At 47.1% G+C, this 60,074-nt stretch overlaps 2 protein-coding genes across 2 annotated transcripts; one reads left to right on the top strand and one right to left on the bottom strand.

Moving 5' to 3' along the window:
• Positions 1 to 14,401: 14,401 nt before the first annotated feature.
• LOC141938299 (myosin-IIIb-like) lies at positions 14,402 to 43,895 on the bottom strand. The gene is made up of 29 exons (XM_074856941.1): positions 43,748 to 43,895; positions 43,599 to 43,664; positions 43,383 to 43,513; positions 40,513 to 40,615; positions 37,696 to 37,798; positions 37,071 to 37,227; positions 36,636 to 36,738; positions 36,243 to 36,371; positions 34,945 to 35,053; positions 33,619 to 33,735; positions 32,792 to 32,892; positions 32,273 to 32,359; positions 32,037 to 32,102; positions 31,633 to 31,746; positions 30,364 to 30,546; positions 28,542 to 28,607; positions 28,144 to 28,344; positions 27,184 to 27,269; positions 26,897 to 26,944; positions 25,335 to 25,382; positions 25,058 to 25,149; positions 23,684 to 23,815; positions 23,461 to 23,570; positions 22,987 to 23,186; positions 20,914 to 21,003; positions 20,079 to 20,244; positions 19,438 to 19,746; positions 19,047 to 19,128; positions 14,402 to 17,869 (listed from the first exon to the last, which is right to left on the bottom strand). The coding sequence occupies exons 1-28, from the start codon at positions 43,862 to 43,864 to the stop codon at positions 19,051 to 19,053; spliced, it is 3,312 nt and encodes a 1,103-aa protein (XP_074713042.1). The 5' UTR covers positions 43,865 to 43,895; the 3' UTR covers positions 14,402 to 17,869; positions 19,047 to 19,050.
• Positions 43,896 to 46,718: 2,823 nt separating this feature from the next.
• On the top strand, positions 46,719 to 57,218 carry ARHGEF39 (Rho guanine nucleotide exchange factor 39). The gene is made up of 9 exons (XM_074856080.1): positions 46,719 to 46,876; positions 47,454 to 47,548; positions 47,959 to 48,079; positions 49,120 to 49,238; positions 50,841 to 50,911; positions 51,700 to 51,828; positions 55,392 to 55,621; positions 56,546 to 56,634; positions 56,826 to 57,218. The coding sequence occupies exons 1-9, from the start codon at positions 46,730 to 46,732 to the stop codon at positions 56,839 to 56,841; spliced, it is 1,017 nt and encodes a 338-aa protein (XP_074712181.1). The 5' UTR covers positions 46,719 to 46,729; the 3' UTR covers positions 56,842 to 57,218.
• The last annotated feature ends 2,856 nt before the right edge of the window (positions 57,219 to 60,074 follow it).

Raw genomic sequence — 60,074 nt, 5'->3', positions numbered from 1 at the left:
GCTAATGACCATCATCTCAGGCTGGTTCCCTGGATTTTTAAATTGAGCAAGCAGTGGCTGGTGCAAGTGGCTTCTGTTAGAAGCCACTAGCAAACTCTAGATTGTGTTATAGTCACAGGAAACTACCAAGCTACTCCCACATCTGTTGCTGCAGTGTGAACTGGCATTAAGGAAAGAGAAACAATGTCTCAATGAATAAGAAATTAGCAGAGTTGAGGATCTTGTCTGTAATTTACAGAAAGTTGTGAAATGCTTCCTGGTAAACATTTCCCCAGAACTGCAAACTTCATACCCCTAGAAACCAAACATGTTTCACTACTTAGAAGGTATTTGCTGGTTAGAGCTACTCAGAGAGATCACTAGCGTGAGGAATGACTGCACGGTATCATGCATGGTGACTTTTTCTTCCTTAAAAGCTTCTCCAAAAAGGGAAATGGACTAACAAAACTTCTGTTGGGGCCATAAGACCGCAAGCCAGATATCTAAAGGAAGGGGAATTTGTGGGACAGCAAGTTAAAAATAACCACTCTGAATTCCTGTGACAGTATCTTATTAATCTAAAGCAGTAAAATCAAAATAGGAAGTACCTGGGATGGGGATAGGATACCCTTGTGGCAGAACAAGCAGAGGAGTTTGTGGTTATAGACTTACAGCTGTGGAAAGACTCACTAGACCACTCTGCCTGGCTATGCATCACCTTACCCAGCCACCCCCGGCACTGAGCCCAGCAGCTTGTGCGTGATTCAGTCTTTGCTTCTGGGAAACACATGGTTTGATCAGAAACCTTCAAACGATTGAGCTCCAAAAACTTTGGGGTATTTAGGATTTCCCTTGGGAATATCTTCCAATGGATGTTGAAATGACACACTTCATACCTGTTTCTCATTAGTCTGACAGTAACACCGCGCTGCTGGTTATCATTCTGTTGTGTTGCTAGTCCAGGATTCTGAACAGTCCCCATGTATTTTCCCATATCCTATTCAAAGGACCTCTCAATAACCACCTCGATAAACTAATCAAATGAAGCCCTTTAAATTTCTCTCTGGAGGGCACTTTCCCAGCCTTAGAGCAGTCTGTAATTTTTTCCTGTGCCCTCTCCAATTTTCCATCAAAGTTATTTCAAAGATGTGGATGCCAGAGCAGGACCCTTTACGTCAGTCACAGCTTCACCAAAACTGCTCATGAAGGAAGAATCTCTTCCCTGTTCCCACTTACTGGTCCAAGATCCTGGGCTGGAAAAGCATTAGCTCCTTCTGGCAAAGCATCCTCATAGGAATTCATACCATTCTGCTTAAGAGGACTCAAGATCTTTTCCAGCCCATGGATTTCCAGGAAAAACTTCATTTCCTAAGCCTGCCCTGCTCCCTGCCCGCATGCTTGGCTTTCATGGGCCATGCTTTCAAAGAGATCCAGGCCACTCAGGCCTCACAGTAAATCCTCACTTTACCAGCCTTTGAGCACAGCTGGGATTTTACCAGAGGGCCCTTGTATTAACCTCCAAAACAGAGATTACTCCCACCTAGAGCCAGACTGCAGAACTCCTAACAGTCAGCCCGGCAGCGCATTTCACAAGGAGAGGGAACTGTTCAGCCGTCAAACATCTTCACAAACTGAGTTCTGGAGCTTAGATGGCCTGAGCATCTCTGGTGCCACTTGTGTGGAAGTCAGCAGACAGAAAATAAGAGGTGTCATTAGCATGTAGCAGGCCAGGGTACCGCAGAGTCAGGGGAGATCCAGTACACTCTTTCATGTCTGTTCTTAATCATCATCATCTTCAGAGATGAGCTGGCAAAACAGGCTGAAGAAAAGGAAGTCAGATTCGCAAATGACGCTTGCTGGATTGTGACACGAGAGAGGAGAGCCAAGAGCGCAGTCAGAAAGCCACAAGAAATTGTGAGGCTCTGCCATACACCAAACAGGCTTCCCCGAGGCAGCGCACTAGCACATCCCAGCACAGCCCAGGGCTCACCCCCAAGGTGCACGGCTCCGCAGCACCCATCCTCTCTCCTGCCTTAGTGCCAGGTGCAGATGCACAGCTGCCCGACGGACGCTGCATCTTTCACAGAAGGGCACTGGTCTGATGCAGAGAGATGTAGCACACAAAAGAGATTTTACTCATGGCCACCTGGCTTAATTGCCCAAATCAGGCTTATAAAAAGCTAACGGGTCTCCAGACCCGTCAGCACATGCAAGCCTTGATCTTCTGCAGCCTGTGCCTAGGGGCCAGGCCCTCCTGCATGCAGTGACAAGCAGCAGAAGAGCAGACAGGCGGGGATCTCAGAAGAGATTTGCAGCCAGAGCTCCCACTGTCAAGACCCGCTGCAATGTGATAGTTAACTGGGTGAAGCCCACGCCCATGGCTGCTGCACAGCAGTGCAAACGTAACAGAGCTATAGATCAAGCCAGCCAAATGACTCTGCCCAGCCCAGCAGAGCTGCTGGGGCACAGTATGTCCCCCATCACAATGGGATGAAACTTTATTAATCTTGCCAGATTCAGGGGTGAAGAAAAGGGGGAGGTGAGCCTGCTCATCACAACCACAAAGCATTGCTTTCTACTGTGCAACCCAGAGTGGGCACCATGGGTCTGCCCGGCACAACATCCATGGCCAGTGTCCACGCACACATCAGCTGGAAACAAAATCACGCTGGAGAAGGGCTGGGAAAGCGCTCCCACTAGGCAGCACCCCCACGCCAGCCTTACCTCCTGAGCGGGCTCTGTAATATTGCTGGGTGACAAATGCAGCTGCAAGAGGCCATCATAGAAACTAATTTCTTAGAATACAAGCAGTATAGCCAAAAAATGGTGTCTTGGGCTGAAAGGACCACTGCCCTGCTTTGCAAACGCCATACCCTTGGCTCACCTTCTCTTCAGATCGTTTGAGACTTTATAAACCCTAGGCCAGACCTGGCCAAGGCTCTATGGCGGTCTTATACCACCATGGAAGGACCCCCGAACTCTCTTCTCTGGTTTCTGTCTGTTGCTAACTTCTGGCACACGGCAATGCTTTGCCCCTCACCCAAAGCGATGCAGCTCTTCAGGAGACAGGAGATCCCAGAGGCTTTGGACCAGAGGGGCCTGTGCAAACCAGCCGTCCCAGCCTGAAGGCTACAGCTGATGCCTGCTGGGAGCAGAGCGGACAGCTCAGCACCTCCAGGGTGAAGCCCTTGGGGAGCCAGCAGGACTGCACAGCCAGACCATGTCTGCATCAGTTGCATGACACTGGGGCACTGTTTTAATTTAAAATGGATTAGGGTTTGTTTTCTTTTTAGCACAATAACATTGCACGCATTGTTGGGCGATAAAACCCACAGATAACTATGCCAGCGGGGTGTTGGGGTGGACGTGATCAGCAGCACAGTATGAGCTGAGATGGCGAAGAGCGGGGGGGAAAGCCTGCAGAAATGTGCTGCTGCTAGCAGTGACAGCAGTTCTTGGGGAGGCCCTTGCACAACCTCTGAAGAGCTACTTCCTGAAAGAGGGCGGAGGGGCCCACCGCCCAGAATTTGGATGACGGCTGGAGCAGGACACAGAGTGCAAGGCAGCAGGGACGCGTGTGAGCCAGCTATGCCTGGTGTCACTCCTACTCACAGCCATGTGGCGGTGATGGCACTGACGACTCCTGGGAGGACACTGGGAAGAGGAGGTGAGGATGTCTCAATTCACCGCAGCATCTATTAGTAAATTGCTGTTTTTCCCCAGCTGGTTCTGCCCCTCCCTGCCTGCCCTCCTCCTGATTTTCCTCAGCTTAAGCTCTGCATTTACTGCTGGCATACCCGAACAAGGTGCTCTCGCAAAATCATTTTGTTTCCCAGGTTTCTTGGCAGGACCTTGGTATCACATGAACCAGGTTCCTTTGCTACCCTAATCCGTGCCTTTTGGCTAGCAGCAGCACAAGGCAGAAGGGATGTTATTCAGCAGTGCTGGCCCTAAGCTGCAGGAAGCACTCCCAGAGCACAAGGGCTTTGGGGTGTCCCAGGGCCACACAGCTCAGTCTGGGGACACCTACTTATACCCCACTGTGGTGTTAGAGACCACCCATTATTTCTGCCTCCTGCAGAATGAGAAGACTTCCTAACAAATCCTCCTACAGCCTCATTAGCTCACCAAACGAGTGTTATCAACCAAGCTGGCCCTTGCAGGTCTCTGACCCAGTTGTGCCTGGATTTCCTCTTCAGTCACATTGACTCCTATCACATGTGATGCCTAAGAAAGCTGATGCTGCTGGTGAAATGCAGCAGGAGTGCTCCCAGGATGCTCATATAGCAGCTGGAGGCCTGATCCCATGCAGCTCTCTGCGCAGTGTTCTCATGGTACTTTCTTACCTGAAACCCTTCATAACCTCTCAAGGCTTTTTTTAGCAACAGTTTTGCCATCAACGTGCTCCAGACCAGGCACCCCTTGCTCCAAATGCTAACAGAAGGCACTGGGTTCCCCTGGGATGCTTTGTCACTGCTAGAGGGACTGCATCTCCACATGGACAAGGGCAAGAGGAGCTCCTGAGGACGTGGTGTGGGTTGGTGCTCAGAGCATGCTGCAACATACTGTGGCAAGCGTAACCAGTGATGCTGCCCCAGGCAAGAATGCAAGATGAAGAGAATCAGCAGCATGAGAAAACCCACAGCCCTGCACAACACGAGTGTCCATTTGTCCTGACCTGCTGGGAAAATGGAAGAGCCCAAACCAGCAAGACTGCAAGTCTGTGCAGGCGCTGCATAACAACGTGCTCCCAGGAGAGAGACACCTGGGTGCTATCAGCAGGCGGCTGCAGCTGGTAGGACAGAGCTGCCCAGGGGAGCAGAAGTACGACAGATGCTCTGCACCGTGCAGATGGGAGCAACCAGTTCCCACTGCTGAAGCGATGCCAGAACAGCCCAGAGACACCAGGGCCGAAGACTCCCTGAGTGGGGAGGTGGCCTAGAGCATTGGGAACAGGCTGCTGCACGACCAGAGCCCCAAGTGGATGGTCTGAGAAGACAGAAAAATGAGCTGGCATGAGCCACCTGTTAGCAGCAAAGCTGACATGTACCCTGGGTCCTCCTGAGCCCTGGGAGGAGGCCTTGCACGATGTGGTGAGGACTGCATGAAAGCCTTCCCCTGGGCCATCTGTGAGGTCTGGCCAGGTGACCCTGTGGTCCCTTATGGGCTTAATACAAGATGAATTGACAAGTCCTTTCCTGGTGGCAATTTAAATAGACCTTCCTGTTACACAGAGACTCTTTCTCTAGCAGGTATAATTACAGCAGGAATGCAGAGAGTACAGTTTTAGTTCCATCAGATGCCGGTTATTCCCTCCACCCACAATCAGTCTTCCAGCATTTTATTTGTCTGACACATCAGATTCCATTTTCTTAGAGGGGAAAAGAGTTAGCAAAACACTTAGCAATAACAAATTAAGTGTCATTAAGTCAGGCAATCACAGAGCTGAGACCTAATGCTCTAATTTATCTAGATCTTCCTGCAGAAAGGCTCCTCAGTGCTACATCCAGCTGTTGTTACTGATGGACATTATATGCATCCAAGACTTTAGAGCAATAAAGACCCCTTGCATTTGATCTGGACTGACACTGTCCCTTCCAAGAAGCTCCAGACCTTTCAGCTCCTGCCAGGTCAGCAGAGACAGGACTCTGCCAAGCCAAAGCTCATGCTAGAATTTCAAACCTAAAGACAGTCCCCAGCTGACAAAGAAAAACCCTCCCTCTGCAAACAGTAGATTCTCCTCTCCTACTCCAGTCCAACTGGATCAACCATCTCCTTTGGCAGCAGTCTCTACAGAAAGGGATACAGTTTACACAAAGGAGGCAAAGGAAGAGCAACCTGGCTGTTACGGATTGGGGAGAGGCAGAGAGGAACTCATTTAAGTGCTAATTGCTCTTGCACACAGCATAACAAATCAGTGTGAACACAGTGGGAAGATAAAATTGAACAAACATGTTAATCACTGAAACTTAGAAAGAACACAGAACTATGTGACTTTTACATATATACATATGTGTGTATGAGAACAGGAAGTAGAAAAGCTCTGTAAAACACATCACACTGAGTTTGACCAGTGCAAGAAGAATGCAGGAGGTGTTAAGAACAAAACCTGGACAACTGCAAAGTCATCTGCACACGCTGCAGAGAAACCTAGGCCATTTATTATTAAACTGCAGACTGCGGCCTCTTTCTCAAACTGTATCCTCTACGGAGGATAAAAGTCTGTCCGAGAAAAACTGAAAAAGTTCGCAAACCCCAGCAAAACAACCAGGAAACCCCAGCCAGAACCAGGACTCCTGTGTCCCCTGTCTGTCAGCAGGGCAGCCTCGGTGGCCTTGCTCGGCTTGCTCTGCTGCTTGTTTCCAGGCTAATGCCCAGGGACAGCTGTGGGGCCCGTGGAGAGCTCAGCCCAGCCGAGATCCAGCCCTGGCCTCTCTGCTGTAGCAGAACCACGAGGGGATAACAGGATCAAAAGAGCAGTAACAAGCTCTGGGAACTTGTCAGACAAATGTGTTTTTAACTGAATCCCAAATGAGCTGCTGAAGGGTAGCATTAGTGCTGTCACGTGGAGCACATGATTTTGGAATTCATTAAGCCTTTGATGAAGTGTTAGCACTGCCGTCCCCTGTCCCAGCCGTTAGCCATCTGGCTGAAAAGAGGCCAAGCTTCCTTCACGCCAGAACCAGAGGAATGGCCTGAGTTTGCAGCAGGTCTCCAGAGCTACAGAGCTAGAGCACGCATGCACTAGACAGGCTCATTGCACTGGTCTTGAGAAAAAATGGCACCTCTTCTTGGAGGCTTCTTCATGGAAATCAGATGCTTTCAGAGAAGCTTCCTTTCTTCTTTCTCTGAGACAGGTTACAGCGGAATGAAAAATTCAGTTATGGAGAAGCAGAACTAGAGCTGGAAGTCCTGCATTTAGATACTGAGAACCAGAACAACCACCTCAATTTGGATGAAACCAGAACAAAACTGCAATTGAAAGCTAAAGGCAAATGTTACTGAATGTTGGCTATGGCACAGGGTCATGTTTTGCAGCACTATCTCAAATACAAAGTCCCCTCTGAAAATCTAATTCTCCCTTGTTTGAGGACAGTTTGTAGATTAACCATGCTGCAGATGTGAAGACACAGAACTGGCTCCATCCATAGCCAAGACATAGTAAACATCTTCATAGTTTGCTTTCCAGGCTAGAAAAATTTCAGCTGCTTTTTCATGAGAACTGAAGCAAGTACCTGTGTACTAAGACACCTGTGCAGCTCTGTGCAGAGGCCACGTGGTGCCCCACACTCCTGGCCAATGACAGCAGCATGGTGCAGAGCTGGCTTGGAGCCGGAGCAGCACCCATGCTAACACCCCGCCCCAAGCTTTGGCTTTAGGAAGCACAGCAGACACATTAAAACAGCGCTGCAGGAAACAGCTCCTGTTAGGCATAACAGCTCTGGATCAGGGGTGACCATGCCAGATCCAGGCTGGCTTCTGCAGAAGCATTTCTGTGTCCTTGCATTGGCAAATACTTGCCAATACCTAACCCATTGGGACTGCAGTCCATTCCCCATCCAGCATAACAGCAACTTGTAGGCATACAAATACACAAGTTATCTCTTACAGCCTTAAAAGAGAGCAATAAACTGCCTACTCCTAACTAGGATCTGCATGGTGTCATGGCCTCAGTTCCTCCAGGGGAGCCACCACGCTGTCCTTGGGCTGTGCAGAGCTCCCACAGTACCTCCACTACCCGCCCACTCTCCTCGCAGCACAGTGCTTGCAGCAGGGTGAGGCTGGTGCAGCCTCAGCTTGGCAGGCCCTTGCTGTGTGGTTGCTGTCATTACAGCCCGGACAGTATTTGGGTGAGAAGACACTTTTAGCAGAGACTCAGCAGCTGTGCTGATGCCTGCTACACCAGCTACAGCAGGGCTCAGTTGCTGGCGGACACCTCCAAAGCACAAAAGCAGCAGGAGAAGCCCTTTGATACACTCTTCCAGGTCTCCTGACACTGTGATGTGGTTTTTCTTCCTAATTATCCAACATCCTAATTTGCCAAATGTTTTTGCTTGACTGGAAGCTAAGCACAGCTTTGGGAACAAAATCTGTGGTGCACTGGGGGTCCCCCTGGTCTGTAGGAGATCAGGTTTGAGACCATCTAAGGGACCTGAAGGTGCACAAGTCCATGGGACCTGATGGGATGCATCCATGGGTCCTGAGGGAACTGGCAGATGAAGTGGCTGAGCCACTATTCATCATATTTGAGAAGTCTGATGAAGTTCCCGCTGACTGGAGAAGAAGAAACATAACCCTATTTTTAAAAAGGGGAAAAGGGAAGAGCTGGGGAACAACAGGACAGTCAGTCTCACCTCTGTGCCTGGCAAGATCGTGGATCAGATCCTCCTGGAAACTATGGTAGGGCACATGGAAAATAAAGAGGTGATTGGTGACAGCCAACATGGCTTCACTAAGGGCAAATCACAGAATCACAGAACCGTCTAGGTTGGAAAAGACCTTGAAGATCATCTAGTCCAACCGTTAACCTAACACTGACAGTTCCCAACTACACCAGATCCCTCAGCGCTATGTCGACCTGCCTCTTGAACACCTCCAGGGATGGGGACTCCACCACCTCCCTGGGCAGCCCATTCCAACACCTAACAACCCGTTCTGGAAAGAAATGCTTCCTAATATCCAGTCTAAACCTTCCCTGGCGCAACTTGAGGCCATTCCCTCTTGTCCTATTGCTTGTTACTCGGTTAAAGAGACTCATCCCCAGCTCTCTGCAACCTCCTTTCAGGTAGTTGTAGAGGGCGATGAGGTCTCCCCTCAGCCTCCTCTTCTCCAGACTAAACACCCCCAGTTCCCTCAGCCGCTCCTCGTATGACATGTGCTCCAGACCCTTCACCAGCTTCATTGCCCTTCTCTGGACACGCTCGAGTAATTCAATGTCCTTTTTGTAGTGAGGGGCCCAAAACTGAACACAGGAATCGAGGTGCGGCCTCACCAGTGCCGAGTACAGGGCTAAGATCACTTCCCTGTCCCTGCTGGCCACACTATTTCAGATGCAAGCCAGGATACCATTGGGCTTCTTGGCCACCTGGGCACACTGCTGGCTCCTGTTCAGCCGGCTGTCAATCAACACCCCCAGGTCCCTCTCTGACTGGCAGCTCTCCAGCCACTCCTCCCCAAGCTTGTAGCGCTGCTGGGGGTTGTTGTGGCCCAAGTGCAGCACCCGACATTTGGCCTTATTGAAACTCCTACAGTTGGCCTCAGCCCATCGCTCCAGCCTGTCCAGGTCTCTCTGCAGAGCCTCCCTACCCTCGAGCAGATCAACACTCCCACCCAACTTGGTGTCATCTGCAAACTTACTGAGGGTGCACTCGATCCCCTCGTCTAGATCATCAATAAAGATGTTAAACAGGAGTGGCCCCAAAACCGAGCCCTGGGGGACACCACTCGTGACCGGCCGCCAACTGGATTTAACTCCGTTCACCACAACTCTCTGGCCCCTGCCATCCAGCCAGTTTTTTACCCAGCAAAGCGTGTGCCCATCCAAGCCGCGAGCAGCCAGTTTTGCCAGGAGAATGCTGCGGGAAACGGTGTCAAAGGCTTTACTAAAGTCAAGGTAAACAACATCCACAGCCTTTTCCTCATCCAATAAGCAGGTCGCCCCGTCGTAGAAGGAGAGCAGGTTTGTCAGGCAGGACCTGCCTTTCATAAACCCATGCTGACTGGGCCTGATCATCTGGTTGTCCCACATGTGTTGTATGATGGTACTCAGGATGAGCTGCTCCATCAGCTTCCCGGGCACCGAAGTCAAGCTGACGGGCCTGTAATTTCCCGGATCATCCTTCCGACCTTTCTTACAGAGGCGTCACATTGGCCAATTTCCAAGCGGCTTGGCAAGCACCCCAGCCAGCTCCTTCAGCACCCTCGGGTGTATCCCATCCGGTCCCATAGACTTGTGTATATCTATGTGATGCACTAGGTCACTGACTATCTCCTCCTGGATTGTGGGGGGGTCGTTCTCCCAGTCTCTGTCCTCTGGCTGAGGAGGCTGGATTCCCTCAGTACAACTAGTCTTGTTATTAAAGACCGAGGCAAAGAAGGCATTAAGCACCTCAGCCTTTTCCTTGTCACTTGTTACCATGTTTCCTCCTGCGTCTAGCAGGGGATGGAGGCTCTCCCTGGTCTTTCTTTTGCTGCTCACATACTTATAGAAACATTTCTTGTTATCCTTGATTGCTGAAGCCAGATTAATTTCCAGCTGGGCTTTAGACCTCCTGATTTCCGTCCTGCATAGCCTCGCAGCATCTTTGTAATCATTATGACTTGCTAGCCCCTTCTTCCGAAAGGGGTAAACTATCCTCTTCTCCCTGAGTTGCAGCCAAAGCTCCCTGTTTAGCCAGGGTGGTCTTCCTTGTTGTCGGCTTCTCTTACAGCACCTGGGGACCGCCTGCTGCTGAGCCATTAACACTTCCTTCTTGAAGAGTGCCCAGCCTTCCTGACCCCTATACACTTCAGGACTGTCTCCCAAGGGATCCTGTCAAGCAGGTGCCCAAAAAAGACAAAGTCAGCCCTTTGGAGTCCAGGATGTCAGTTCTGCTTCCCCCTCTCCTGGCCTCCCTAAGAATAGAGAACTCTATTACTTCATGATCACTGTGCCCTAGTTGGCCTCCAATTGTCACATCATCTACTAGTCCTTCTCTGCTCACAAAGAGGAGATCCAGCAGGGCACCTTCTCTGGTCGGTTCTTTCACCAGTTGTGTCAGGAAGTTATCTGCCACACATTCCAGGAATCTCTGGGACTGGTCCTGCTCTGCTGTGTTGTATTTCCAGCAGATGTCTGGGAAGTTAAAGTCTGCCACAAGAACAAGGGCAAGTGATCGTGAGATTTCTCCTAAATGCCCATAGAATATTTCATCCACCTCTCTGTCCTGGGTGGGTGCCTATAGTAGACTCCTACTACAACATCTGCCCTGTTGGCCTTCCCCCTGATTCTAACGCAAAGACACTCTACCCTGTCTTCGCTACACTTGTGCTCAAAGCAATCATAACAGCCCCTAACATACAGCGCCACCCCACCACCTCTCCTTCCTTGTCTATCCCTCCTAAAGAGCTTGTAGCCATCAACTGGTGCACTCCAGTCATGGGAGACATCCCACCATGTTTCTGTGATAGCCACAACATCATAATTTTCCTGTTTCATCATGGCTTCAAGCTCCTCCTGTTTGTTACCCATGCTGTGTGCATTGGTATACATGCACTTCAGATCCGCTGATGTTTTGCCCCCTTCCCCCTTCAAATCTAGTTTAAAGCTCTCTCAATGAGCCCAGTTCACTCCTGCACCAAGATCCTTTTCCCTCTCTGGGACAGGTGCATCCCATCTAATGCCAAAAGGTCTGGCGTCCTGTATACCAACCCATGATTGAAAAATCCAAAGCCCTGACTGTAACACCAGTCTTGGATCCACAAGTTCATCTGTTGAGTTCTCCGGGATTCTTCTTCATCCATCCCCCCAACTGAAGGGATGGAGGAGAACACAATTTGTGTCCCCGACCCCTTAATCAGTTTCCCCAAGTACCTGAAATCTCTCTTCATTGCTTTAGGCCTTCTCCTGGTAATGTCGTCGCTACCTACCTTAAAAACCAAGAAAGGGTAGTAGTCCTTGGGTCTCACTAGAGCGGGGAGTTTTGCCATGAGGTCCTTGATGCGGGCCCCAGGGAGGCAGCGACTTCCTTATGAAGCGGGTCCGGTCTGCGTATTGGGCCTTCGACACCCCTCAGAATGGAGTCACCCACTACAATGACTCTTCTGGGGATCTTTTTAGAACTGGTTTTAATGCCTGGTCCAGAACAACCCAGCCTTGGTGGACCTTGGTCTTCCTCCTTGTTTGTCTCACTTTCTTCCTGAGAATCATGCCTGATGAATTTGGTGGCCTTCTACAACAGGGTTACAGTCTTGGTGGATAAGGGAAGAGCAACTGATGTCATCTACCTGAACTTGGGCAAAGCATCTGACACTGTCCTGCATGATATCCTTGTCTCTAAATTGGATTTGATGGATGGACCACTCAGTGGGTAAGAAATTGGCTGGATGGTCAGATTCAAAGAGTGGTGGTCAACAGCTCGATGTCTGAGTGGAGAGCAGTGACTAGGGGTGTTCCTCAGGGGTCAGTGTTGGGGCCGGCGTTGTTTAACATCTTTGTTGGGGTCACGGACAGTGGGATCAAGTGAACCCTCACCAAGTTTGCCAATGACACCAAGCTGTGTGGTGCGGTCGACACACTGGAGGGAAGGGATGTGCCATCCAGAGGGACCTGGACAGGCTGGAGAGGTGGGCCTGTGTGAACCTCATGAAGTTCAATGAGGCCAAGTGCAAGGTTCTGCACATGGGTCAGGGCAATCCCAAGCACAAATACAGGCTGGGGGATGAGTGGATTGAGAGCAGCCCTGCAGAGGACTTGGGGGTGTTGGTGGATGAAAACTGACTATGAGTCAGCCATGTGCACTCACAGCACAGAGAGCCAACTGTGCCCTGGTCTGCATCAAGAGAAGTGCAGCCAGCAGGTCGAGGGAGGGGATTTTCCCCTCTCATGAGACCCCATCTGCAGTGCTGTGTCCAGCTCTGGGGCCCCCAGCATAAGAAAGACCTGCTCAAGCAGATCCAGAGGAGGTCATGAAGATGATCAGGGGGCTGGAGCACCTCCCCTGTGCAGACAGGCTGAGAGAGTTGGGGGTGTTCAGCCTGGAGAAGAGAAGGATCTGGGGAGACCTTATAGGGACCTTCCAGTACTTAAAGGGGCTACAGGAAAGATGGGGAGGGACTCTTTATCAGGGAGTGTAGGGATAGGACGAGGGGTAATGGTTTTAAACTGAAAGAGCATAGATTTAGATTAGATATTAGGAATAAATTCTTTACTGTGAGGGTGGTGAGACACTGGCACAGGTTGCCCAGAGAAGCTGTGGCTGCCCCCTCCCTGGCAGTGTTCAAGGCCAGGTTGGACGGGGCTTTGAGCAACCTGGTCTAGTGGAAGGTGTCCCTGCCCATGGCAGGGGGGTTGGAACTGGATGATCTTTAAGATCCCTTCCAACCTAAACCATTCCATGATTCTATGATTAACTGTCAGGATCTGTGATGCTGAGTTGACTGCAGACACAGCAAGCTCAATGCACAGCCCACACAGCCCAAAACACAACCTGAAAATCCTCAGCCTGGTCTGCCCTGTCCAGAGCAGCTCTGAGCATCAGAAACACTGTGTTTCTTTCAAGGAACCTGCTGTGAACGTGCCCCTGTAATCAGAAGCGTCCAAAATGCAATGACAGCAGGGTCAATAACCACCCAGAGCCTCATTCAAATGTGAATGTACCACAGAAGGGGTAAAGACTGACCATAACTTTGCTCTGAACTCAGGTCCATGGTGCTGCTTTGGGCTTTGATCCTGCACCACCTTTGGATGCACACCTTCATGTCCCAACCTCCTCCCAAGTGGCTCTAAAGAAGCTCAAGGCGAAACTGCTGAAATCTTAAGTGGTGTGTAACCTCCCATGTAAAGTTGGCTGTGAGAAGTAGAAAGGTGGCTAACAGGATGTGATTTTGTAGTGGGTTTCCAGGGAACTCCAAATTCTGAAGAACCAAATTAGCATGCAAAAGGATAAGTGAGACTTATTGGAAGAGATGATGTACCCTTTCTCATATCTCAAAACCTCCTGCAATTCTCTGAAGGACAGTAACCACACCAAATTAAATGGAAAACCATAACAGAGTCCATTAGAGTGATAAGCTGAAAAACTAAAAAAAACCCCCACCAAACCAAAAAACCAGTTTCACACTGGAAGCTTGCCATAGACTGAACAGGTAACAGAGGTGTGAAAGACCATTCAGAGAAGACAGAGGGCCAGCAGAAAAGCACAGTGAGTTACTCACACTAGCAAGGAACGAAGGGAATTTCCCAAGCTACAACCTCCTTTTGCAGGGATGAATAAGGCAACCTGGTTCAGGTGAAAGCATCAGCAGGGTATGTTTCAAAACGAATTTCTTACACAAACAGTAAATGACGTAGACGGCATTTATCTGAGATCTCTGGAGGAACCCCAACACAGATCTCTCAGCTGCTACGGGACATGAAACCTGCTGCTTAATTCGGCCTGAAACCAGAGGAATGAAATGCCAGGGTTGGGCTTTTATATTTTTAAGAGCTTTGGGTAAATCTGGGGATGTGTGGCTTGTGAATCTGAGTTCCACACTGGGAATTAGGAATAGCACCTCTAGGCTTGTAGAGAAATGGGATGAAAGGGGAAGAAACAACCCCACTCTGACAGAAGGAAGTCATGTCTTACTCCTTGGAGTGCGGAATCCTGCTTCATGGATATGGCTGGATAGATGGATGTACCTGAATGCCCAAAACCCTTTCAGCAAGGACCCACAGCAAATGTCCTTAATGGCTCTTCTTCACAACATCTTTATTCCTATGGTTAATAAAAAGGCAGAAGACAGTGAATGGAAAATGGTCAGTGTTTAAGACGGAGGAACATACCAGTGCTGTCTCACCAGGATCTGTGCTTGGGCTTGTGATTTTTGCTGTGTTCATAAACGGTCTGGGAAAGGGTGTGAGCAGTGATAGGGCAGAGTTTGCTGGTGAGGCTGAGGTATGCAGTACAGTGAAAATGAGCACTCACTGCAGAGTTCAAGAAAGGACTCACAATGAACAGCTGCATGATAAAAAGACAAATTAAAGTCAGCGCTGGTAGATGTAATTTACAAAGAGAGGCTCTAACTGTGCAAAGAGAGAGTTCAGACCAGTTACTCCTGCTCAAGAAAGTGGCCTGAGGGTTGGCTCTGTGTTTTCTCCCTTCCCTCTCAGAGAAGAATCAGTGGAATTAAGGAGAGCCAGAAAAGGGGAAAAAAAATCAAATGCATAGGACAGAGAAGGCAGCCAAGGGAGAGAAACTGATATATATAAAATCATGTGCTTTGGTGTTTTGGAAACTATTACTTGTGATGTTTTAAAGTATAGAATCAAGCGCATATGGATTAAATAATGACATAGCAGGTTAAAAACCAAACAAATTTAAGTACTTCTTCACTATGCATCATAAATCTGAGGAATTAATTGCCTAGGGTTGCTATGGACGCAAAATAATCTAGAAAGGATCAAAAGCAATCAGATGCTTTTATGGAAAAGCAAGCCAGCAAGGACTGCTAGACGGAAGGATACTTTGGTCAGAATAAGATTAAACTAAGTATTGCTCACAACATGTAGCAGAGGAAACAGGTTTATGCCTATACTGCTCTTCAATCTGCTCTAAGCATCCCCTACTGGCCACCTTCATGGTCAAGGATCCTGTGCTGGATTGACCCCTTCAACTCAGACAGTAGTTCCCATGTTTTTGTGATGCACCATAAGGAGTAAATTAATAAGCAAAGCCCTGGTCAAGCACCCTGTCCTAAACGTTGCTGCAAAGCACTGGCACACCATATAAGTGTTTGGTGTGGACAACAAAGTTAACTGGAAGATAGGAAAAACCGTATGTCAGAGATGCTGTTACAACACTCCACAGGCACTTGATGCAGGCTGGAGTGAGGCTAAGAGCAGCATGGAGATCCTTGTCTGGGCCAAGGGCCAAGTAAGTCTTTGAGAAGGAAACATGTCAACATACACCACAGCATTGCCCAGGAAGAAGGCAAACAACATGAGGACTGCCAGTTTTGTGAAAAGAGATTAAGAGCCATACTGATCCTTGGGTCACAGGTTCATGTTCTTAAACCTCAAGTCTACATCAAAGATGGCCAGACAGAGGAGAGAGAGGGCAGAGTTGGGAAAAAGGGGAACAAGAAGGGTTAAGAAGGGGAGAAAAGAATGAAGATTTCTGTTTTAGCCACCCCAATGGGGAGTTCCTCGTCAGATACCTCAAGGACCAAAAGCAGATAAAATTCCTCCCAAGCCTCCAAGCCCAGAGGTCCCTCTAGCACTTCCATTTCTTGCTCCTGAGGATTGCAGATCCTTCTCACTGCTCTTCCTACCTTCCTGGGGGCTGGCTCTGCCCACCTCCCCACACCCAGGCTTCTCTTCCTAAGCCTCCCTCTCTGAGCTCAGCTGAAGTCCCATGGGGAAATGTGAGTACATCCCATTCAGTTCATCACACGCCAGCTGAACTATAACATGATATAACATGAATGGCCTTCCCACTTTGGCTTACACAATTTGCTCTCTGCTTTTTCTAAGACAAAACTTTCTGAGTGCCACAAGGCAAGTTGCTGCTGTAGGAAATGAGGTAGGGCTGCTCATGTAGCTGCTGCTCTTCAATGGAGATCACTTTTGGGGAGAAGATTAAAGAAAACCTTAGCGTAACTCATGCTCTCACACAGAACTGAAGCTCCAGTGCCTGACTTTGGCCATGAGCTTGGAAGCAGGCAAAGACCACACTAGAGATGTCAAATTTGCATTTTATTCTTCAGCAGTCTATTGACTGATCCCAGGTCATCTCTCAGCTTTTCTCCATTGCTGGCACACATTTCTCCCCACGGCAGCACAGCACTAGCCACACTGCTCTCCAGAAGTTTGGCTAGACCTCGCATATAGGCAGAGCATTGAGGGCTTGCTAATGCTCTTTGTGAGCTGTGCCTGCAGCAGCAACCAGGAGGTACTGGAGGCAGCTGCTTGGGAAAGCTCTTCATCACCCTCCTTGGTTCAGCATTACCCTTGCCAGGCTACAGGAGGAAACAGTGTTTTGAAACTGGATCTTAGCCCTGGGCTTACACCATGCTCTGTGGCACAGGAACTAGGAAAGAGTGACAGAGCAGCTCTATTACTGAAATGCATTTCTCATACATGTCTCAGTTCTGTGCATTAGTGAGTTCTTAGAAAAGTTTTGGCCATGAAGAGGTTCTACGTGCTACCCAGAAGGCAGGCTTTCCAGCTGCCCAGTGGTGGAGGAAGCCAAGGAGAACATTGGCATAGAGGCCAAGGCTGCACAGCAAAAGGCCCCTGGGCTTAGCCAGGAGGACTCTGCAAACAGCAGCCTCTGACTGCCTGGACTAGTTCTGTCCTGAACAGTCTCAAAGCAGCTGCCAAAACCCAGCACGAGGAAGAGAAAAGGTATGTTAATGCTGCAAGGGAATGCTGGGGAGAGCCAGGACGTCAGGCTGAAACAGCCACCGCTTCCCTGGCTGGTCCCCACCAAGCCCTCTACCCTCAGCATAAAGTAGCGTGTTGTCCAGCCCTGACTTGTAGCAATCCCAACCGGGATGAACAAGAAGGTTACACCAATGATTCCCTGAACTGAGCTCTGGCTAAGGACTGGGGAGCAGTGTGCCAGCACACTGATGCAAGGGCAGGACATGAGCTCTGCAGAAAGATATTCTTGCATTGTCTTAGCTCTCAGTCAAGTGCTCCTGCACTCAATGAAAAGGACACACCAATTTAATTCCTTACTGCCCAAGTCCAGCTTCCCTTGGCACCCAGAGCAGCAGATACACAGGATCAAAAGAGACAGAGGACTTGAAGAGAAAGTGGTAGGAAATCAGTACAGCTATCTGAGAGAACACGCTGTTGAGAAATATCCAGTTTGTGACTATTAACAGTGTGAGGTGAGGGGTCTCCAGGCACACCGAAGTATTGACACACAGACTGTCAGGCACTGTGGGTCTGTGCAGAGTGTTACTGTTCCCATCCTCTCCCCTCGGTCAGGATGAGACTGGGCCAGATACTGCAGATACAGCAGTCTCAGCTACTGAGTGCTGATGAAAGTTAATTTCTGCAGCAGTCGTGGCTAAAGGCACAGGGCCAACTGGGTGCAACAAAAACAAAAACAAAACAAAGTCTGCTGTATGTCTGGGTATGTTCACCCAGTTAGGCAAGGCCCAGCAGCACTGGAAGATGATACGGCTGAGTCACTTTGACCTGCAAGAAAGTCAAGAAACACAACTCAGTGGAGGACATAAAAGGAGGGCTCCATTCAGCAATCCCACTACAACACTCTTGCAGCTATCTATGCAGATTCCACATGTTTTGTCTTTCTTATGCCTAACCTCAGACACAAGGAGCATCCCCTGGGTACATCAATACCCACATACAGGAATGAAGCAATTGAGTCAAAACACTTCAGGGAGAGGATTTTCTCAGCCTTCAAAAGAAGACAAGACAGGTCCTAGCTAGAAAGCTTTGCTCCAACACACATTCCTGGGAGTGGAACCATGCAGGGAATTTGTCAATCCTGGTGCAGGGCTGCAAGCCCTGCAGTGGGTCTGCACCCAAGAGCATGGTCTTCTGACCCCTCTTCACTCCAGCTGACACAAATCCAGATTTTAACAGAGGTGTACAACAGCTCCACTACTGCTTCCTCCTGCCTTCAGCAACTGAATGGGACAGTTTGTTTGGGGTTTTCTTTTGGCGTTGGTTTGTTTGTGTTTTTTTTTTTTTTAACATACTGGCTGCACAAGGGAGCTGCTCATCCACTAGATACTTCAGACAGTTAAGACATGGTGCATAGCCAGCTGTGTCAGAAGCCTGCCCTGTCCCACTTCATATACTCTTATAAGCCGCCCAGTATACTTCAGCCTCAGTAACTGGCTGTGTATTCAGCTGCTGAGTCCTTGTTTAAAGTCCTCACAGGCTGCTGTATTTTCTTGTGTTCTCAGCCTTGCCTTTGGCTCATTGCCTCTGCTACCCCCTAGGGCTCTCTGCCCAGTACCCACTTCTGATACGTGCCTCTGTCCACAACATTAAGGCACTGCAGCTGACCGTTATAGTGTGCAGATAGGCTTTCCGATAGTAATCGGCCTTCCAGCCCCAGGCCTCTAACAAACTGTGAGCTCCCTCCAGCAGCCTTGTTATTGTACTGCAAGCATACAGGTGCTTAGAACCCAACCTTATGCCGATTTTTCCCATTTTTCCTGGTCTTTTTGCAGTCCTGAAATGGAAGCTGGCCGCTGCCCTCTGTTTTTCCTGCTACATTTCTAGGTAGTTGATGGCCAAGACACGCTCCAGGTGGAGCAGGAAGGGAAAAGTCCCTTTGCTCCTCCATTTCCCAGGGAAGCTGCAATTGTTGTCTGCCTTCCTGTGTACTGCCTCCTCTTACCATGTCATTTGGGCTCTGCATCCTCAATGCTGTGAGTTTGACAGCAGCTCTGTACAGAGGTCTTCAAGCGAACAGAAGAGAACTACAGTGAGAAGCAGAAAGACAGCGTTAGGGGAGCAGCAACTGAGATGCTGGCCACAACACAGCCCCTTTCATTGTGGACTTTTCTTTGGGCATCTCACCAAGCCTCTCCCAGGGTCTCCCCCAGCCCAGCACTTCCAGTGAACGCAGTCTTGATCTCAAGACCACTGAATAAAACCTGTGACCCAGAAGCTAGGAAACCGAGCGCTACTTGTGGAAGCCTCCTGTCTTGCACTGGGGTAGGGCAGCTCCATGTGTCTCAGAGTGGCTGTGGGTGGCAATGCTTGGTAGAGGATATGCCCCAGCTCACCTGCTGGATTTCCTGCATTGCCAGGCGTATGGAAGAGCGGAGGCGAGGGAAGGCTCGTTGGCTGCCTCTCTCCTTGCCTGAGCTTGGCTTTGTCCTACTTTTGTCCAGGCTCTCTTGACTTTGGAAACTGTTGTTGTTCTTGAACCACATGTGTCTGAGAACTGTGGCTGCTCTTGATTGCAGAGCAGGTCTACTGGTGGAAAGACTGGAGGGGCAGGGCTGGACCTCTGGGGGGGTCTCCCCCTTGGCGGCTGGCGGGCCCTGCGTGAGGCACTCCAGATCTTCATAATCCAGACTCTCACTACTTTTCTGAGGGAGGGAAGAATAGATTCAGCAGTGGCTTGCAGACCCTCCACACACCCCAAAGAGCACAACAAAGAGGAATACCAATCTGTGCCCACTACTGACATTCGGAGGCAGGGGGTGTCATCCACCTGCCAGGGCCTGTCCCCCTCCCAGGACTCCCAGTGCCCAGCTAGTAGCGTTTCTTGGTGCATGCAGAAGAGGCCAAGCTGCTTGGCCAGAATGGGATACCGCCAACGGGAACACAAAAGAGAGATCTTGCTGCTGCAGTGACTCTGCCCACTCACGGCACGGTCCATGCCCCACCCTTTTTCTGGCTGCAGATCCTCAACATTCACCTGCCCACAGGGAACAGTCAGTATCTCCATGAAGGGCTGGATGCCCACAGTCTGGTGATACCGAACCAGTTCGGTGAGAGAGGCGTGAGCCCGGTCTTCCCCCAGGATGACGTAGCGCACATTGGGCTGCACCTGGATCATGTAGTGTCTGCAGCGGTGTTCACCCCTGGGGAGATGGACAGACAGAAATAGTCGTGGTATGGGGCCACAACATCTCTCCAGGACCCAGTCACTGCTTTCTGCAGTTGTCTCAAGAGGTCAGATGTGATCAGGAGCCACAGTAACAAACATCACAATGATGCAGGAGATGCACCATGCTGGAGTGTCACACACTGTGCTAGTAGGTGCTGCAGAAGCAGCAATTTCCCCAAAGTCAGTGACAGGAGAACCCTGGCAGCCGTATCTAAACCCCAGCAGACTACTGCCTCCCAAGGCTGCTGTCCACATTAAAACTCTGTCCTACCCCTTGCCTGAGGCTGTACAAAGTCGATGCCCAGAACTCTGACTGCCTCTCCCCTGGCCTGTCTCTAGACTGATCTCTGCTTCAGTCACTGCTTCTTCCAACCTGTTTTACCCACTCAGCTATATAGCACAGCCTAAGCAGGACCTGCACCCTTGGAGCCGCAGCATCCCAACCACAAACAGATCTAGCTTTTGGCAAGAGACAGACTCCGCAGTGTCCTGTCTGCTACTCCAAACTGTCTGAGGCACCCACAACAGGAGAGGCTGAGCATCATCATCACTGGACTCCTCCGTGGAAGAGGTTAACTCCTCCAGCCATGCATAGCTCAGTTTTGGACCTTCTTTTTTGTTCTCTGCAAGGCTCATTACCTACCTGTATGTCAATGTGTAGCCCGGTCGGCTCTGGCTGATCCGAACAAGGAAACAACCCAAAGGCTTGTCACTCAGCAAGTTTTCAGCTTCCCTGGAAGCAGGAAATAGTTTTTCAGCAGACAGTGAGCAGCTGCCTCTGTGCAGCAACTCCCATCCTATCTCCCATGCTACCATGGTAGTGCTCCCAGTCCACAGGGAGGCCAGCATCTGCCCCATCTGTTCCTAGTTACAGTTTCCTGATGCAGGCTTGGTGGTACAGGGAGGCATTAGCAGACTGAGGAGGCAGGATACTCTCAGCCAAAGCATCTCCAAGCAGGGCTGCTCCAAACCTGCTCCTGGTGTCTGACTAGTACAATAGCAACAACTGCCTTCCAGCACAGAGCGCATTACAAAGCCTTGCTGAGATGAGGAGGCACACGTGGATTTCCTGTGCTCCAGGGCTGACAGAAGTCAGGATACTGTGGGGTAGTGGTGCTCAGCACAAGCTAAAGTGCCTTGGAAAAACACCAACATGGATTACACCATTCTGGATCTCTAAACTTCCTGCTGTAAGGAGGTCTTCCCCCTCTCTGCCCAATAGACAAAGCACCGTTTTGTGCTTGTCATGTGCCTTGCTCCAGGCTAAAGGTGACTGCAAATCACCAGTGTAATTTTCGATTGCTCTGGCTGCTCTGTTACATGAGGCTGAGTTTACACTGCTGTACGGAGACTTAAATCAGCAACAGGAGGCACCACTTCAAAATCGGCAAGGATCTGTTGCGTCCTTCATTATGAAGTGCTCATGGCTAGCCTATACTTGAATTCAGACAGTTTTGTCTTCCAGGTGCTTATTCCTCTCCTGCATTCTTGGATCTGTGGACAAAAGCATTAATGCAGGTGGAGGCCTTGATAATTATCTTAAAGAAAAAAAATGCAGCTACCAGGGAGTTGTCAGCTACTGTAGTGTCCTTTACTAAGGTAACGTGCTGTATAATTTCTGAGTGATGTTCACACTGATAAACTAATAAAATCCAGGAACTCGTGATCTAATAAGGCTGAAGGAGACTTGCAGCTTTAACAGAAAAAAGTTACAAACTGGAATAAGATAAAGGTGACAGTCATGCTTGGCAGCAATGCTCACACACAACTCCCACCAAATAAGGGACACTGACAGTTAGCAAGCATGCAGCGCCATAGATTAATTTGCACACAGGGGAGACTATAGCCAGAAATTCTGACATCTACCTGCTAACTCCACTGTCATGCTCCTACCTTATCACTGGCATAATCAGCATTTCTCTGATATGTAGCTTGGAAACTAGTGCTTGGCTCGGCAAAGAGAGTTAAGTGTGAGGCATACCCTGCAGCAAAATTACAAGAATCTGAATACAGGCTTTCCCAAAAAAGCTAAAGAGTTCAGTCTTGTAAACAACTCCATAAGAAAGTAGGACTTTGTGGATGTCTCTTCCAGCCTAAAGGAATGTAAATTCCACTTATGCTGCACTCTCATTAGACGGGCAGAGGTATCAACAAAAAACCCTTCCTTTTCCTGTATCTGGGGACTTTGGAGGTATCTTGCTGTTGGTTACTCACTAAAGCCCCTCTTAATAGTCTTTTAAATAAATGTACGCTGCATTCTCCTGCTGTAAACTGAGGTCTCCTCCCGACCTAAACTGAGAGATATGAGAACAGTTGGAATGAGTCAGACCAAAAGTCCATCTTCATTCGGTATCATGTCTCCACAAATGGTCCGCAACAGGGTAAACGCATGCGTGTATTTCCTCTCCAAGTACTTTCCAAGCCTCCCTTCCCTGCACAGGGTCTGTATTTAGGAACCCACAATGGACTTATTTCCTATGAGTTTCCACAGTCTTTCCCTGAACCCATGTAAAGTGTCAGCATTTGCATCCTGTGATAGGGAACTCCAACCTTTTCCCTAAGGGTCTGAAGTTCACAGCCTAAAATTAAAAGGTTATGCAGGTCACTCCCATTCTTTAAGGAGGCAAATCCAACCTACACAGTCCTCCTAAGGACACAGCAGCTTCTGCCTGCCTGCCACAGCCCAAGCTGTGGCCACTGTGTCCAATGTACTCACCTCCGGCTGATCATCCCATGCAGCCAGCTTGGGAAGGCCCCATCATCCTGCATAACCTTCTGGGCTTGTGTCTCTTTGAACCAGCAGAGAGTTGCTCCTCGCTGGAGTTTCCTCATTTTTGCTTCTTTTCCAGTCTGTTCCTCTGTCCACAGAACAGGGCGAGGCACAGATGGGTCCAAGTAGTTATCAAAAGGAGTGGACTGAAAGTAGAGAGGGGGGAAAGTGGGCCTTTGAAGGTCCCCTGACTCTCTTAAGACAAGATCAGTCAAAGTATCAAAAGTGCTTTCACTTCCCCAGAGGCCCTGACCATGATTTTTAACTAACCACAGTAGGAAAGGACTCTCTCACTTCTCATAACAAGAATGACAACATTCTCCGGGGACCACACAAGAGAACATGTGCATGCAGAAGGTGGAAGGAGCAGGGAACGAGCACACGTGGATAAGGGGCCCCAAGCAGAGCCAATATCACTACCTCTGTTAGTTTGCTGCGTGGCCGTGGCACTGGTGGCTGTGGTGGCTTATCAGGAGAACAAGGCTGAGGATGCCTCTTTTGTGGTATGGGGACTGGAAGTGAGATTCTTTCTGCAACAAGATGAAAGAGAGCCGATGACAGGCTGATATCCCCTGGAGCACACAGCACCTCAAAGTGATCATCCCACAAGTGGCCACGTGTAGGGGGAGAGGGAGCAACTCACTGTGGGCCTCTACTTCCATCGACAGCTGCCGGCTTCTTTCTCTCTTTGCTTCTTCCTGTAGCCGCTGCGCCTGAGCTCTCAGCTCAGCCACCAGTTTTAGGTAACTCTTTCTGCATCTGAATCCCCTGAAAACTGTTCAGAGAAAAGCTGTGGTTAGAAAAAATTTGCTGTTCATGCCTTTGTCACTCCCTGAGGTAAGCACATTGGGTGATATTCCTTCACCCAGTGCAAAGCCCTCAACACTTGAATCATATTAATAACGAGCAATGCAAATTCTATTGTGAGCATGCAGTCAAAACCACATGAGAACTGTCTTCTCCTCTCTAAGCTTCCAGATCAGGGATTTTAAAAAAATCTAAGATCTCATCTCTAATGCCAAGGCACTGAATTCCTAAAAAGCAAAGACTCACAGGAGAGCACCTGTTAACCATCTATCTCCCTGGTAGCCTTCAGACACTGCTTGGTAAAAACAAAGCTCTTCCATGCAGAAGACAGGATTTCCTTGGTGTCAGTCCACAGGATAACCTTTCCCATAAGCAGCCATCACAGAGTTCATCGTGAGCTTTAGAGACACTGCATTATCTCGCCCACTCTACCAGGTACCAAAGCACATGAACTGAAAACCACACTATCTCATTTCCCACTACCCACACATCTTCCTCATGGCTAAGAACAAGGCACAGCATATGACAGTTTGATGTTTGTCATACTGTGCGGTGCATAGCTGGAAGCTGCTCAGATGTTTCAGCAGTGAAACAACCCATACAGAAGAGAAGTGCAACAGAGAGAGACCAGGCAGGGTGACAGCCTCCTCCTCCTGGCTGCACAGTCCTCACGGTGTCTGTGCCAAGGGAAGTACCCAACTGCCCACAGTGCCTGCTCTGGAGAAACAGGCTGCCAGAGCAGACACTACCTGGAAAGGAAAGAAAAAAAAAACCCAAAACAACCCCAAAACCTCATCCCCTTCTGCCTGTCTCTGAAGGCAGGAATGAGATCTGGTTCACTCATCTTCTCTTCCCTCTCCTCAGTTCAGCACTACTCATAAACAAGTCCTCACTCCAAAGGACGGTTAGACAGATCTGGGGATGCAGCCAAATCATACGCCTGCCCTGCTCAGCTCAGTTCTCCTGCGCACATGCTCTCCCTTTCCAAGGCTCACACTGTCTGATAGCTACCCCCGACTGAGGATGAGTGCTGTGGAGGTGGGCATCTGCAATAAGGACTCTGACTCCATAGGCCTTGACGTGGAGATGGGGCCTGCCCTGCCTTTCTGACATCTGAAAGGGTGCAATGGTGGAGCAGGGACTGGAGAAAAGTTTTTCCTTGGCCTGGTGTGAGACCAGAGTCAAGGGCCTCTCCTGTCCCAGTGCTCACCTTTCTGTATGACAACTGCTGCTCCTTCCAGTCGCTCCACATACTTTGCCAGCTGTTCCCGGTGCCAATATTTAAAGAAAAGTCTTGACTTCCTGAGAAGTTGAGGAGACAAAGAAGCAGTGAGAAACACTGTTTGTCTAAGCTTGCATCCATGATCCTTTGGACAGACCTTTCCTACAGACATAAAGTTCTCTCTGAAGGGAACCAGGTAAGTCTGTGTGTATAAAGTCTCTGCAGTTCAGGCCCCCGATTCCCAGCAACAGCGATCCACACCTACCCACATAACCAGCCTGTCAGCTCTGTACTTCGCAGTATCTCCAAGCAGCTGCAAGAGAGGAAAGAAGTGGAATAAATAATTTCCCCCCCAAAGTGAACACTATGCAGCCAGGGGTTTTAGGTGCATAAAGGGGGAGAAAGTGCATCAACAATTTTGGATTACATTCTCTGTCACCCAATCACATTCAGTAACTAGCTGTCGATCTGTAGTGCTCCCTGAGGTACAGCTAGGAACATCACCAAAGGGATTCCCAGAGGCAGATTTCCCTCAGCTTCCTGGGAGGCAATTCTGCAGAGCCTATTTTACTCTCGGAACTGTTTTTCCTCATTTCATTTCCAAGCACTTTGGAACACACGAGTTGCAAGACTTCCAGGAGAAAGCCTGTTTTACAATTCCAGTTTCATTTTGCAGACTCTAGTGATAAAATTTGAGTCACTTGGAAAGATCCCCCAACACTTGGAACTGAAAGCAGTACTCTAGCTGCACCTCACAGACAGCTTCCTCCCTCTGCCTGCAAAACCAGGCTGTGAAATCATAGTGGCGTTTTTGTTAATATTGCGCATAGCAAAGCAGAAGTGGTTTTCTTTCTCAGACAGCTTCCACTGTGCCACAATCTGTATCCATGCTGATTCTCTTCTCAAACACATCCTATGATTTTTGTGTCTGAAAACAGACCATGCTGCCTGATTACTATCATCTCTCATTCATCTATGCGATTCTCCTGACTTCACTTGGGTTCGCAATTCTTATTAAATTAGAATTGTCAGTAACTTCAAGGAAGCACTGTGAAGGCCGGAGGAACTACTGCCAGGAAAGAACTGTTCCAGGAGAACATTCAAATCCTTTTCTTAAAAGACTAAAAAAAAAAAAAAAAAAAATAATCTGGCTGCCTTACATGCTTCATTCTCACTATCAGTCACAATTGACCATGGTGGGAAGGAGGGACTGGGAAAAATGGAGAAGAGGAGGTAGGGAGTTGCTGCCCTAGATGTGGAAAGGAAAAAAGCTGACAGTGTAAGACTGCAGAGCTGGGGGGGACATTTTTGTATGTAAGGAACAGTCAGGTTCTGAAAGTGCTGAGGGTATATTATGTCTGTACACAAAAAGTCTTGGACCAGAAATATCCTCTCTAGCCTGGCTGCAGTGCTGGCTGCTTGCTCAGCGTTGTCTTTATCTTCTTCTCCCATGAGACTATCAGGAAAAAACCTGGAGAGGCACCTGGCAACTGTGCTTAGCCCCTGCCATACTGAGTTCAGTGGACACCCTTGATCATTATTGTGACTCCCTAAATTGAGTACATTAGCTAGTTCTCATTCCATGGGATAGCACAGCTTCATAGCAATTGAATGGAATTACTACATAGCAATTCAAGAAAGATTTCATTCATCATTGTACAAAATGCTTTCTAAACACTAACTGTCTCTGCCTAGGAATTTGTATTCTCCATTACCACAAAACCCCACCCTCACTTTGTTCCTTTTATGCAGTTTGCTATGCTACCTTGAAAGCAAAAGTCTCTGAAGAACAAACTGGATTGCACATTACAAAGGAAGGGTTCCTACCTTTCTTTTGTGAAGGAAACATCTTGTTTAAGTAGAAGAATTCCATATCTGTGAAAAACAAACCAATTCAGCAAGGTAAGACCCCCATCCTTGATGGGCTCCATGTCACCCTCAGAGCAAACAACAATAAATCAATGTCTTTCCCACTTGGCCTCCCACAACAAACAACCCCATGGTCTCAGGCATGTGAACTTTAAAGAGGCAGTTTCACTCCCTGCCCATATCTGGTTACCAGGGTCACTTCCCTAACAATATCCAAGAAGGAACATGCAGAGGTTTTAACAAACCTTTCAGCAAATTCCTCAAATGAGGGTCTCCAGGAGAAACCATCTCTTCGGATACGGATTGTCTCCAGCAGTCCATTGTATCGGAGCTGAACCGGCACCACAAAGAGAAACAAATAGAAACAGGTCATTAGGACACCAGCTTGTTCCTCTGCAGCCAGAAATTCCTTCATTCAGCTCTCAACTTGTCTAGTTCAAAACAAAAAAGTTATTTTCTGAAAGTTTCCTTGGTTAAAGACTGAATTTACCACATCCTGTAACTCTGATGATTAACCACTCTCAGTTAAAAAGTTGGAAACCATAAAAACCAATGATTGAAATAACTTCACCTTCCAGCATGGGTCCTGCTTTGCCTCTGTCCCTTAGAGACTAGTCTTTTACTTCCAAATCCGGACAAAGAAGTATTCTGAGGCACAGATGAAGCTCCCTCTTAGTCCTATCCTTTCTTACATACATTAAACAGGCCTCAGAGCTTTCTGAACTCCTGTAATCATTTTCAGTATTCTTTAAAGTGTCTGGATCTCAGACTTGACCCAGTACCTAAAGACAGTCATATCAGCACATTTCAGCTCCTGTCAAAGTGATCCCATCTTGGCTTCTATTCAGAGTTGCCCTGGCTGATGGGTGAGAACAGTCTCTAACTTTTTCTGGAGTACTGTCTGTACCAGTGCCCATCCAGGAGATGCAAAGATGAATCATTGTACCTGACAGGCAGATCTCATTGCATTCATGAAAAAGAAATGGGAGGAACTAGGATTGTAAAACCTGGACCTAGCAGTCTGTGTCGCAAAACCAACGAAGTACCCAGAAAATTTACATGCATAAAAAGCGTGCCCACATTTTCTCCTGCAAGAGGAGACCCAGACCAGTCAGCTTCCAGCATTTCCACAGCATTTTGATGGGGTCTGCCCTCCCCACTGAGACATGGCAGAAGTACCTGTAAAGGACACTGCTTTTCCTCACCTGCTGCAGCACCACCTGGCTCTCCACTACACCTGGCTCCTTCTGCCTGTTGGGTTTTATACAGCGCACAAAGTGTGGGTTGGCAGAATACATCCTCTCCATGAGCACCATCAGGGAATGCTGGTGAGGGCAGAGAAAGATCAACAGTCCAGCAAGCCAAAGCACTGCCATATCCTGGCATGCAATATCCTGCAGCAAGAACTATTCTCCCACCCCACGGCAACTTGCGAGGCTGTGATAACAACCAGGTCACTCCCGCCATGATCAGCTGTGCTTGGCACCCAGAAAAACCCCTGTCTACATGCTGGATGCTTTAACTATGCTTAGCAGCCTACCAGTTCTCACTAAAATATCACTGCACTCATCTCAAGGGGCACTACAGGGCAGCAATGCTTTACCCGGAACTGAGCTCCAGCAGATTGTTTTCGTGTGCTGTTGAACTTGTTGTCTGCTCCTGGTATGACCTGAAACCAGACCCAAACAAAAGATCACCCCTGGAAGAAGTGCTTGATTGCCACTCAAAGAGCTCTGCTGGAAGGTAGGTGGCAAAAAGGAGACAATGGATTTCAGAGGAGGGAAGACAAGTTAAACATATCAGCAGAAGCAACCAGAACACTCGGTAAAAAACAAAGGAGAAATTGTTGCAAGCAGATTGCTGTCTGCTCTTATTTTCAACCAATTTCTGCCTGCTCTCATTTTCAGCCAGTTTCTCAAATAATAAATATCAGGTAACTCTGTGATAATTTATCAATTTCTGTGTGGACCTGAAGTGCAATACCTTGGCTTTCATATGAGGCATCAATGTCCCCGTCCTGGATATAGTGGCTGGAAGAATAGAAACAACAGTTAATTTTTTTGCTTGCAATCAACTATGTCTAAATGTACAAACCTCACCTCACAGACAAGTCTCCCTACAAATACTGAATCACTGACAAGGTGTTAGGTTTCACCATCTGGAAATACAAGGAAAGAGCTAAAGAAAGGGAGAAGAAAATGCAAATACATGAAGCATACGGTGCAGGCAGTATTATTTTCTGCCACTGAGAAGACAAGGCAATCAGGTTATTGAACAACCCTAAATGACCTTCAAAAGAACTATCATCAACAGGCACCTAACAAAGCAGGAAAAAAGTACAGATAGGAATGGGAAGCTCACCTACAGCAGTCAATACAGGAGGTTACATAAAGTCAGATAGCTTAAAACTAATTCAGTGACAAGATAAAAAATTCAGGGAAGTTGAATTTACTGAAGGATCTAATGACAGTCTTGCACACCCTTGGTGTAATGATCCCATGTGAATCACAGAATGGTTGTGGTTGGAAGGGACCTCTGGAAATCATCTGGGCCGACCCCTTTGCTCAGCAGGGCCACCCAGAGCCAGCCTCCCAGGACTGGACAATCAGTCTACACTGAGAACAGGTTATCTCTGCTGTTTATGAACTTTCAAAGAGTTGGGACTAGACTAAGTATCTTCAGCAACAGTGTGAAAGTGGTAATGAAGAAATACACTGCTGAGCAGAAGAGCTGAAAAACATAGTGGAGAACAGAAATTAACCAGTTACTTGTAAATCCCAGAAAGTGGCATAGACTGAATAGGACAAAAAAAAGATTTCTGCACCAGAAGCACTGTGTTCAGCTAGACAAATTCTAAGGAAGCATCCACCTGACTCTTCGTTAAATGTTTTTCATAGAAGCCTTGGAGACTCTGAGGGCTTATCAATAGCTGGAAAAACGGATGGTGGGAGAGAAATAATGCATGTCCTCAGGTTTTTAACAAGTTGTACCTGAAAAAAAAATTGTTTTTGAAGAGGATAATCTCTACACTCATTGCTTGTGGCTTTACAGCACCCTATATTCAGTGTGAACCGCTAGAAGTTATGACCTTGTCCAGTTTCATTTCTAGACAAGAACAGAGCATATGGAGAGGGCCAGTTGAGACAGTCCAGCAACGGCCCTGGAAATGGGCTATCTGATCTGAGGCAAGACATCTGAGCAGTGGATAATTCTCTGAAAGAGGATACAACCTGCCTTACTTTCCAGGGAAAAAGAAACAGCTACAACAGCTCACTATATGCCAGCAGCTGCACTCCAGGCTGCAGCCTTCCCAGAGTCTCCCTGGGGCTGCCAGCTGTGAAACACATTCGTAGCACACAAGCCTCATCCCTATATTTAGCTCTTGCCAAGGTGGGCCTTGATTCATGTGGGATGTCCTATCATGGTCTAGACCGTGCTTTTGCACCTTGAGGTCCCTTCCAACCCGGTATTCTGTGATCATAGCAGAGGGACTTGCCTGTGAACAGCACACTGAGCAAGGGGGTGATGCTGTTGATGAAGAGCCCACGGATACTGGCTGGCAAGGTGTCTCTGTTCTTCTCTAGAAATCCCCCAGCAGTATATTGTACCTAGGCGAAAGTGCAGCAAGTCACTAAGGCCAGCAGTGCTCACTGGCTTGCTGTGAAAGTCACCTCCACAGCTTGCCAGGAGCAACTGTTAAACTGAATGTACACTTGAATTCGGTACACTGGCTTGAAAGTGAATTCTGTAAATGCATATCCACTCCATTCAGATGCAAATCCTGAGGAACAAACCACTGCAGATGGCACTGAGGTATGAGAACCACAGGAGTGCAGCACAACACTGAAACATCCACCTTTCTTGTTCTCCTTTCCTTGATTATGAAGTTTCATTTACTTTGGTTTATGCTTCACTCTTTTCATTGCTCTCCCCCTCTTTGAAAAGGCTTCCCTCCTGTTGTTATGCATCCCCTTGCTTCTCTTGCTCCCTTCCTTTCTCTTCTCCAGCCTGGTGCTCTCCTATCTATGTTGGGTGTTAATTTCTGTTATAAAGAATGTCATAAGTAATAACTTAGTCAACAATGGTGAGATTACTAAATTACATATTACAATGACCTGAATTGTCATGTCTGCTCCTGCTCCAAAAATTGCCTCCAATCAAAATATTTGGGTCAATGCTTTCAAAATTGGTGGCAGTAAAGTTACATGCATAGTCCTAAGTCTCAAGCTGCTTAGATAACATTTGAATGTATAAATAATTGCCTCCACTTTCAAAACACCTGGCTGCTCTCACTGTGTTCCTCAGTGCTTGCAATAAAATAGTGACTGCTATGCTCTGGAACCCAACAGGTAAAGGTAAAGCCATCAGTCTGTCCTCTGGTGCTGCACAGCGGATGCAAAGCTTTTATTTTATACAGGACTATTTTAAGAGGTCCAATGATGATGAGTACAGCAAATTCTTCTAATACCCTATGCTGGTAGAGGTAGTGTGACTTCCCTCAGGGGTCCTCTCTTCCTGTACCTTCTACAGAAATCCCAGGGAATCCTAGGAGCCAACTCCCTGGGAACACATCACTTCTGTTATATCATCATCAGACCATACACTTCTTAACATCAAAGCCTTATTTGTCAAGCAACACATTTCCCCCCTCCTACATACATTACAACAGCGTTCTTCCTGAAAACAGTACATACTTTCCCGGCATAGTGAAGGATGCTGAAGCCCAAAACATGGCCTCGACCTGGCTGGAAGTGTAAATTCCCCTTGAAGCTGCTGGTTAGTTTATCCACAAATGTCTTGTCAGTGGCCTGCAAGAAAATAGATTTCATAAGGCTGCAACAAGAGTCCTGTTCAGGGTGCATGGAAGCAAAACAAAGTGCTGGACGATACATACTGTACTCTCTGACTCTTCACAGGGATGCCAATATGATTGGACTGTCTCTGATCTGGCTGTCCTGTCTCATCAGTCACACATGGAAACACTTCTGCTCACCCTGTCTTTAAAGTCACACTCCAACATAAGAGCTCTCTCTGAAGCCCAGATACTTATTGCTACATTCCCCCACACTATTTTTTCTGCCCCCTATCTCATGCATACCTGAGGAAATGCACTCTGCTCATCCAGAAGAGACAGGAGCCCAAGTGGCTTGGCCAGGAGCAGATTCTGTAGGGAAAGGAGACACATTACACATATCTAAAGCAGTACAGGACATCTACTCTCACCTACACCACCCTTTGAAGAGGTTCTTCCTAGGTGCATCTCCTCCCCATAGTAGCAAGAGCAAGAATCCTCTCTTGACTGGATGAAGCAATTCTCTCAGTCCTCTCACTCACCAGAATAGGTTCATTGTTGTTGAATGTGATAGTCTCCCAAGGTAACTCTTCTTCCTTATAGGCAGCCTGTTCCAGCTGGAAAATGTGCTGAAACAGAGAAAAAAAGAGGTTGGAGCACCGCGGAACATCTTCCTTCCCATCCTGAACAGAGGACAGAGGCGTGGCTCTCTCACCCACAGCATCAGAGGCCCAAGATGAAACTGCTGTTCTGCATGCTCATCTGTAAGGCTGTCACTCACTGATCCTGGTGCATAAAGCAGGAACACCTCTCAAACTGTAAGTGTCCCTGCTCTGCCAACTTCAGTCACTGCTTGACCCTTCTACTCCTTCCTTTCCTGCACCAGTGGCTCCCCTGCCACAGCAGAGGAGGTTGCTGCTTTCCACCCTGCTTCACTAATCACCATTTCTGTTCTTCCAGGCAGCAGACCTGTTTTTCCCCAAGCTCTCCTTCATATGCCAGGTAGATCAGTGCTCTGCTTTCTCTGCTGCACAAGGTGAGATGACCCACAGCAGACTTACATGGTTGAAGAAGTGCTGCAGCTGCTCATTGGCCAAGTTTATGCAAAGCTGTTCGAAACGATTCACTGCAAAGTTTTCAAACCCAAAAATATCCAAGATACCTAAAAGAGGGAAGACAGGACACCTAAAAGAGGGAAGGAGCCTGCAGACCATCCCTGCAGATAGCTGCATACCCCAACACACAACTAAATCTCCCACCACCCAGCTCTTGTGGCACACGGAAACCCCAGCCAAGTCACCAGCAGCACCCCTCCCATAATGCCCACTGGAGAACTAGTTAGGAGAAACCCCACTCCCACCCCTGGCTCTTCTGCAAAACTAGAGTACCCAGAACTACAGCCTCACAGTTGGTTCAGATCAACCAACTGCTCAGAGTTGGCCAAAGCCCTGCAGACTTTATGCTGCTGACTAGTATCTCCAACACGATCATGTCTTTGATAATCACAGAATCAACTAGGTTGGAAAGGACCTTGAAGATCATCTAGTCCAACCGTTAACCTAACACTGACAGTTCCCATCTACACCATAACTCTCAGCGCTATGTCAACCCTACTCAAACACCTCCAGGGATGGGGACTCCACCACCTCCCTGGGCAATTCATTCCACTGCCTAATAATCCGTTCTGTAAAGAAATACTTCCTGACATCTAGTCTAAACCTTCCCTGGCACAACTTGAGGCCATTACCTCTTGTCCTGTCGCTTGTTACTTGGTTAAAGAGGATCCCTGCATGCAATCTCTGTGAAACATCATATTGTGCCTTTCTATTGTTGTGACTGAGGGATGCACATTTAAGGACAGAACAGGAGCAAGGCAGGCAGAACTCACCTATCTCCCCCAGTTCCACCTCAGGATCCACGTTCTCAGCCAGCAGCTCATTGATCTTGCAAACAATCCAGCCAAATACTCGGCCATAGGCCACCTTTGCAATGGAGTCCCTAGCATCTGCACAGAGAGAACAGCAGCTCACTGAAGGGCTCCAAGGAGAGCAGGGAACATAGCACACAAGGTGGCTCAATATATTCACCTCTAGCAACAATGTCTAGTTGTTTATGAAGCTATTTTAAAGATCTGATAAAGATTAGATATCTGTATGATCATCCCTGCCCTCTGCTCGCTCACACAGAGCTCTTTCATTCAAAGATCTTCACAGTCTTTCTATAAGATCAGACATGGCACACTAGGGCACTTGTGAGACCATCTAAAATGGAAAATTTCCAAAAAAGTCCAGCCACTTTTTAGAATATCCCAAGACTTGCCTTCCCCTCTGCAGGTCTACTGAGTATGGATCCCCTCACTGCTAAACCAAGCAAGAGGTTCCAAGTTGTAAAGTTGTACTTGGAAAACTGAAAGGTTCTGTTCTTCCTAGTCCACAGATGCAAAACGTTTAAACGCTGTGAGCAAGAATAGGATGCAATTGATGGAAAACTTGCTGACATCTAAGAACAAAACCAAATCAACATGACCTACTGCATGATGGGAGATGAGCATTTTATTATTTAGAGAGGTGCAAGAGAAGACATTTGGTAAACAGAACTAGCTCATTCTCCATTTCCAGTTTTTTCTTTCATTTATTTTAAGAATTAATCTAGAAATCCTGAGATTTCATGCTTTTAAATTTATTTTAAAAATCTTTTATTTTAACCAAACCTTTTTGTGCAGATTATCTTGGATTATTTTCTTTTCTTGTTGAAAAGGAAAATAAGACCTTGTGTTTGCTACTTTAACATACTCCCCTTTCATGTCACTCCTTCCCTGATACTGTGCTGTCTCACGGATTCTCTCAGTTATTTCTCCATCTACTATCTAGAGCTCTGTGCACTGCCAGCACTCTGCAACAGGAGCCCTCCCCTCTTTTGTACCTACAGCTTCCTTCTAGGCTGGACTGAGGGAGAAAACAAAGCTAATTCCTTGGTTTCTCATTTTAATCTCTGCAGTCTCCTGGAGATCAAACAAAAGTAGCATTCATGGTCCTACATGTCAGTAAGAGACTAAACAGATAAACATTGATATACTTGCCCCTGTGCAAGAGGAATGAAGGGGCACAGACAGACATCTTTGTTCCCAACAAGTTTCAGATGTGTGGGGATACCCTTCCATCAAATATGGGTCAGTCTTTCTGACTGCACATCTGCAATTCATTATGTTTCTTACCTTCTGCCTGCTGCTGGGTGTGAAAACGCTGAATCTGTTCGCCTCGGGTCACCGACATTGTACAAATAAGGCATTTTAACAGTTCATCTTCTTGGACTCCAAACTGACCCTGGGAGAGGGGAAAGAGATGAGGACAGTTAATAGTAAACCTTTGTTTTACTTGTGGGGATTGTATCTCCTTGCATCTGTGTGGCACGCAGTGTAATGGGGTCATGATTCAGATTAAGGCCTCTGAGCTCTACTGTAAGGTAAATATTACTGTTAACATCTCACAGCACTGGAGTCAGATGCAGGCTCCAAGATCTCCGTTATCCCTGCAGTGACCAAACTCACTCTTGTACTCTCTCTGAAATACTTTGTTTTGCTCTCACCGTGCTACCACCTTTCACCTTGTTTGGGAGCAACGCCAGACCCTGCTGAGTGGTTTAATGACTTATTGAACAGCACCACACAGAGGTGACTGTGCAGGTGCTGAGATGTCTGAGCTTCAGCAGACAGAGTCACATGAACCCACAAAAGACAGGAAACAAAGGGAAATCAGACACAACTGAAGCCTTTAGTGATTGCTTTAACAGGAATTCCCCTTCCACGGGCAAAAAACAAGGAGCAGACTTTAAGAAGTAACAGAGAGAAGTTGGCTGCTGAACAGATGTAGGTGGTTGTTTCAGGTATGGTGTAGGAGGGAAACAGGCAAAGAGGTCAGAGTGAAACCAAAAACCAAGGGTGCTGGGATTTCAAACAGGTCAAAATAAAAAGACATAGAAAGGGCAGAAATACAACACATTTTTCTGTTGTGTTGTTAACAAACAGGATAATGTATCCATACCATATAATAAAAATGGGATGGTCCTGGGGAATATATACTTCTTAATCTGTGATAATTTCATGTGAAATAGTAGGAAGCTTAATTCTGGATAACCAACGAAAATTGATAGCAGTTAACGTGGTATCTTTGGACAAGATCTGTCAAGAACACAGAACTAGCATTCAGACACTGCACACCTGAATTTCTCCAAGGCATCATCACACTTAGTAACATATAACATTTAATTTTAAAAAGCTTGTATTGTATGAAGTCAACAAGGCTATGCAAGAGACTGGTTCTAGACACACAAGAAATAGAAGCTGGGAAGTGTCTTTTTGGGAATGAATAGCAGTGAACACAAACAGCCATGGGATCATACTGTGCATTTCTGGAAAAAACTCCTTGTTCTTCAGGAGCAGCTTCTGCAGTCATACTGCCAGTGAGAACCAGCATCCTATCCATAATGTTTCTGTCAGCTCTTCTTGTGACTCACCGCTGCAGCCTTCAGCCATCCCCGGGAGGCTTCACTCACTTTTACAGACCCATTGCTCTCCTCAGGTTCAAAGATCACATTGCCCAGAGACAACACACCAGCCAAGATAGCCTGCATGTCCACTTGCTCCTAAAACACAAAAGAAAGGTGACTGAAAACCTACCAGCATGTAACATATACAACATGGAGGCCCCAGAAGTTGGAGAGGTGAGGGAAAGGCACAGGCAGTCTGTGGGAAAAGGCTCTACACAAAGTCTGACAGACTCAGGTGGTTTGGAAGCAACACTGAAAATCCAGAGGAGAGAAATAGGACTGACCCTCAAAACAGCAGCCAGAAAGAAATCCTATGCCTGCAGGAAGTACAGAAGGAAATTAAATGACCCCAGAACTAACCTGTTCTTGGAAGCCCACCATGTCAAGAGCATTGCACACCTCTTGGTATTTGTGTTTCCAACGCTGAGCTACATCCTGTGTACCAAATCGTCCACTTATGTACCTGAGAAAGTGTATATCCCATACAAAACCGTCACACAATCAGCACAGCAAGTCAGTCCTACCCCACAGGAACAAAGCAAATCAGCAGCAGTGGACATGAAAGGGAAAGAAACTTTTCCAAGGTAATGCAGCAAAGACAACTCCAGCCCTCCCAGCTTCCATGATGACCCATACAGGTAGCTCCATTCAGATCCCACTCCAGCTTCCAGTCATTGGTTTACATGTACCAGGCTCCACAGATAGAGCCACAGGGCAGATGCATAGGCTCCATTATGCTTTCCCCTCCACCCCCATCATGAAGACTAAACTAGGGTCTGTCTGCCTTTGAAGTACCTGTAGAGTGAAGGATCCAATAGCCCATACATCTCCTTTTCCTCTGATGAGAGTCCAGCAAACATGTAGTAGAAGATATGGAAATTCCTCTCCCCAGCATCTTGTTGCACTACCCGTGACTTCTCTAACAGGTACTCACTCAGCTTTGCACCTTGCACTGCACACAAGAAGGTGACAGGGTAAACTTTGCACTTGGGGACAGGAAGTTGACTGAGCTGTCCCGCATCTCTTATTTGATGATAGGAGCATGGAATCGTCTAAAATAACTTCCTTGTGTGCAACAACCTCTAGGCTGCTCAATACCCTGGAAACGGGCTTCTCCATGCTTCCCATCATCTTAGAGATGTCTGCTCACCTCCTTTAGCAGCAACTGAGGCTTCTGGCACCATAGAATATTACTGACACTTCCCCTGCACTGTCACCTCCATATCTTTCCTGTATGCCCACACTGTCCAAACTCAGGCCTTATCTTACAGCTATGGTTGCTGTAATATTTTACTTAATTGCACACCCTTCCCACAGGGAGTCAGGTGTCAAAAATTCATCCTCCACAAGTTCTGGCTACTCAGTCCACTCCCTCCAGTGCCTAACCATCCCCCAGACTAGTAACTGCCCTTGACTTTACCTGTATTTTTCTGGAAATGCAGCTGTATGTATTTTCCAAAGCGGCTGCTGTTGTCATTCATCACAGTCTGGGCATTGCCAAAAGCTTCAAGCAACGGATTTACCTAAAACAAGACAGCAAGCAGAACAAGCATTCTTCAAATTAGGTGATAGAATCTAACTTACTTGGAAAAGTTCAACTTAGCATTTACTACTCGGCATTCAGCTGAAATAGGAGCCATTCCATGAGTACCCAAGAGCACCTGTTTTATCATACCCTGGATAAAGGAACTGAAAGAGGCAAATGTAACAAACATTAGCAGCATGAGATTACTGAAAATAAGCACAAATTGATTTGATCTCAGTAAGATCATTGACTCATCTGTTAAAATATAAGGTCGGTATAACGGATTTCCACAAAGCATCTGACATGGTATCACTAGATAATTGGACTGCTATACTACAACAGTAAACAAGGTAAACATGGCACTCAGTAAATGCAAGCATGGTAACTTAGCTACTGAAGTTTGTAGATTGCACAAGACTCAGGACAGTGAATTATAAAGAAACTAACAGAACAATCAGATCAACTTGGTAAACTGGCTGGAAACAAGGTGAAATGACAATTTTTCTATATTTGAGCAAATAATGCCTGCTGACTGGAAGAATGATGCCTTAGGGTACATGCTGAGCAGCCTGCTGAACATGGCTTTACAGCATGACACTGTAATCCCAAAAGGGCTAACTTAGTCCTTGCATATATCTACAGGAACCACATAAGATACCTATTATTTCTTCACCATCACCTCCAGGCTTTCCAAGGGCAGCTCACCTGGACTGAAGTGAAATTTGTTTCCAGTGGAAGAATTGCAGGCTGGCTTCAGGCACTACGCTGAGCAAACACAGCTATCCTGCCTCCTGAACCTGCTCAGGTCAGGAGCAGCAGTGTGGCCCAAGCCAGCTCCAAGCAGAGCCACAGGTATATCAATGCTATGTTCCCACAATGGAGCACAGACATTCACCTCGGATCCACTGTGGATGATACCACACTGAAATAATAAGCTCTTCCAGAGCCCAAAGCATGGTGCAGTGTATTGGGTTTACGCAGCAAGGTTTCGGTAGTGGGGGGGCTACAGGGGTGGCTTCTGTGAGAAGATGCCAGAAGCTTTCCCCACGTCCAACATATGGCTCGAAGACAGACCCACTGCTGGCCAAGGCCAAGCCATCAGCAACAGCACCTCTGTGATAACATATTTGAGAAGGGGAAAAAACCCCTGTGCTACAGGAGCCAGAAGATAGGAGCGAAAATATGTGGGAGAAACAACTCCGCAGACACCAAGGTCAGTGAAGAAGGAGGGGAGGAGGTACTTCAGGCACTGGAGCAGAGATTCCCCTGCAGCCCGTGGTGCAGCCCATGGTGAAGCCCATGGTGAAGCAGCAGTGCCCTGCACCCATGGAGGTTAATGGTGGAGCAGATCTCCATCTACAGCACGTGGAAGACCCCACACCAGAGCAGGGGGATGTGCCCGAAGGAGGCTCTGACCCTGTGGGAAGCCCACACTGGAGCAGGCTCCTGGCAGGACCTGTGGAGAGAGGAGCCCATGCTGGAGCAGGTTTGCTGGCAGGACTTGTGGCACCATGGGGGACCTACGCTGGAGCAGTCTGTTCCTGAAGGACTGCACCCCATGGGAGGGACCCACGCTGGGGCAGTTCGTGAAGAACTGCAGCCTGTGGGAAGGACACATGTTGGAGAAGTTCGTGGAGGACTGTCTCCCACAGGAGGGACTCCACGCTGGACCAGGGGATGAGGGTGAGAAGAAAGGAGCAGCAGAGACAATGTGTGATGAACTGACCACAAAGCCCATTCCTCATCCTCCTGCACCGCTGGTGGTGAGGAGGCAGAGAAATCAGGAGTGAAGTTGAGCCTGGGAGGAAGGGAGGGGTGGGAGGAAGGTGTTTTAAGATTTGTTCTTATTTCTCATTATCCTACTCTGATGCTAATTGGCAATAAATTAATTTTCCCCAAGTCGACTGTGTTTTGCCTGTGACAATAACTGCTGGGTGACCTCTCTGTCCTTATCTTGACCCACAAGCCTTTTGTCGTATTTTTCTCTCCTCTGTCCAGTTGAGGAGTAGGGGTGATAGAGAGGCTTGGTGGGCACCTGGTGTCCAGCCAAAGTTAACCCACCACACATAGAAAGATCTCTCTGCCTCTACAGGAAACCTGTAAACACAGACTTTAAAATGAAGTAGTCCAAGAACTCAATCTGCTTAATCTATCACATGGACAGTTAAAGTATGATGTGATCAAAAAAACCTCACAACACCTTGGGGAGCAATTCAAGTGGAAATACTTCAGACCAAAGAGACAAATACATTTCAAAATCAGCTAGCAAAGGTGTATGAAAATAGCAAAGATGAAGTTAGCAGGTATGTGCCTGACAGTAAGTAGAAGTAGCCAAGGAAAGGTGACTGAAGGCTGTGTGGATTCTCCATCCCTGTGTACCATTAAATCAAGACTTAATTTTTCTAATAAAAGTCCTTGTTCCTCCTAAAAATGCCCCTAATGCCTTGTCACAGAGAACATGATAAATGACTGCAATAGTTTTCTATCATTTAAGATACCACTACATTCCCAGCAAGCAGAACTGCTGACCTACCAACCTTCTAATTTGTGGTCAGCCATTTCACCATCCTTACCTACTATTTTCTTATGTGTCTCATGTTTTGCTCCCTGACTTCCAGTGGTGATTCATCAGCAGGCTTCCTGAGCCTTATGCAAGCTGTCCTGCAGCAGTGTTGCTTCTGCACCTTCAAGCACCATCAGGTAATGACCTACCTGAAGGATCTGCTGTTCCAGCTGCGAGTTGCCTTTGCATAGGTTCATTATGTGCTGCAACAATAGCTTCGTACTCTCTGTTTTCCCTGCACCGCTCTCTCCACTGCCAAGAAAAAGCAAAGGAAATTCCAACAGCCGTAAAGTATAGTTGTTCTGCCCCTTATGTCTTAGTGTCCCATCCCTCGAGAGTGCTTCCCTGTCCAAGAGTTTCATAACTTTTTCAGCTCAACTGCATGTGTGAGTACAAACTCACACCACAGCTTTACACAGTGGATTCCACAAGGTACTGATCCCTCTTCACGGGAATTTTTCCCCTCATCTACAAGGAAGTAGAGGTATACCCCATGCCATCACTTCTGGATGGGGTGCACCCAACAGACCATTTGCCCCGTTTCTTAAGAAAAAACTGTATCTAACTTCTGGAAAACAACCTCCTTCAAAAGTGATCTGATAGATCGACTGGAGTCACACACGCTGGAGTCGACAGCTTCCTCTTTCTTCAAAGAGATTTGCCCCATCCATCTCACATTCACAACTGAGTACTGATCTTGAGATACTGCAGCAATTTCAAATCTCAGGCACTTCACACATTCACATGCATCAGCCAGCTGAGAAGGTGGTCATGCCACCGCAGAGCTGCCCGCACACCCACAGCGGCAGCGGTGCACGTCACTCCGCCGTCACACGTGCCCAGCACCTCCACCTCCAAGTCAAACAAGCAGCACTCGGAAAGCACAGTTTCCCCTGTCCTGGGAGGGGGAATGTACAATCAGTGAGACAACGTGTCCTTGACTGACAACGTCATACAGGCAGAGAACTTCAGTGTACGCACAGAAAAAAACAAATGCAGGAAACGCTGAAGGTATACTTGAGGGCAGACTTCTGTTTCCACACCTGAACTTTGAGCATCTGGTGTGGCTTTACTGCTTTGTAGCTCTCAGTAGCTGTGCTTGGGATCAAGTATGTGTCATAGGTGGCTAAATACCTCAAATACAACAGATACCTGATCTCAAGCACAGATCAAGCCATCGCCATCTGAATGTGCACAAAGATAGTAAGACCATTTTGCCAGTTGAGAACATGCCATCCAGACAGTGCTCCTGCTCAGTGTATGTTTTTTGTCTTCAGTGACTTCCCTCCTCCACAGAAGCACTATCAGTCAACACTCCCATGGTTCAAGCTTATCCTTGTATCCTCCAGCAAGCACAACAGCTTTATCAGATCATGAAAACACTCTCCAGCTGCAGGTGTGTAACTGCCCCAGGCTGTGAAAAAAGCAAAGTCATCTCCAGGAGACCCAAGTGCTGTACCACAGCATAGTCAGGCTGTGACTAACACCCACTGGGAATGGGAAGGCAAGAGGAGCCAGTGGAATTTGCAGCACAGGACAACTTGATTGCAATAAGCATTTGCCACCCAGGGGCAGCCACTGTGTACAACATCAGCCTCTGAAACATGCCATCCAGAACTCCCAGACTAAGTTGGAGAGACCAAAGAGACCACAAAGAATAGTGGAACCTGGTCTGTCCCCATGCTGTTCTGATGAACTAGGAGGAGTGACGTCCTCCTCCCCCTCCACCCCAACTTTAGCCATGATTGGTAATCTTATTAATGAATGTTTCACCACTTGCAGAAAGCAAAACCATGAGCTTCCTGTGACAGCAACACACAGACCAGTTAATAGGGTTGCAAGATGCACAACAGGAGTAGTTCAGACTCTCATCTCTGAGACCACAAACTGCTGAGAGAAAACAATGAGACCACTGACTTCTTGGCAAATGCCCAAAGGTTACTTGTTCTTGTCTTCCATCTCCCAAGACAAACACTATGACTGTTTTCCATCCTAAGAGTCCTACCAGCATCCCCTCTTCCACCTGCTGACTCCATGGCCACCAACCACTTCATGAGAGCACTTCATGTGAAGCACAGGCACTGATGGCTTGCAGGCTAGAGAAATGAATGGGTCTCAAGTGACCCTCAAGGTCAGCTCCCCATCCCACCACAACACTCAGCAGTAATTCAGCAAGTTTTTTCCACACTGTGTAGACTGAAAATACTGTTAAAATGACTGGAAGGCCAATATAAAGAAGGGAGTATTAAATCAAACAAGCTGGCAATTAACATTTTCACCAAGATGACATTTAAACTGTTCTGTACGATAGCCAGAACACAGTTAGTGTTTTGAGGCTTTCTCCTTGATGTTGTTTGAGGCTTTCTCTGCTAGTTGATGTTGTCTGAAGCTTCCTCTGCTACTCGATACTATCTGCTGTCCTGTACAGTTTCAGCAGAACAAAGACATCACAGAGTGAAATGTTTGTGACAGGGGTAAACTCTTAGGTTACAAGAGCCCATTTTTTTTCCCTTCTAGTGCACAGAAGTGCCCAGGACAGTAAGATTTTTCCCAGACCAGATTACCAAAGGTCTTGGGACAAAAAAGCTTCTGTTCTTCTTTCTCCTGCTCTGTGGTTATATATGGGAAGATCCACTTTGGGAAAAGAGGTTCCTCTCATTACAGATAACCTTTGGTTAAATCCTTCCAATACCAATTGCCCTCCAGATGCAAACCTGACATATTTAGCTGTGTTACCAGCATCAGCAGCTGAGCTGCTTCACAAAAGCCAGCTTACCTTTGCCACACACCTCCCTTCACAACCTGCGTGCTCTCCTGTCTGGAAAGCAAATGGGTCAGGAAGAGCAATGTGTTGCAAGCGCAGTTGGGTTTTGTCACACCACCAGCACTAGAGAGGAGCTTCGCCTGAAGCTTCACCGGGCAGAGCCCAGCAAGAGCTCGCTGGCCGCCACCCGGACCCCCTCCTCTGCCTGGCTCCGGCGAGCCCCCAGTCCGGCCCGGTCGCCCACCCAGCCCTCACCTGATGACGATGCACTGGCTCTGGGGCCTGCCCCCACGGTGGCCCAGCATGCCGTGGTAGGCCCGGCTGGCCACGGCGAAGATGTGGGGGGGCAGCGCGCCTGTCTCGTGGCACCGGTACCGCTCGGAGACCTGGGGGGAAGGGGAGGGGGTGAGGTGGTGAAGGCGCTGGGCGGGGGGCGGCGGGGCCCGGCCGGCGGGGGCCGCGGGGACTCACCTCTCTCCCGTAGAGCGGCAGCGGCTGGAAGGGGTTCACGGCGATGAGTATGTCCCCGACGCCGGTCTGGCGGAGAGGGGGAGAGCCCGTCAGCGGAGAGCTCGTCAGCCGAGCCTCCGCCGCCCCCCGCCCCGGCCCCCGGCACTCACGTAGATCTGCTGCCGCAGGAACCGCTCCCGCAGCCCGCCCAGCAGCGACGCCTCGTCCAGCTCCGCTAAAGCCGCCAGGTCCCCAGCCGCCGGGCACCGCTCCCCCAGCGACGCCATGCCTGAGGGCTGCCGGCACCGCCGCCCGCTCGCCCTCGTCTTCTCGGCCCGGCCCGGCCCCGCCCCGCTCCCGCTCCCGCTCCCGCTCCGCCCCGGACCGCCCGCCGGGGCGGGGCCGCCGTTTGAACGCGGGGCGGTGGCGGCGGGGAGCGGCAGGTAACGGGCGGCGGTGGTGGTGTGGCTGCACGCGGGGCTGAGGCGGCAGTGGGCCTCGCTGTGTGGAGTGTGTGTGTGTGTGGAGTGTGTGTGTGTGTGGAGTGTGTGTGTGTGTGGAGTGTGTGTGTGTGTGGAGTGTGTGTGTGTGTGGAGTGTGTGTGTGTGGAGTGTGTGTGTGTGTGTGTGTGTGTGTGGAGTGTGTGTGTGTGGAGTGTGTGTGTGTGTGTGTGTGTGTGTGGAGTGTGTGTGTGTGTGGAGTGTGTGTGTGTGTGTGTGTGTGTGTGTGGAGTGTGTGTGTGGAGTGTAGGGGGGGGTGCGCGCGCTCTCAGCCCCCACCCCGGGGGTCCCGTCCCGGAGCCCGAGGGGAGCGTGCGGGGTGGCCGAGGGCTGGGGGCGGTGCAGGCCCGGGGGGGCACGCCGAGCCGCCCCCCGGGTGGAAGGGCCGGCTCGCTGCGGCGGCGGGACGGCTGGGAGCGGGAGGGGGAGGAGCAGGCAAGAGCCGCTCTGGGGCCTCCCTGGGCCTTCCTGCGGCCTCTTCCCCAGCAGCCACCGGCCCCGGAGGGGGCATGTGGAGCTGCGCGGCCCTTGGAGCTGGCCCGCGAGGTGGTTAGCGCTTCTGAGGCACTGAGAGCGGCTGTGCTGCCGGAATAAACGGCGGCTTCAGAAGGTATGCAAAAGAGGAGTTTTAGAAATGTTACAGGGAATATTGCTAATGGGGTGTTGTAATGTCATTAACTGTACAGAAAGTGTTCACTGGTTTCTGTTCTGAGCCTGAGAGGACAGAAGCAAGCTGCAGTGTTTCTGTCACGGAGCTGAAGTATTTCTAGTCAACCCATGAGCTCCAGACAGCTCTCACCCTACAGACCTGAGACAGTTCGAATGTAATTTTGGAATAATGGGAGTGTTTGCACTGTTACTGTGTGAGCGGGAAATGGTCAAACCTGGTCTAACTTTTTTTAGTTGTTATTTGTTAAAAGAAACTGGGCTGCAAGATGAAAATCATAGCTGCAACCTACCCTGGCTAAAGGCACTCTGCGAATGGTAGCATTTTAGTCTATTATTGGTGAGTACTTTGCAACTGCATGCTAATGCTAAGCTCTTGTGTGGTATTCCCTGCAGTGCTGCCTTTCCATTCACAGGGGTGCCAGGCCTGCCCTCTTTGACGAAGACGTGGCCTTGGCTAGGCTTGTGGCTGTGTCACAGAATCACAGAATCATTCAGGTTGGAAAAGACCCTTGGGATCATCGAGTCCAACCATCAGCCCTACTCTACAAAGTTCTCCCCTACACCATACTCCCCAACATCTCATCCAAACGACCCTTAAACACATCCAGGGATGGTGACTCCACCCCCTCCCTGGGCAGCCTATTCCACTGTCTGACCGCTCTTTCTGTGAAAATTTTTTTCCTAATGTCCAGTCTGAACCTCTCTTGTTGCAGTTTAAAGCCATTCCCTCTTGTTCTATCACCAATTACCTGTGAGAAGAGACCAGCACCAACCTCTCTACAACGTCCTTTCAGGTAGCTGTAGAGAGTGATGAGGTCTCCCCTCAGCCTTCTCCTCCTCAAACTAAACAGTCCCAGCTCCCTCAATCTCTCCTCACAGGATTTGTTCTCCAGGCCCTTCACCAGCTTCATTGCCCTCCTCTGCACTCGCTCCAGCACCTCGAGATCTCTCCTCATATTGAGGTGCCCAAAACTGGACACAATACTCCAGGTGTGGCCTCACCAGTGCAGAGCACAAGGGGACTATCACCTCCCTACTTCTGCTGGTCACACTATTTTAATACAAGCCAGGATGCCGTTGGCTTTCTTGGCCACCTGGGCACACTGCTGGCTCATGTTCAGCTGCTTGTCAATATGAGGATAAACCTCTGGAGAAGCTCCTGCAACTATAAAATACTGTACATGCCCCTCAGTTATCTGGACTTTTGCTAACTCATTAAGTGATCTTGGTACTTATTTGACGTGGAAGTTTTGTTTCACACATTGATGTCTGAAATGTCTCTGGAATTTGACCAATTCCCTTCTCTACAATGACATATCTTTATGTATTAATACAGCTCATCCATGCGCGAGCCAGAACTTTTGTAGAGGTAGCTCAGCTTCCAGACAAACTGCAGACTTCATGCTGCAAGTGCACAAGAGTCTGCACTACCTTTTGATCAAAAGGTACAGCAATATTTAACTGGTGCTCTGCCAACACATGCCTCTTCTCTGAGAGCGGATGATAAAAGAGGGAGTTTTTTTCCCTGTAACAAAAGCATGATGCTTTTGCAGGAGACAAGAGCAGCCTCGAAGCTGGTTAGTAAGTGGATAGTGTGATTCACAGCGGTTGCTCAGTCTCTCTCATTTCTGAAACCACAAACTACTGAAATGACAGTGCCTGCCCCCCCCCCCCCCATCTTATGGCTGTTTTCTACTCCTACATGCAGTACCTATTCCACCCACTAACTTCCTTGGGTTTATTGAGAATTTTGAGTGAAGAATGGGGCAAAGCACAGGAAGCAGTGGTTTGTGAGTGGGATTGCACACTTGATCTTACAGATGTATTGTAGTTGCTGGCGATTGACTTCCCTTATTTCATAGCAAAGTGTAGGGTTCATAGCTCAGAATCCTGCCCTGCAGCATAGATTATTCTTTTGTTGTGTGTCTGTCTCTCTTGGCTCTTCAGGATCATTACCTTTCTGTACATCAGCCTGAGGCTGCCATGCGTGACTCGTGCCTGCTGTTTATGGCGGGAGCAAACCCTGTGGAAGAGCAAAGGGCTCGCTGGGAGAGAAAACGCAGCCGGACAGCCAAAGAGCTGCTGGAAACCGAACACAAATACCTTGAGCAGCTGGATTTGGTGGTCACAGTGAGTATTTTGGCCCCTTCTGATGTGCGGGTACTTTCAGACAGCACGTACCTATTTGTGTTGTCATGAGGAAGGGTCAAGAGGAAGACTTTGATACATACCTATTGCATGGGATGACTGCTGGGGCTGAAAGTTTTTTTTGTTGTTTTTCTTCTACCTCGTCTGTAATTTCCAATAGCTCATGGTTTGGACCCTTGGCTTTGGTCTGTACACAGACATAAATCTTTAAGTTTTGATTACATAGGGGACTACCCTTAAGATGCCTGAGATGTATGAAATGCAGGGACACAGACAAGACAAAGATAGATTATGAACAAGGTGGTGAAAAACAGATGCATCTAGCAATACTGAAGTAGACTATCAGTGCTGTAGTGCTGTTCCGCATGTTTACAGTTGTGGTCAAAGTTATCAAGAAGGCTTAATCTGATGATAGAGATCTTAAGTAGACATTCACAGTATTTGATGTCTTTTTGACCTAAAGAGCATGCAACTTCTTACTTCTGCTGTGTGCCACGAATAACCTTTGAGTGACCTGTGAGTTTTACCTGTTTGAAATTCTCTCTTTTTTTCTACTTAGTTCTTTGTGACAATTTTAAAGGCCAAAGGGACGCTGAAACCTCCTGTGTTGGAAACCATATTTGGACCCCTGGAATCCATATATTCGGCCAGCCAGTAAGTGAACACACTGATGTGATTCCTGTAATTATATGGGGAGGACCCTATATTGATAGAAAAGTAAGATTTCAGGAAATAAAGCTAATAGCTTATTAAACAGGCATTCACTTTTAGTACTGCTAGCCTTGGTGGTACCTGCAGGTGTACCCAGGAAACCGCTGATCTGTATCCACGTATCCAGATGTCCAGTTGCTCTCTGGATAGTGGTTTAAACCCAGTAAGTCTGCTGCATGGTGTTTTTAAGGGATGTTTTCTGTAGCTTACCCTGTGACCACCAAGCATGTATTTGGCACACAAACTGGATGTGGGTTGGAGGCTGACAAAGGAGGGTCAGCATAAGAGTGAACCAGAGGGAGCTGTGAAAATCCCATCAGTACCCTTCATGAGCAGTCGCTCCTTGTGCACAGTGTTCTGTCGCTTCACCTGGAGAGAGGGAATCTGGGACCAGGACTGGAAAATTTCTGTCAGAATCTGGAGCTTTATGGCCACTATGCTGAGAATTTGGAGCAGGCAAATAAAACATTGAGGGTAAATATCTCCTTTATTCTTCATGTTCTTTCTTCCCTCTCTTTCTCCATTCTGTCAAACAGTTACATCCTTCCCTTTTTCTTCTGTTTCTGGAGTGACCAGTTTTCTTCCTTTTTCTGGACTGCTGCTATTTTCTCAGTCTTCCATAATAGCATGGTGAAAACTTCTCTACTTATTTAGAGCTTCAAATTTTTGAAGCTTGTTTCAGGTGTTTGTATGTATATGTGCATATGCTGAGCACAGCTTTCTCAAAGAGAGTTCTGTATTTACTCCCACTCCTCTGTGGCTGGCAAACCTGGAGAGTTTGCAATGGGAACACTAGGGCACAGTGATCTCTTCCTGGAGAATTGTCACATGTCCTAATATTTCCCACTACCACTTTCTGTATCCTAACAATGGGATTTCCTTTTCCTTCCCATTTTTTTTTCTATCCTATAAGAGAAGTTTTTCCTTCCCACTTACCTCTCCAAATACAACCTGTCTTCCAAGAAATTTCAGAAGGATATCTGTTTATTTTAAAGTCCTGACAGCTGTATCTGGGATTTAAACCACCTGACTTCCAGTTTTTGTCTGTGCTTGTTCCCTGCTGCAGCATGTATTGGGAAGTTTTCCTTCTGTTTGCATTCCCACTTTCAAATTCCCAAAAGAAAAAGCCATTTTGGATACTTGCCTTGAGGTGTTTGGAATGTGGGTCTGCACTGCTTTGCTTGAAATGAGTGGCAAAGAGCCACAGGTGGTCTCCTTGTTTTCCTATCTAAGTTAACCTTCCTTTTTTTCTTTATTTCCATTTGCTGCATATACTAGCTTTATATTGTTGTGCATGTATGAAGAAGGGATGTTGCTTTCACTACCTGCTGGGAAATCGTGGTCAGGAGAAAGGGAATTGCTTGACCATGGTCACAAGAGAAGTTGTTGATGCTTGTGTTTTTGACTGCAGTTCCAAACTCAAAGGGTCTTAAGAGTGCCAAGCTCTGGTGCAGACTAGAGCCCGTATTGCTTTCTGTAGTCTCAAAGCTATATGCCTTTTCTGCTGCACACAGGAGCAACTGAGAAAAACTAAGTCATTCCGACGGTTTAAGAAACTCCAGGAGACTCGACCTCAGTTCCAAGGGAGGAAGCTGGAGGATCTGCTTCCTTTGCCCCTGCAGAGGTTACACCAGTAAGCCATCAATTCTGAGTCTTCAAGGTGTTAGTATGACAGGGGAAAAAAGAACATGAGTTTTTGGCATGCTATGGGAGGTAAAGTTGCTTAATATGTCTCAAAATTGGATTATATAGACATCAATGAAACAGACCTCAAGACATGCCATTAAAGTGGAATCACTGTACATGGATGGGAGATGATGCAGAAAGGTAGCTATGTTTAGCACTGGCTCCTAAAGCCCTTCATCTTGATCTCATCTGGAAGTGGAGGCTTTCTATCATCTTGGTAAGCTACTGAAGTTAGGCCCTGAGCAAAAGCAAGCTGTCTGAAGTGGTGCCCCCTGCCAGAGATGGTCTCTCCTTTTGTGCAGGTTGCTGACCTGGAGCATTGTGACTCTTCTCTCTTGTAGATGGTTGCTTTTAGATAGAGATGAGATTAATGAACACAGAGGAGCTTTTCTGCCTTCTCTGGTTATCAGGACTGTATGCTTTCCTCAGATTTGGTGCCTATCGCAGCTGTCTGAGCCTGGACAGATCCAGTCTGGATTGCTGCATTCCCCCATTGAGGCATCATCTTCCCTTCAAAGGGAGGCAGGCTGAGTGCATGAAGTGAGTGCTGCATGCACTCAAGGGCTGCCCTTTCTTGGGGAGGGTATGTGGGTAATACACAGCACAGGTAGTTTGCTGGGAATCCAGCTGATGGTACTGTAGATCAAATAGTTGCTCTTCAACCATGGTCTTATCCACTCTAAAGCAAATTTGCGATATTGAGAGCCTCCTTCTTTGAAAATAACTCAGAGCAAGCATACCACAGTCTTTCAGGTAGCTTTATGTAACCTTTTTAATCAGCTTGGCAGGTATAAACAGAAGCTTTCTTTTTACTGTAATTCTTTGCATTGCTCCTTTAAATTTGTGAAATAGCAGTATATTTGTTGCTGTCCAACTGTTTGGAAAAATGGTGGCTTTTTAACAGAAGGTCTAATTTTTTCATTAATCAGCTCTTTCATGTTCAAGTTTCTTCAAAACTCTGTTACATATACTGCAGGTCATATGAGTTCTGCCAGTTCATGAATCTATTCAATGTGATATTTCTTCTGTCATTTCAGACTGAAAATAATTTGACTTTATTGGGAGAAAGCATTTGCAGAGATCTGATCTTTCCAGTAAAGACTAGAGAGAAAGAAAGAAAAAGGCAGTTCCTAGTTCTTATAGAAATGCCTTTATTTTCTTGTGTGGGCAGGAAACATATGGTATAAATGCTACCATTCAGACATTAAAAAAAATAGTTCAAAGAGAAATTTGTCTATTATTCAAGGCATTTTTATGTGAATGCTAAGAGAGTCTCATGGACTTAAGTAACATGTGAGGTTGCTTTTATCAGATTCCCCAGGAAATGCCAAAAGCTTGCAAATGTATAAAATACTTGAGTTAATTTAGTTGATAAATTTGAAGATAAAATGAATGTGATCGAAGAATTGTGACCACAAGCTGCTTGGGTAGGCTTAGAGATGTGTACTCCATCTCGTGGTGGAATGTTGTTCGTCATTCTGTGACTGATAGGAGATGCTGCTGTTCCTGGCATCTTTTTTGTGAAATAAACCTGCTCTCTCTATCTTAGGTACAAGCATTTCATCAGAGACCTGCAGGAGAATACCAGCCCAGACAGTGCAGAGTACCAGCAACTTGCAAGTATGATTCTACCTGTAGATGCTGGCACTTTGATCAGTGTTAGCCTCCTTGCTGATAATAATTAGATTCTCATCTTCTGTCTAATTCCACAGGAAGAAAAATCTTACTCTCCCTGGGTTTCTAGTGGATTACTGTTTCCTTTCTCCATCTTGATCAGGATGTCCCTGAGAACACGTTGAGAATAAAAATGTAGAGTAACTGACTGGAAAAGTGACCTAGGGGTTAGGTTGGAGAAATGACAGCTCTGGTTTTTGTGATGAGAGTGGTGAGGCACTGGAGCAGGTTGGCCAGGGAAGTTGTTGATGCCCCATTACTGGAAGTGTTGAAGATCAGGTTGGATGGGGCTTTAAGCAGCCTGATCTAGTAAAAAATGTTTCTGCAGGGGAGTTGGATTAGATGATCTTTAAAGGTTCCTTCCAACCAAAACCATTCTATGACTATTGGTCACGTGCCTCAGTTTTCTAGATAGTTCATGTTCTTCATGCCATATTTACTAGCAGTTAACACCACTTGTGGGGTATTTTTCCTGGTTTTGCTTCCAAACGCAGGAAATTATTCTTCTGTCTAATGTTTCATTGGCAAATAAATGTTTTTCTAGAACTGCAGAGGCCTCTCTCCAATCAACATTTCTACAGTCCAACTCCTGCTGAAATAACTGAATAAATCTGTTGCTGATACTTGGTTTAAAACATCTGCTGCTTAATTTTATCTCATCTTCACAGCAAGATAGATAAAGTGTAATAAGTATTCATTTGTGATAACTTCAGAATATACTGCTATAATTTCAGAGGCTGTGAAATCTGTTTCTGAGGTATCTCGGTGGGTCCAAGACATCATTCATAAGAGAGAGAACTCATTGCAGCTACTTCGGGTTCAGAAACTGCTCAAAGGACAGAAGACCCAGATTTTGACTCCAGGTGGGTCTTACTGACAGCTCTGTTTTTCTTCTGCCAAGCTGAGATAACTGGAGGAGATATGCTCGCCTTCATCTCTGACTCAACCCATATTAATCTGTTTTCCCTTTTTCTGCCCAAATTCTACAGATAGGTGGTGGAGGAATATAACTAGTAATTCAAGCACTTTTTTCTTTTAAATTAAGAATTTTTGAGTGAGGCTAATCAGCAGCCTAGCTGCCTGACTTTCAGATAGGAGGAACTGATGACATGTAGTTAGACAGTTAGTAACAGAAACCTAAGGAGATCAGGAGAGTAAGTCCTGGGTGAGAATAAAAGACAGACATTGAATAATTCTGAAAGAGTGTAAGTAGTGGTGTTGTCCCTACTGTATTGCAGCAACTATAGATTTCCGAGTGTCAAGGGCCCAAGCTACATGAAGCTACAAGCTTCATGGACTTCGCTCACACCCTTCACATGAAGTATCTTTCTAACTGCATGGTTAAACTGAGCCAGAAATCAGAGTATTTCTGTTGATAGCTAAGATACATAATGTCACAGTCACTGGCATGTGATAATCTAATTGGATAACAGGTTTCTTTATGACCTCTTGTGTGACTGGGTGCTCTCCATGCCCAGAGCATGCATGCTTGGAGCTAGGTATGGAATATTGTAAGAAATGTATCCAGTCTGGACAATTATGAAATGGTCACCTGGGGCTTCACCTGTGCCCTCACTAAACACTGCGAAGGTCATCTAGGAGCAGTGCTGCAGCTGGAGGGGAGTTTAAAGTCACTGTGTGTAAAACTCTCTAAGGCACACCTCCAGGTACTTGTGGTTGTAATTCATACATGTGGAGTTTTGGGTGAAAAAAAAATCCCCCAGTGGGATGGGGGAGAGAATCGGAAGGGTAAAAGTAAGGAAACTTGTGGGTTGAGGTAAAACCAGTTTAACAGGTAAAGCAAAAGCCGCTTGTACAAGCAAAGCAGAGTAAGGAATTCATTCATTCCTTCCCATCAGCAGGGAGGTGTTCAGCCATCTCCAGGAAAGCAGGGCTCCATCACATGTAACGTTTACTTGGGAAGACAAATGCCATCACTCCAAACATCCCCCCTCTTCCTTCTTCTTCCCCCAGCTTTATATACTAAGCATGACATCATACGGTATGGAGCATCCCTTGGGTCAGCTGGGGTCAGCTGTCCCACCTGTGTCCCCTCCCAGCTTCTTGTGCACCCCCAGCCTACTCGCTGGTGGGGTGGTGTGAGGAGCAGAAAAAGCCTTGACTTCTGTATAAGCACTGCTCAGCAATAATTAAAACATCCCTGTGTTATCAACACTGTTTTCAGCACAAATCCAAAACAGAACCCCATACCAGCTACTATGGAGACAATGAACTCTAACCCAGACAGACTAGCATGGGTAGAAAAAGAGGTTATTTATCAGAAGTTATCGTTCTCAAAGATGCTCAGTCAATGGACAAATTAATTTACAATTCTCTTTCCCATTTTTCTTAGAATTCTTCTGGTGATGCTAGCTGAAAAGGAGCTAGCAAATGTGTGCTCTGCTTACACTGAGCATAAGCATGTGTGTGAGTGCCTGGGCACACTGGGGTAGTGCATAAGTAAAAAGGTAAAACAGTTATCCTGAATGACAAAACTAATAAGATAACCCCATGACAAAAAAACCCAACCTCCAAACACTATAGTTAGACCAGAGATAGCCATCGTTTGAAAGCATTGGGCCTGCTTTTTCTTTTTGACTCCAGATGTTGAGACCTAGTAGGACAAGTGTTGAGGGTCTATAGACACCTTTTCGTTATCTAGGACAGAGAATTGTGATGGTTGTGTTTTCCATTAGCTGGAGTAAAATAAGTACTGTTGGATGTGAGAAGCAGAAAAGTAAGAGGCAGCTGGGGCTTTCTAGTTTCTGGAAAGCTGGACTAAAACAAGCTAGCTTTTGCAGAACTGTTAAGATTGCATCCTATTACTAGGAGGGAAGAGGTGAGAAAACAATGCTATATAGATTCAGAAAAAAAAGAGTAGCTTTGGAGTTGGGTATCTCACATTTGGCAGTGTCTCTGAGATGTGCTGCTTCCAATGGAAAGAGACCCTGATTTCCTTGCTGCCTTCCAAATATAGGGCAAATACAATCTTAGCTGGAAATGCCTTCTTAACACAGCACACTGTTTGGTCATCCCTAGCTTCCCTAGGGAGATTTCCTTGCCCTTCGTTCATAAGAATTTCCTAAATCACACGCCCCTGGGATTCCTGAACACAGATCTATATCCCAAGACGTTCAGCTCAGATTGTACGCCAGGGAGTCTGATCACAGCTTAGCCTGAGGGAAACAGTTCCCAGTCCAGCCCCACACTGCTGACACCTTCCTTCCATTTGTGTTTTAAGCTTAGACTGATTCCTGCATCTCACCCTTGTCTTTCTCAGTTTCTTATTCAGACAAGAGGAGTGGTTCCTGTGGAGTAAGCTAAGCAGGAATTCACTTGCCTCTATGTTTTGTGACTGTGGCATATGAAGTAAGACACAATCCGTAATTAAAACAAAATTGTGTTGTTTTCTAAAAGGTATTTTACTAGCTCAGCCAGAACCTAAGGCACAAAAAACAGTGACCGAAATTCTCTGGCAGGTGTTTCTCAGACCAGGTCAGATGACAATACCTTATTATGACTTTAAATTTTTATAAATAAACTTACTGTCAGAGTCTTCGTAATTCCCATGAGTTGGTGGCTGTCTTGTACAGTAGTCCTTCTAGTTAGAGGCACTGCTTTAATTATTCCATTTGTGTAGATGCCACTTTTTTTATTGCTCCTTACAGTTAGGTTTATCAAATTGTTTTGATTTTTTTCCTGCTGATTTCACTGCCTTTTGTTTTATTGCAGTTCATTTCATGGGTAGATGATGCTGGGCACTATTCTGTGAGAGGCTGATGAGACTGCCTATTCAGACCTTCCTTTTAATACATTGTTTTGTATCCCCTTTGCTGTCTTCTCATTAGAACAGTAATCTGCATTCTGTACTCTGTTAACTACTGGAGCTCTGTATATGGTTAGATGACCTGTGAACCATTTTTTTTTTAAACTGGCACACACAAGCAAACAAAACAAGGGAAAAACAATAAATGTTCAAAGCTTAGGCTAACTTCTGTTTCACCACTAATGACAAACAATTGGACAACACAATTTCATAGTTTGCTATGTTTTCTGGAGGTTTGTGTTAATTTAAAGGTATGCACGCCATTTTCAAACCATGTTTGTGTTCTGGTCTCTTTAAACAGCCTTGCGTTCATAATGTCCTCTTAATTAACGTAGTGGATTTATAACAACTTCAGTCTGCTCCTCACATACTAAAAGTTTTGGGCTGATTTACTATTTCTGCATGAGTGTTATGAGTGCTGGTGATCTGGCCTCAGTTGATAGTGCCTTCTAGTGGCTGGAATTGATGTAGAACCTGCTAACCTACAAGGGTAGCTTACTGTATTCCTCTTTGTCTCATTGCATCCTTTTTTTTTTTTTTTTTTTTTTTTTTTTTTCGGTAGTGATCTGACAACTGTCTTTATTTCCCTTGCATGCCTAGGGCGCTGGTATATCCGGGAAGGCTGGCTTTTGGTGGTGCCTTCAAAGGGAGGAGAACTGAAGCGCAGGATGTTCTTCCTTTTTTCTGATATCTTTATTGCAACGAAGCCCTGCCACCCACTGCACCCGCTGAACTCGAACAAATTGGCATGCCAGGCTGTCTACCCACTTCACCAGTGCTTAGTGGATAAAGTGTTCGGCCACACACAGAGCCAGGGAGGGCTCCTCAGTGTAAGTCTTCACACTTCTGGCTGGCAGAAGCATCAGTGGCGGCAGAATTGCGCAGTGGGTCTCTAGCTGTCTCAGCAGCACCAGGACTGACCTGGTGAGAGTGGTGACAATGGTAAATGCAATGAACTAGTCTGAGTTAGGGCAACCCTTCCCCTTGAGTGATGTAGGTCCTTTTCCCTTCATGGTGTATGCCCTCCTGAGTGCTCTGGGGTACAGGTTTCTGGTTGCTTTACTTAGTTTAGGTGAGGAGGGTGCGATAAGACTTTGACATGCCCTCGTCAGAGCCACATGTTTGAGGGGACAGCCCCACAATCATGTGACAATGAATATGTAGCGTTTGATTGACTGTGGATGGAGTTTATAGAAAATCCTGAAAAACAGAGAATGCAAAAAGGTGTGGGTATTATCACAACAGTTATTGCTCGTGCATCTAACTCCCTGAGGGCTGCAGGGTCTGTGATTGGGACTGATGCCTTAGGTAGGGGTTTCAAGTTCAGGTCTTCCTAGGCAGCAGCACCTGCTGTGTCAGCTCGTTCCTCGTGAGCTATGACAGGGAAGACTTCGAGCAAGCTGTGATCTGTAGATGGTGGTAGTGGAAGGACCCCTAGGGGCAGCTCGGAGTATGGGAGCAAGCTGGCTGAAGAGCTGCTGAGAACTCGTAATTGCCCACTTCCAAACACCCTATTAAGTCAGAGTGAGCTGTCATCTGTGGCTGGAAGGAATGGACAAGACTGGCACTTGCTCTGTACCATCCAGCCTCTGGCTTCTCCCAGTACGAATGCTAAATTTTCCTATTTGGGAAAAAATGGTGGAAATCAGCATGCAGGGCTGAGTTGAACTCAGTGGCAATGACGCTCCTTTTATCAGAGTTGCTGCCTTGGTAAGGATGCCACAAAGTGGTACCAGATTGTGTTTGCCTTTCAGCTTTCCTTTCCACACAAGACACTGCTATTGATGTCCAGTGACCAACAAGATATTAATGACTGGTATCAGAGTCTCACAGCTGCAGTCAGGTAGGCACCTGTTTTCCAGAGGTGGAGGGGGGCAGAACATAAAAATGACAGTACCAACATGTCTATTTGCATGTATTACATGGTTATAAAGCTGATTGAGAAGACCTGACTCTGGCAGCCAGGATACAAGGGAACAGTAAGAACAGATTTCATTTATTAACAGTGAACTTCCCCTTTGTTTTCCCCTACAGGCAGCTGAAAGCCTGACCCACGTGAGTACAAGACAGACTGGCAGGACAATCACCTCTCTTAGTAGAAGCCTACACAATCTCAGGAGATGCATTTAGAGGGACTACACACCATGCTTGTGAGATGATGAATGCATAGTAGAATTGCATTTAGAACGCACCATGCTTGTGAGATGATGAATGCTTTTTCAGCAGTCCTAATCCTAATACAGATATGGGTATGCAAACTAAGGGTTTGTGTATAAAAAAATCTGTATCGGAAATTTTCCCCAATGTAGCTTAGAAGCTTCTAGCTTTTCTAAACTTTTTTCCCCTCAGATTATTAATTTAAGGACAAGCAGAAGAGAGCCTGACTTGCTTTCTCTCATTAAATGTTTTTATCCAACTGTTTCTAAATCAGTGTGTTCACGTTTATTTGTCTACATATGTCTGCTTGCTCTTTCTTCTGGGTCCTTTGATCAAACCAGATGTTTTGGATAATGGTAGCATGGGCATAACACTCTATTTTCAGCTAGTGCTACGGGGCTGCAGTCATCTTCCTTCCTTGACTTGTTTTTATCGTTCATATCCTTGAGTTTTCTACCAAAATGGTTTGACAGTTTCTGTACCTCCTCTTCTAAGAAAGTGACAGGTCGGTGGATAAGGGAAAATGATTCAGTGGTTAAAATCCCTCTCAGTTTCTCATCAGTCCCACAGAAAAGTTAGTCTGCTGAATTATCTGAAATAAACTGGTAGGTAACATAGACTCATGCTTATCAAACAGCATTCACATCTCTGATCTGAATCCTAAGAGATGACGCGGATGCAACAGCACTCACCTTTACCTTCAAGGTGTGCAGTAGCCTTATCGCTTTGAAATGCTACAGTGAAAAGCTTGGGCAGCACCTCTGCTCCTGAAGCACAGGGAAAATCTCCAGAGGGCTACAGTCAGCATTCTGGGCCATCAGTTGCTGGTAATGTGCTACGGTTCAGTTTACTAGCTTGAAAGACGAACTTAAGGAAGAAATATAGATAAGGTATTATTCTTGAGTATCTCACTGAAGCCTCAACATGGACTTTTAATAATGTGGAAGCTTTGCAGCAGTAGCAGTTTGGATTCATCTATTGAGGGGGAAAACATCTGTACAAGATGCTAGGTCAGCGGCAAAGAGGGCAATCTCAAGGTCATTAGAAACATAAAAGATTAAGGTCTGTCTCAACTCTGACTTTTTAGTAGTTTGTTTTCTCTTCTTCCTTAAGCAGTGCCACGCACCTTTAATTTATTACTGGAATTCATTAAAAGAGAAGTGGTACTGTGTGAGATGAGTGTCCTGAAGAGAGAATTACCAAATTTTAAGTTCTTTCACATCACTTCATTTTTTTTTTTTTAAATTTGTTTTTCCATACAGCTAACTCACTACATAGGATCACTCATTTGTCTTAAGTTTGTAAAACTTGGGAGAGAGGAAGGAACCCAACATGTTTGGGTTTGGGTTTTTCTTTTTTTTTTCACTCAGAGCTACAGCTAGACCTTTCAAGTACTAGCTGTACTTGAAAACAAAGACAAAGCTAGCAATTTAAGTTTCTTATCTCCCAGCAGTTATATCACTCTCCGAAAAAGTTCTGCTACCATCCCTTTTTGTTTGAATAGGGTAATACTGAGATTTCTTGCAATCCTACACCTGTGGCTAAGGTGCAAGTTTTTGGTAGAGATGACTACTCTTTCTGCCCGTACTCCCTCCTTATTATAACACAAGTCCCTCTGATACTGCCTCTTTTAAGACTTACTCAGTGTTACCATTCTACTTGCATTCAGCCCTTCTGAAACAGCAAAACTAACCCACTGATTTTTCACTGAATGCTGCTCCAGCTGGCTTCTAGAGAATGCTGTAGCTCTGTCACAGCGAAGTGGAGACACTGCCCCAGAGTAGGGCTGCTGGACCAGAAGCTGTAACAAACTCAGTCTTTGCTGGAATAAGTTAGTCATGTTGAGCAACTGACACCATCTACCTGGCCTTGTGCAAAGCATTTGACACTGTCCCCCACAACAGCCTTGTCTCTAAATTGGAGAGACATGGGTTTGATGGATGGACCACTCGGTGGGTAAGGAACTGCCTGGATGGTCGCACTCAAAGAGTTGCAGTCAACAGCTCGATGTCTGAGGGGAGAGCAGTGACCAGTGGTGTTCCTCAGGGGTCGGTGTTGGGACTGGTACTTGGGAGAGATGAAAAACCAGGCCTGCGAGAAACACAGACTGAGAAAAACAGCCTGAGAAAGAGATAAAAGTTGAGAACCTCCAAGCTAAGGAATGCCTCAAACACTCGCAAGATGAAACTATAGTCACGGGGTGGACGGTGTGGAGGTTGAAGCTGATAAGGCTGCCTGGCTAGCTGGAGGAGGGACCCCTGTGAAGACAGGACAGTTCTGCTCTGGTGCATCTTGTAAAGTTTCAAGGACCATCTGTCCAGTGAATGACCTTTGCTTCATTATCCATGAAATGCATATTAAAGTTGACACCCTGATTATGCTAACAAAGACTAACATGATCATGCTAATTACATCATCCCATGAAACACCTTACCCCTCCCCATACATGGGATACATAGGTATGTGGGCCAACCTAGGGGACAGACCCAAGGAAAGTGTGTATAAATCAAGGGGGGGAAGGAGGGGGGCAGGGGCCCAGAGAGTGCAGTGAAGTGAAGAAGACGGATGCTTCCTGTAACCCTCACTGGCGGGATCGACACAGAAACCGAGACTGGTGATCTGTATTGGTTGGACTGGTGATCTTCAAGGTCTTTTCCAACCTAGACAATTCTCTATCTCCCTCCTTTCCTTTTCCCCTTTTTCCTTCACTACCATTAAGTAACACAAGGCATACTGTACTGCTTGCCATAACTCGTTATATACTTAGTCAATTATTGTGTGTCCAAGTAGTACATTGTGGGTAGTTAATGTTTGGACTTCGAGACTTGGTTCACCGTTATCTGCTCAATTGGAGATTTGCGAATCTGAGTCACTTGTCTCCCTCTGAGCGGGACGTGACAGTGCTGTTTAACATCTTTGTTGGCGACATGGACAGTGGGATCGAGTGCACCCTCAGCAAGTTTGCTGACGACACCGAGCTGTGTGGTGCGGTTGACACGCTGGAGGGAAGGGATGTGCCATCCAGAGGGACATCGATGGGCTGGAGAGGTGGGCCTGTGCAAACCTCATGGAGTTCAACAAGGCCAAGTGCAAGGTCCTGCACATGGGTCAGGGCAATCCCAAGCA

The sequence above is a fragment of the Strix uralensis genome, chromosome Z (assembly GCF_047716275.1).
Source record: "Strix uralensis isolate ZFMK-TIS-50842 chromosome Z, bStrUra1, whole genome shotgun sequence".
Lineage (NCBI taxonomy): Eukaryota > Metazoa > Chordata > Aves > Strigiformes > Strigidae > Strix > Strix uralensis.
Note: the sequence above shows the minus strand (reverse complement) of the source record. Positions and strands in the feature narration are given on the sequence as shown.

Bases quoted from the DNA above. Each gene is read 5' to 3' on its own strand.
- LOC141938299 (XM_074856941.1), bottom strand. From the start codon at position 43,864: ATGGCGTCGCTGGGGGAGCGGTGCCCGGCGGCTGGGGACCTGGCGGCT. The intron at 32,103-32,272 runs GTGAGTGAGAGG...CTTTCCCTACAG, and splicing joins ACAACAATGAACCTATTCTG to AATCTGCTCCTGGCCAAGCC. The intron at 23,816-25,057 runs GTGAGCACTGGG...TTCTCTGAACAG, and splicing joins AGCAGTTGTCATACAGAAAG to TTTTCAGGGGATTCAGATGC.
- ARHGEF39 (XM_074856080.1), top strand. From the start codon at position 46,730: ATGCGTGACTCGTGCCTGCTGTTTATGGCGGGAGCAAACCCTGTGGAA. The intron at 47,549-47,958 runs GTAAGTGAACAC...CCTTGTGCACAG, and splicing joins TCCATATATTCGGCCAGCCA to TGTTCTGTCGCTTCACCTGG. The intron at 50,912-51,699 runs GTATGATTCTAC...CTATAATTTCAG, and splicing joins AGAGTACCAGCAACTTGCAA to AGGCTGTGAAATCTGTTTCT.